The sequence below is a fragment of the Pleurodeles waltl genome, chromosome 4_2 (assembly GCF_031143425.1).
Source record: "Pleurodeles waltl isolate 20211129_DDA chromosome 4_2, aPleWal1.hap1.20221129, whole genome shotgun sequence".
Taxonomy (NCBI): Eukaryota; Metazoa; Chordata; class Amphibia; order Caudata; family Salamandridae; genus Pleurodeles; species Pleurodeles waltl.
In genome coordinates, this window is record NC_090443.1 from 873,034,322 (window position 1) to 873,106,410 (window position 72,089).

A 72,089-nucleotide genomic window follows, 5' to 3' on the forward strand; every position below is an offset into this window, starting at 1 on the left:
TCGGTGGGGGGCTGCTGGGAGGTCGGTGCTGGTACGGGAGTGCCAGCAGATTCTGCTGCTGGGGTGGTCCCAGAGGTGTCCGCCACCACCAGGAAGTTCCCATCGGAAGAGGAATCAGAGTCAGTTGTATCAGAACCTGTCCCCCCCCATGGTGCTCCCCTAGCCCTCTGACCTACTGGTCCCCTCGGTGTCAGTGGACTCTGCCTCCTGGGTCCTGTGGGCTGCAGCTCCCTCACTCGCAGGTGCCCCTGCTCCTTCGCCAGATGATGCTAATGCTCAAATGGACAGGGTGACAAAAGGAGACGGGGGTAGAAAGAAAGGGAGCACAGGGTCAATCACAGCACCAACAGTACAGATGGCATACACATCACTTGCACTCACTGAGACAAAGAATGGGCAGTATGGACCACACTGGCATACCATTGGCTAGGTACTGCAGCAGGTAGGAGCCAAACACTGCCATCTGCACACCAACTGGGACCAACTAAGCCCTGTCTGACATGGAAAGCCAGCTACCTAGCTATCACAAATATGCATTACACCCAAAATACCTAAGCTGGACCACGCAACAATGTCTAAACTGACATGTTGGGGCATCCACTGACTAGACCCTGCACCCAAATCTCATGCCAGGCAAGAAATGATGGTTGTCACACACACACTCTACTCACCCCCTTGTGGCTGCTGTGATGCCCTCAAGTGCCCATCCAGCTCTGGGTAGGCCACCAACAGTATGCGGGCTATTAGGTGGTCAGGTTCCGACGTGCACCCCTACCTCGTTTGGAGGCCACCCCCAGCTGGGTCTCCGTGGTCTTACGGGCCCAGCATCTCAGGTCCTCCCACCGTTTTCATACAGTGGGTGCTCTGCCGGCTAAGGATCCCCAGGGTCCGCACGTCCTTGGTGACAGCACGCCACAACCCTTTCTTCTGATGGGCGCTGACCTGCAGAGGAAACAGACAGAGGGACACCATAAACCAGACAATCCAGCCTGTTACACATATGGCCTACATACTGCATTTTCCCCTCATTTAGGTACTGCATGAACACTGCCACCAGCCATACCCCCTAAATGACACCCTGCCAGCACACACACACATCTACATGCACCCATGTTGTATGCAACATACCCATGATGTACTCACCTGTTGCTCTAGAGGCCCATACAACTGTCCATACAGGGGCAGGACCCCATCCACAAGCCTTTCCAACTCCTCCGACATGAAGGCTCGGGCCCTTTACCCTGTAGCACAGGCCATGGCAAGTACCAGATACAGGTCACAGCAGCACACGCAGTGGAGATGTAGTCCTGTGAAAATTCAGGAATCAAGTGAAGTAGTAGGAAGTCACGTCCACAGTGGTGAACACCGTCACCACCAGCATTGATCATCATTGGTTCCTGTACTCCATAGAGCCCCATGTTAGCCAATGAAAAATTGCACAGTGGTGCAGACCGCCTCCCGCCATGCTGCCTAACGCCGGCGGAGTGAGGTCACTTCCACCTGACCTGCATACAGGACAGGAGGTTGCCATTTTCTAAAGCTAGTACACATGTATTGATTTAAATGTGCATCATTGGTGTCCACTGTACACATCTAGACAATTCCAGTGTCCAACATGCAAACATGCTCTGTGTACACTGATGTTGTGTGTCCATAGCTCCTGTTGTCACTCCCTTCTTACTTTTGGGTCTCCTGGGTACCAACCACCGCAGAGGAATATGAGGAGGAGGCAAGCACTCATGTACAGACCCCTAGTGGACTTGGCTACACTGGAGGACCGGCACATCTACTCACCTTTCATCTGGACAGGGCCACAATCACAGAGCTGTGTGCACAACTTGAGCATGATCTGCTACCTGCTATTTGTTGCACCACAGTAATACCCCGCCTTGTACAAGTACTATCAGTGCTTCATTTCCTGGCAACAGGCTCTTTCCAGGTGACAGTGGGCCCGGCTGTAGGAATGTCACAGCCAATGTTCTCAATTGTGCTTGCAAGGGTTTTGTCTGCCTTGCTCAAACATATGTGGAGCTTCATTGCATTCCCCCAGGTAGATGATTTGCCCACTGCGAAGGATGGATTCTATGCAATGGGACACATACCACATGTGATTGGGACCATTGACGGGATCCATATTGCCTTAGTCCCCCCCATGGCCAATGAACAGGTGTACAGGAATAGGAAGAGTTTCCACTCACTCAATGTCCAGAAGGTGTGCCTTGCTGATCAGAACATCTCCCATGTCACTGTCAAGTATCCTGGGTTGGTGCATGATGCCCTTGTCCTGAGGAATAGCAGCTTCCCACATCTGTTGACACAACTACAGAGGCACAGAGTGTGGCTCATAGGTAAGCCTGAGTCCCCACACAATGTATGTCAGTGTATGCATTCAGAAGTCATACCCCATGCCATTGTGCAAGGCTAATGTGTGTCCCTCACTTCTTCCAGATGGCTCCGGGTACCCAAACCTGTCCTAGCTCTTGACCCCTGTTAGGAATTCGAGAACGGGGGCTGAGAATAGTTACAATGATGCTCATGGGCATACCAGGAAGATTGTTGAAAGGACCTTCGGTCTCCAGAAGGGCAGGTTAAGGTGCTTCCATCTGACAGGTTGATCCCTACGCTACTCCCCTGAGAAGGTCTGCAAGATTGTTGTTATGTGCTGCATGTTGCACAATTTGGCCCTCAGGTGCCATGTGCCCTATCTGCAGGAGGTGGGGGTGACATTGCACCTGCGGCAGCAATGGGCACTGAGGACAGTGAGGAGGAAAAGGAGGATGGTGTGGACAACAGGACACATATTATACAGCAGTACTTCCAATGACACTCAGGTAAGACTGTTGAACTATACATTTCTCCATTTAAGTGATGTGCTTTGTGGCTGTAGCATAATGCCAGTCACTACCTTTGCATCTCAACTGACTGTCATCTATGCCTTCCCTTATTGCAGTTGTTGGTGTGGTTACAGTCTAATGCTGTGATGTGTACAGACGGCTGAGACACATATGTAGGATGGATCAACATATTACAGGACATTTGCACAGGATCATGCAGTTCAATACAGTTCAATACATTGTACATTTCCTTCAGATAAAGCACTATTACTCAGGTTGTTTTCAAGGGTGTTTATTTGAATAACCGTAAAACAATTGAAGGTGCTATTAAGTTGGGTGGTGGTTGGGAAAAGTTCAGTATAGTGGGCCAGTCTGTTTGTTGCACAGGACCAGTGTCCAAGCGGCCATAGGAAGGGGAGCAATGGCAGTTCAAAGTGGACATGGTGACACAGTGGAACACAAGGGGGACATTCTGGAGGGGCTCAATTCCTGTTGGTGGTCTTGGTCTTGGCAACTGTCTCTGGTGTCTATCTGGGTCGCAGGGAACATTTGCGGGGTGGTTCACCTTCTGCAGACAGGGCTGCTGATGGCCTGTGGGTCCTGTGACAGGGTCTTCTGTCCACTAGCTGCAGCAGATGTTCTCCAGCATGGTGTTGGCCATGTCACCCAGCACCATTGCAATGGAGACCATGTTGGCATTTAGGCCCTGTAACTGCTGCATGACCTCCTGCTGGTGTACCCCCTGCAGCCGCTGGTTCACCGGACCCACCTGTCCTGGGATTGTTGGTATGCCCCCAGGACATTTGTGAGTGCCTCCTGGGCAGTCGGTTCCTTGGCCCTGTCATCCCCCTGGGGCACAGCTGTCCTCCGAGTATCCCTGGACCCCTGTGCCTGTGTCCCTTGAACGGTGTGCCCACTCCCACTGACACCAGGACCCTCATTGTCTTGCCTGTGTGGTGTGGACTCGGGTCCATGTACAGGTGGCCACACTATAGATTGACGTGTCCTGGAGACAGAGGTCTGGGGGCATTGTCTGACTGCTGTGGTGTTAGATTCTGAGGGGGAGCTCTGTGGTGGACTGGCTGTGGGATGGGGTAGCCGACTGACCAGTGGTCCCAGAAGGGCCAGAGAGTTCATCTAGATCCAGAAATCCTGAGTTGCTGTCATCACTGGGGGCATCTTCTGGTGGAGGACTGGGTAGCCGTGGCACCTCCTCGCCGCTGACATTGGCTGGGGCACCTGTGGGGAAGTAAGTGATGTATTATGGTACATGTCTGTGACATATTCCACATTCCCATTGACAAAGTTGTTGTCCTTCCACCTTTGGTAGTGTGTGGTGATGGATTGTGGGATTGTTAGTTCTCCATGCTGTGCATGCATTGGTGGTGGGTGTGCATGCAGAGCTGGAAGGGATGTGCATGCAGTGGGTATGGCATGCAGGGGTTGCCATTTAGGTTTGGTAACTGGGGTGGTGCACTGTGTGGGATGGAGTGGGGTGATGGGAGTCAGGGTGAGGGATTGTGATGGCATGCAGGTATGGGGGGTGATAGGTAGTAAATGTTGACTCACCAATGTCCATTCCTCCGGCTACTCCAGTGAGTCCCTCAGGATGCAGGATTGCCAAGACGTGCTCCTCCCATGCTGCCAGCTGTGGGGGAAGGAGTGGGGGTCCACCGCCAATCCTCCTGATGGCGAGCTGGTGCCTTGCTGCAATAAAACGCACCTTCCCCTGTAGGTCGTTCCACCTCCTCCTTATATCGTTCCTTGTGCATGGATGTTGTCCCATGGCATTCACCCTGCCCACAATTTTCCGCTATACCTTCATCTTCCTGGCAATCAAAATCTGCTGTACCTGTGCTACAAACAGCTGTGGCTCTACCCTGACTATTTCCTCCACCATGACCTGCTCATCAGTGAAACCGGGGTGCCTTTGTAGGGACATGGGTGTTGTGTGGAGTGTGTTTTGCAGAGGATGATGTGTGAAGTGGTAGGGTGTGTGGCGCGTGATGGATTAATGGGTAATTGTGATACGTGTGTGTGCAGTTGTCTCTGGGATTGGCATGGCAAAGTGTAGCGGTCTTCTCGTGTTTGCAAAGGATTGTGGGGGTGTGTTTTATAGTGCTGTTGGTGAGTGTGACTGGTATGTGCATTTGTGTCAGGTGTGGGTTTTTGATTCTGGCCAATGTTGTCTTGTTTTGTTTTTGGGTGGCCATATCCGCTTTGGTGGTGTGCACCACCAATGGTTTACCGCCGTTCAATGTCTGCTGTGGTGATTTGTGGGTCATTATTTGGAGGGTGGTGTTTTGGTGGCGTAACGGTATGGGTGGTAGTACTGACAGTTTATCACGTTCAGTGGGTCTGGCTGATTTGTGGTTGTGGCCGTTTTCTGTTGGTTTTGGTATATGTGTCATAATCTGATGGACGGGTGTTTGCCTCTGCAGCGGTATGTTGGCGGCAGACACCGTGGCAGTATTCTTAATTTACCGCCAATGTCATAATGAAGGCCATAATGGAAAAACAATACTCCTACAAAAATGACAGGGTTCTTCAAGGACTAACATCTTCTATTTGCTTTTGGAACTCACTACCTATGCCATTGATAAACAGGGTGGCACTGTCAAACATTGTCTTACTCTCATGATGTTTAGATACCCTACAGAATTCTATATGTTAAATCCCTAAATCGACATTCTAGGAACTTGATTATTACCTTTATTAGTATGGATAGCAAAAATAAGTCAAGTCAACTAGCACATTTGCAAAAAATGCAGGATTATCTGGAGGGAGGACCAGGCCTCCTGGATGGGGATTTATATTACATAGCCACACATCTTTACAAGGCGTTCACTGGTTGGGGACATACCAACCAATAGGCTCCCTATGATTGTCAGAAGGTGATCTTGAGATCATTACAGATCTGGCAGCTGAAGCCATTTGGAAATACTACCTGAAACATGTCTTCGTCACAACGGATGGAAGGTGAGCGTAGTATGTTGGGAGATCTGTATCCAGTGGATTCATTCTTTACATTTAGGGATGCATGTGGGACATTTGGGGTTGGTTGGAGGCAATTCCCACATTTTTCGAAGCTAACGTGTACCCATCAGGGAGATGAGGAGTGAGTTTCCTCTGTGTTACCGTTATTAGAAACATTGGTGTTGCTGGTAGAGACTAGCTGTGGACAAAAATGTATTACGTGGCTATGTATAACCCTTAGGAGGGATAGAATGAAACTCTCTTTGAAGGTCAGACAACAATGATCCACATCAGCCACTCTCTGATAAAGAATGGGAAGTGATCTGTGCCCAGGACCAAATGATAGCCAATGATGCCAGATTCAGATTATTGCATTTCACACTGTGCCTACTTTACTCCATTGAGATTCCACAGAATATTTAGAGACAGATTCCCCATCTGTCCCACATGCAAAAATGATAATGCTATGTTCCTCCATCTGCTCTGGGAATGTGGTCTTATCAGGGATTACTCAGAAGAAGTTATGATCCTGAAAAGAGTTAACATAACGTCTACACTGGAGCATTGTGTTCTAGGGCTCACCCCCAAATCTGAAAGATTTAAAATGCCATATAAATATTCCATGTTGGGATCAGTGCTTGGAAAAAGATATATAGCAATACACTGAATATCCTCTGGAGTGCCCACGATCACTGCATGGTTGAAGTATATAATAAAGTGGGTGCTAGCCAAGGAGCAGAGACTAAAAGAGGTCAGGTCTGACAAAAAGCGATTGAAAATATCTAGTGGGGAAGAGAAATGGTAAGGTAATTCTCCACAAGGACAGAGACAAATGAAAGAACTGATGGAACTGAGAGAGCGTAGCTTATATAATCTATATTAACACGAAATGTTTATGTATTAATGTGTGATGATGCTGCATGGAAATTATAATGATAGTGATTTTATTTACACGTGCATCTAAATTGTGACCACGAAGAGTGGCCACCAATGTAAACATGGACTAAAATGATAATGAAAATGTTTTTACGTTCAAATGAGCTTATACTATCAACCGCGTTATTAAATCTGTATTGAAAATCTCATAGGCCTTAAGTTAGCATGAGCCGAAGCTTAGCTGTCTGGCTCTCATATTAAATGCATTTTTCTATTTTTCAGTGTGCTGACTCACAGGGGACATGACCCTGCTTGTTTTTTTCTCTTCAAACTTTAAAGGATGAATGTAACCATATAAATCCGTTTCCCACCGCTTCTCATCGTCTTGCTAAATAAATGTTAAAATGAATTGAATCAGTGTAGAGCAATGTAATGTACAAGGTCATTCAAACCGGTGAAGACAATGGAGCTGCTGAACAAAAGATGTGCAAAGAATTACAAAAGGATGAAGTCACACCGGACGTGCCTACTTCTGAAGACGTCAATTACGAAGACCAGTCAAAAGCTTGTAAAATAATATGGGGTGAAGATTAGGATTACCTAATGTTTAATTTGATAGGTTAAAGATAGTGGGATATAGTTAATGTCCAATAGAATTTGGGGGGAATGTACTACGAAAAAGGGATAAAAACTCATGTCACAGGGAGGTCATTTAGGTGGGTTAGGGAATGCTATTGATTTTATTCAGAAACTCTGTCACTCTGTTTGGTGACTTGTTACTTTATTAAAACCATCCTCGCCCTTAGTTTTGTCCTTTTACACTTTTCCTCCTTATGAGGGAAGTGCCCTTTTTGCCCCAGAGCTGAGTTCTGACTGATGGCGATTTGACTGATGTCCTGAAGACGAAGACTGAACCCGTGTGCTGACCCAATCTTGGAGGGTAATTATGACAATGCCATTGTAATTTGTCTGTTTGCTTTTCCTTTCTAGGTACCAACTGCTTGTTTTGACAGAGTCCTTAGCTAGATGTTTTCCAAATTGGTGTACTAAATTGTTTTGCATGAAGCCCAACATGCTAATGCTAATTAGTGGTTAGGACAGGTGTTCATTAAAACGGACGCAAATAGACAAACGGCCGAATTTATGTTTTGTTGAACTGACGCATTACCGATACTCTGCTAAATTGATCTATGTTCACGCCGTGTTATGTTCTGATGTTTGTGATTTTCGCCTTACTGAAATCTTATCACAGTTGCCATATTGTGACTATGCTAATATGTTTCTTGGTTTTGAGATTGACGCATCTGATATTAGAATTGTAAGCAATAGGGAATAAAACTCATAAAATTCTACTAAACCGGTGTGGTTATTCATGGCTGAAAGGTCATGGTAGCGTAGTTGAATTGATTAATGACTTTGACTAAATTGAAATGCATTGTCGTGATAAATATTGATGACATTATTGATGTATTGATTGACATATTGATCAGCTATCTCGTCCTAAGGTGTCTCTCAACTGGGTCAAAAGATTCATTGGCCTAAAACGAGTCCTGATGTGTAATAAATTATCATAGAGGGACGCGTTAGCAGAACGTATGACGAAGGCTCCTGGTAATGGCTGGGTAACATAAATGTATCTAAATATTTACTGAACTATCAATCAAGTGAACGATGTATGTGTTACTACTTCAGCATCTTGTGTGTCTAATCAGTATTTATGTAATGGAGATTGCTCGTAGGGTGGGTGGTGGAATGCAACAGATTGTAATTAATGGGCCTCACTCAAGGGGCATACATTTGATGATATATATTTGTAATTGTAGTTCTATGCTCCTGACACTGATTTCACAAATTGTGTTATATTCAGTTTCATATAATACAATAAAAACTTTTACAAATAGTTTCTATGTCATCTTTGTATTTTCTTGCACCATATGCTATGGCATTATTGGAAAGATAAATATACCAATAGGTGTTAGACAATTTTTCCATGTTTTCTGAAAACCAACTACATGAGTCCACAAAAAATGGTGGTGACAAAGCAAAAAGAGGAGCTTTCTCACACCCAGTTATAGGCGTTTTCTCACACCCTATCAGTAGTGAAGATTTGCAGAGTGGTTTGGAACTGTGAAATATGATCCATATTTGATGGTTCCCTTTGGAATACGGGTTTTTATACTACTACATTTTGTGCATCGCCTTTTTCATGGGAATTACGGTTTGTATGGCTCTTGTGTGAGTTGTGGATTGCAACTAAGAGCCTGATTCAGACCTTGGCGGATGGCGGAGGCCGTCCGCCAAGGTCCCGCCGACAAATGACCGCACCGCGGTCAAAAGACCGCGGCGGCCATTCAAACATTTCCGCTGGGCCGGCGGGCGCTCTCCACAAGAGCGCCCGCCGGCCCAGCGGAAATGCCCCTGCAACGAGGACGCCGGCTCAGAATTGAGCCGGCGTAGTTGCAGGGGTGCGACGGGTGCAGTTGCACCCGTCGCGTATTTCAGTGTCTGCAAAGCAGACACTGAAATACTTTGTGGGGACCTCTTACGGGGGCCCCTGCAGTGCCCATGCCACTGGCATGGGCACTGCAGGGGCCCCCAGGGGCCCCGCGGCACCCCCTACCGCCATCCTGTTCATGGCGGGTTTCCCGCCATGAACAGGATGGCGGTAGGGGGTGTCTGAATCCCCATGGCGGCGGAGCGCGCTCCGCCGCCATGGAGGATTCAATGGGGCATCGGTAAACCGGCGGGAGACCGCCGGTTTACCCTTTCTGACCGTGGCTGAACCGCCGCGGTCAGAATGCCCTTGGGAGCACCGCCGGCCTGTTGGCGGTGCTCCCGTGGTCGGTGACCCTGGCGGTCACCGGCCGCCAGGGTCAGAATGACCCCCTAAATGTTATAGATGTTAGTATTTTTCATTTGAATTTGTAACTCTAATTGCACTTTAATTGTTTTTAAAACTTTTTGAGGGTTCTTTTCAGTAAGGTGTTATAACGAGGTGCTATGAGGTGTTAGAACGAGACCTGGGCAAATATTGATTACACTGAACTAATTTGGATAATTTCACGTTACGCTTGGTACACAGAACTCCACCACGTAGAGCATTGTGCCACATCATCTAATGAAACTCTCATTTGTGGCAAAACTATAGGATAGGTGTGTGGGAACAAAGCAAAATCCAGACCACGAGCTGCATATTGTGTAATATATACTCAATTTTGCACAATGTTCCTGGAATTTCATGTATTTAGGTGAAAGAGAATTAGACACATTTTGCACACCCCTAGTTATAACCAAAGCTAACATATTTTCCTATTAACCTTTTTTTTTCAGCGACTACTCAACATGTGTGAAAGTATACCCTATCCCACTGTTTACAGTTTTTGGATGTGCACAACAGGAGTTGGGTCTACAGGCGTCTGCAACCAAAGTTTTGTGGACCACGTATTGATTAACTGCCCCAGGAGCTCTATCTTGAGTGACAAATAAGCTCAACTCGAGTCCTACAAAACCACTTTCCTACTGCTAATTTCTTAAAAACACTGCATGAATTTAAATCAAACAAAGCTAAAGCATTTCCTTCAGTAAAGCTCTGTTTTTGTATTAAGTTTGGTGTAATAATGGTTCAGTTGTTTTTACTGAATCTGCCTCAGTGCCTTCCTTTGGACATTAGAGTGAGAAAAGTAATTTTTTGACACCTGCTTGACAGATCTGAATTAGGCCTGATATGCAAAATCCAAATTTGATGCACATTTTCTTGGGAAAGTTTGTGTTTCCAATGAAAAGTCTGATCTAACTATAACTACAGAGGTGCAATCTGTTTATAAATGTGGTCTGAACCCTGACATGCTAAGATAGGACCATGTTACACATTACTTGTATTATTTACATTACACAATTTATTGGCTTAATGTGCTACAAGGTTTGCAAACACTACTAATGCTTGTCTAGCTCTATTATAAGCTAGAAACAATATAATATTGTGTGCATAAATGTGGAAAACAGAAAGTTTCAACTGTGCTATTGGTCATGAAATTGAATAGCAAATGTATGAAAAATTGAATATACTGGTTTGAATAAATTGTGAAATGGTAATTAATATCTTGTTTTCTGTAAATCAATATAGGATATTGAATGCTCTGAATTGTAGTGTCCCACAGGACTCCTGACTCAGGCTATTGCTCTTCAACATCTACATGTCTAACATCACACGAGCTCACAACATAAACATCCTCATGTATGGTGATGACATGCAACTGATACTGTCCCTTGGACAAAATTCCCAACAGTAGGAACAAGTTCACCATATGCATGACAGAAGTGGCTACTTGGATGAAATCCAGTTGCATCACATTGGACCAAGGCAAGACTTAGGTGGTAATCTTCGAGAAGAACACCTCGCCATGGGACTCAACCTGATTGGTCCACAGACCTTGGACCCTCCCCTACACCCTGCTTGCAAGAGTAAAACCTCAGAATCATCATAGACAAGAAACTAGACATGACAGCCTCAGATCAAAGCCATGGTCTTGCCCTGCTTCAACACCCAAAGGAACCTGAAGAACATCTTCAAGTGACAGCACCAGGAAAACAATCACCAAAGCCCTCATTTCCAGCAGACTGTACTATGGAAAAGCCCTGTACAAAGAGATTACCAACCAACACAAAAGAAGACTTCAGACCTTACAAAATGTAGGAGCCTGACTAGTCCTCAACCTCCCATGCCGAGCCCACAGCACAGCACACCTTAATGAATGCCACTTGCTCTCGAAACACAAGAGCCCACACGTCAAACTCCTCACCCATACCTACAAAGCTTTCCACAACACTGGGCCTGCATACCTGAACACCGCAATCACTTCCACCAACCTTCCAGACACCTCCGCTGTGCTAGTCTCTCACTAGCACACACCCCACGCATATACAAAAGCAGAGCGCCACATATTCTTATCCCTGGCCTCCAAAGCCTGGACCAACTTCCAACAACACATCAGAACCTGATTAGCCTGCTAACAAAACACTAATAACATAACATAACATAACATACCATAACAGTTTCACTTTTGTAAGCATTAAGCAATTTAAAAATTGAAGTAAGACCCATATATGTACTTGTGAACAAGGCTGTGAGTCCAAATGCATTAGATCATGACACAATAAAAGTGTACTACATTGCAACTTGGCCTTTCTGTTAATTCAGGCTGTGTGGAAAATATTTGGTGGAATATAGCCACGTCAGTCCTGAGGGGGTATAGTGCCTTTGATTGGCAAGCAAGAGCATGGTGGGATTTGTAAGCAGAGCCAAACACCCCGCCCCTAAAGATGACCTGTATGTAATCAAGAAAGTGAGAGGGATGCCAAAACAATGGTAATGATGCAGAATACCACATGCCCATAATCAAATGATTCTGGTGCATTTGAGAGAAACAGAAAATTTTGAAGGAAGGTTGAAATCTGGTAGATTGAGGCCCACATTCTTTTTTTCATGCAGCACAACACAAAAAGCCACCATGCAGTGCTGGCGCACTTTTGACTGCTTAGCGCCAATGCAGGCACCCTTGCATCATGGTCAAGAGTGCCTCCGTTGTAGGCAGGATGTTTTTCTGCAGAAAGTGACACCTTACTGCACAAAAACAATCCTCAAAGGCATTTCCCTCTTGATACATGTGCTACAGATTTCTTCTTGTTATGTCTCCTCTTGGCAGGTGTAGGATTTTGACAAATTCCCAGGTCTACCACCATTGGTAAATCTGGGAATGCACCAAAATACATGGATGGAAGCATGGGGACACCCATGCTCCACCCATGTCACGCCTCCCTGGGGCAGAGTAACGTAAGGCAGCCATTTGTGCTGCCTTGTATTACTCTACATTTACCAAGCCACAAAGGGCCACATAAGGTGGCCTTGCATGGCTTGGTAAATAACATTCATGGTTATTCGCCCAAGCAAAGGGGCGCAAGGGCAACACAAAGCTGTGATAAATATCCCCCTGAGTGTCCAGGGGTGGTTTGTAGTTGGAGCACTCACACACCTGGATTAACTCACTCTTGCATGTTTCCCTTGAGACAACAATGGATAAAGTCACAGCTGTGTCAATATTATAGCATTTCGGATAGAGAGAACAAAGTCTGATTTCGGAAGCATAAAAGAGAATTAGGAAAAGTGGAGGACACGAGTATTTATTCCATAAACTTCTATGATTTCTTGCAAGAAATGTACAGCCCATAACTGAAGCTGAACACATTTATGGGAAATACATAATGAAATATGAGGCTGTGACGTCCCCATAAAACCAAAAACAATTTGTTTGGGGAAGTTAGGGTCTGTTTTGTTAGCCCTGAATAGTCAAAGGTACTAGAAAGAGAATAACAAATGGGAAAACAACTTAAAAGATAATATTGAGATTTCTGATACAAGCTCAGGAGGGACTTCAAATAAGCAACTGAATCAAACAACAAAAAAGAAAAGTAGCGCGATTATAGAACTTGAACCAAAAAGGGAATGGTAGGATGCTACATTCTTACAAAAATACATACATGAACTAAGAATTTTTTTGTGCCATCTTATGAAAAGCCGAATCTCACCATGCCTGAGGAATGTGCTGCCCAGTGTGCCTACTCAAGTAAAAGAATGGTTGAAATAATATAAATTGTTCCTGAATTTGTAGGTATTTAATACTAACAAGAGGAGATCATTGAAAAGGATTTTTTAAAAGTACCTAACTTCGAACTGATTGTTTTTTTTTTTTTTTTTTTAAAGGCCCAATTAAGGCTACATGAGGAAGAAATCATATTGAGAAAACAACGTAAGTTTGTACAAAATCAAAAAGGTTATGAAACAAAGGATATTGAGATTTGTCAAGAAATTTGATAAATTATGATAGGAGAATTTTAGAACCCAAAACCTACGGACACAAGAAACCTTAAAACCAGAGACAATAGTAAATTTACGTTCAGATATAAATGCCTCAGAAAGTGGTGAAAACACAGGAGCAGTAACCTCCCAGGTGAAATATACTTTTATAGATGAATTCCAGTTACTGAAGGAAGGGAGGAAACAACAGCAACTGGGAAAGGGCAAAAAGGGCAAAAGTGGTGGAGAAAACACAAATGTCAGAGGAAACAGAAACAAAAATGGAAGTGCACCAGAAAACTCAAATGAAACAACAGGGTCATGTTTGAGAGAAACAAGTTATCATAAAGGTCATTGACAAATACATAAATGAAAGTTTTACGTTAGGGATATCCTATTGCCTGGATAAGAACCATGATTTAATGGAGGCCCAAATTAATATTTTTAAGTTTGCAAGAAAACTGGAATTATTATTGAAAATGTGTAAGATGAAAAAAGGGCAATCTCGAAACCAGAAAGAAATGTTAATGTCTACAAAAAATATTGGCATTAACAATTGATGATGTAAAGACATTAGGGATGTTTTAAAACTGGACAAACTAGAGATGTTAGCAAACCATTCCATGTATGTTGTGAGACCTCACAGCCTTAGGATGGTCTTTCCCCAATCAAATTACCTGTTTGTCTCACATTTTTTAGCTTTCTTTACATATTTAATATACTTTACATACTTAAGTTTGTGTAAATTAAATGCTCCTAGTGGGTCTGCAGCACTGACTGTGCTGCTCACTTAAGTAGCCCTGTAAACATGTCTCAGGCCTGCCACTACAAAGCCTGTGTGTGCAGTTTCACTGCCACTTCTACTTGACATTTAAAACTTCTTGACAAGCCTTAAACCCCACATTTCTACATATGTCACCCCTAAAGTAGGGCCTAGGTAGCCAGTAGGGTAGGGGCCCATGTACGTAAAAGCCAGTTCATGTACTTCTAAGTTTTATCTGTCCTGATAGTGAAAAACTCCCAAAGTAATTTTTCACTACTGTAAGGCCTACTCCTCTCATATGTCAGCATTGGGAATTCCTTAATATATACTTTTCAGCTGTAATTCCTGATCAGAAAGGAGTAGCTACATCTTGTTTCGTATCATTGGAATAGAAATGATAAATCATCTTTAATATTACTATTACTATTTTAGAAATGCCACTTGTATAAAGTGGGCTTTTTTCTGCTCTTACAGCACTATGTGCATTGCCTGTCTCTAATACACATCTGGGTTAGGTGACAGCTACAGTTTGTGAATTCCCTCTAGACAGACACAAATACAGGAAGGGTGGGTATGACAAAGGCCTATCTGCATTTATCTGTATTCTAAAGGGCCTCCATTGACTGGAAGGGTGGAGGGGGAGCTAACACCTACACTTCAATAGGGAAGTTTCTGTCCCCACATGGGGCTGGTTACCTTCTACTCGTCTGGAGCCAGGGCTAGGAAGAAAGGATCTCTGAGCATTTCAAGGAGCTGCTTTGAAGTCACCCCCACCCCCCCAAAGGTACATTTGGGTATATGTACTGGGTCTCTGACCTTACCAAATCAGTACACATCTGAACTTGGGAAGAACTTTGCTGGTGTAAAGACTGCTGTGCTGTAAGGATTGCCACTTTGCTTGGACTGACTGTTCCAAGGAGCTGCTCCTTTGCTTTGCTGCGCTACCCTGCTGCCTGCTGATCTCTGCCCTGCTGAGGACATGGAGTGGAGCCATCCTGCTGAACCCAGAGTGACTCCAGCGGTTGCTGGCTCGTCCCTGCTCTGCTGCAACCTCAGGGACATCAAAGACTGTCTGCAACTCTCCTGGTCTGCCGATGCTCACCTTCATGCACAGGAGCGATGACGATGTGGCCCCTCCTCGACACCTAACATCAAGCCTTCGATGTCGACATTTGCTCCAACCAAGGCACTTTGTCAGAAGGAGCTGTCTCAGTCCTGTAGCCAGCATACCTGCCTTTGCAGTGGGCCTGAACTTTGGATTTGCACTGGTGCTTCGCAACCTCAAGTAACCTTTTGACCACTAGTAACTTCTAAGCATTATTTTTTATTTAGTCTTTAAAAATTCATATAAATTTCTATTGAACGCTTCTTTGTCATTTTGGTCCTGCTGACTCATATACAAATTCTCTATTTTTCAAAACCTATGTGGAGCCTTGTTGTGTTGTTTTCATTGTGTTACTGTGTGTGTGTGTGTGTTGCACAAATACTGTACACATCACCCCTTAAGCTAAGCCTGTCTGCTCTGTGCAAAGTTTCCAGAGGATGAGCACAGGTTAATTTAAAGTGTGTATCTGGCTTACCCTGACTAGGATTGAGGTCCCATCTAGGGCAGTGTGACTACCTCTGCCAACTAAAGACCCAGTTCCTACCATTGGAGATCAGCAGTGAGGATAGGACTTGTGTTTGTGCAATATCATATAGTAATTGATTCTTCACTACAACTCTATACTTTAGACCAATTCGAACCTTTTTCAGTTCTCCATGATTGACATCTTTGATTTTTCCAAAATACTTTTTGCCCAAATCCCATTTTACTTGCAATGCCTGTGGTCCTGCCTGGAAAGATGAAATTTGAGCTGGCCAACCTGGAGACCTACATAGTGGCCCAGCTCAAGGGATTCTGCTAAGAGCAAAGGGTGTTCAAGAAGGAAAGTGCCAAGAAGGTAGAACTTCAGAAAGCCTTGATAGCATAGGAAGCATCCCACTCAGAAGGAGAAAAGGATGAGGAGGGGGATCTGTGTCGAGGAAGGACTGGAAGTCCGCTCTTGACTAGGCAGCAGTGTGTCTTCAAGAAACCTGTCCTCAGAGAAGCTAGGGGACAAGCAGGAGGAGAGAAAGCTAAAGTTGGAGCTTGCAAAATTAAAATTGAAACAGGAGCAGGCCCTGGCCAAGCTAGAGCAGGTGCAGGTCCTTGCTAAAATGGAGAACGGACAAGCTCTAGAGGAGAAAAGAGTGTCGATGGAGGAAAATAAAATGGTCCATGAGCTCAGCATGAGATAGCTGTACATAAAAGCACTAAGCAGCAACAGCAATGGTGGCAGCACACCTGCAGTGTAGGCTGGTGAGTCCAGAGACAGGATACCATAGGATCTGGTACTCAGTTATGTGGTGAAGGGTGGCATAGACAAATGGTTTTTAGCCTATAAAGTGGCTTTGAGTATGCACAAGGTCCCAGAGGAGCTCTGGGGTGGTAGTCTATGGAAGTATATGCCCACAGTGGGAGGGGCACACTCTTTACACTAGAGGTAGAGGATCAGACATGCCACACCGCACAGAAGGCCACCTTAGCCAGTAAGTTTGGATTGAGCCCTGAGACGTAGAGCCTCAGATTCAGGGGCAACCACACAATTTCATCACAAACATGGGTGGATTTCTTGGATTATGCCTGCAAGGCACTAAAAGGCCCAGTGAGGGGCAGCAAGGTTGATGATTATTCTGAACTGTGTGACTTAATTTTAAAGGAGCACATGCTTAATGATTCTTTTCCAGAGCTGCACTAGCACCTGGTTGATAGCAAGCTTACTGACCCAGGAAGCTTGCTTAGGAGGCAGGCATCTGGGTCAGCACAAGAGTGTCTAAATAGGCATCCAGGGGGGTACTACCAAAATGGTGCTTAGGATTCCTAGCAGAAGAAGGAGTGGGAGATAAAAAGACAGAGCTCTCTAAAGGCCCCCAAAATAGCTCACAGGGGAAAACGTCTAGTTCTCATTCCTAATCAGGCCACCAGAAAACAACTAGCCTGACAAATGTCAGCAGCTCAAAACTCCCAAGTGCTATGAGTGCTAAAAGTATGGACTCTACAAAGGGGATCCCAAATGTCCAAAACTAGAACCACCTCCTTCTGGAGGGAATACACCAGGGGTGGATAGTGTAGTCATGGGGGAGGAGGTGTTTGTTCTATTTAATGGGGGTGGTACTGGGGTTACCCTAGTGTCCCTGGGTGACAGTGAGATGGTTCCTAAGATCCATGTGCCCTCAAATACTACAAAGTATAGGGAATAGGTCAGCATCAACGGAAAGGTGTTGAGGTTCTGAGGGACACAGGGGCCAGCATGACCATGGTAATGAGTCAGCTGGTTTCCCCAGAGCAAGAGATTCCCCATTCATTCCCCATACATTCCACCAAGTTGTGGTGCCCCTTGTTCAATCTGAGTGGGGACGGAGGTTTCAGGACTCCTGAAGGTTGCTGTGAGCCCTGCATTGCCTGTGGACAGTTTGTTGGATAATGACCTGGAGTCCACTACCTGGAAAGAAGTGAAACTCAAGGGTCATGTGAAGATGTTGGGGTTACCTGATTGGATCTGTACTACCATAAGCCCATGGCTTCCAGGGGGAGGAAGAGAGCCTGGAAGGGCTTGAGCCTGGAAAAATGGGCCAGCTTGCAGATAAAAAGGGGAAAGGCAGAAGGCGTGGAATACCAGCCCCTGAGTGTACCCTCAGTGAGATGGATGAGGTGCCTGTGGTGGCTGCCCCAGAGTCCACTGAAACGGGCACTGCTTCCCTTGTTGACCTGCATACACTTGCTGGATGGTATGTAAAAGGAGGTCCCACCAAAGAAGAGTTCTGTAGGGCACGGAGGGAGTGCCCAACCCTTGAAGGCATGAGGCGCCAGGCTCTAAGTCTAAGCAGCAGGTAATGTCTCTGGAAATCACCATATTTACTGGGAGGACAGTCTCCTTTGCAATGAACCTAAGTCCCCTGTGCATAGGACAGCAATGGCCCTGGTGGCCCCCAATTTTTGCAGGGCCTTCCTACCGGCACTGCCTCACGAGATTCCCCTGGCAGGACACTTGCTATTTTATTTTGCTAGCATTACTTTTGAGGACTCGGCTAAAGCCTTGAAATCCTGTAAATCTGGCTCTCCTGGAGATCGGTGCCCTCCCCATAAACTGGCGACTAACTGTGAAGCCATCAATCCTTCTCTTAACTCACTTCTTCATACCTCTCTACTCCAAGCAACTGTGACCAGCTGTTGGAAAAAAGCTAGGTTTATTCCACTTTTGAAAAAGCCTACAGATGATAAGTCCATTGTGGACAATTATAGACCTATTTCTTTACTGACAGCATTCTCTAAAATATTGAAGAAAAAGTTTAATACCCAGCTGTCCAATTATCTGGACTCTAACCAATTGTTACATCCAGCTTAGTTGGGCTTTCACCCACGGAATACTATGGAAGTAATGCTGGTTGAAGTAGCTGACACTATTAGACTAGTAATGGACCAGTAAACCAGGGGAAGCAGGCAGCCCTTTTACTTTTATATCTATTGGCTGCATTTGATACAGTCTATCATCCTATCCTTCTTAAGCAATGGAATAACATCAGGATAGGTGGGGCCGCCTAGGCATGGTTTGCATCATTTTTATCTAACAGAAGTCAGCCAGTTTGGATTCCGACATTTTGCTTCTGACCCAAAACTCTTAGATTTGGAGCCCTTCTGGGTTCGGCCTTGAGACCCACGTTATTTAATGTTTATATGACCCACCTAGCAGTACTAGTGGAGTCGTTTGGGGTACAGGTTGTGGCCTATGCTGACGAGACACAAATTGTCCTTTCGATAAGAATACTCCCAATGTTCAGGATCCTTTTGTGGCTTGTTTTTCAGTGGTATTTTAGTGGATGGGACAGAGTAATCTCCAATGTAATACCAGTAAGACTGAAGTTTTAGTCCTTGGTTCACCCTCCCCTATTTGGGATGGTGATTTCTGGCCAAGCTCTGCTCCCTCCTCTTTCACAGTGGGCCGTAATTTGGATGTAAAGTTTGATAGTGAACTTTCTTTCAGGTTCCAGGTGGACAGTGTGATAGGAGCTTGCTTCGGCTTCTTGAGAGTCTAGAAAGAATTCTTATTTTTGCTTCCGCCACAGTGGCAGAAAATGGTCATTCATGCGGTTATAACCACAAGGTTGGATTATCCTAATGCATTGTGCCGAGCCTCCCACTGTATCAACTCAGGAGACTCCAGCCGGTACAGAATGTCGCAGCCCGACTACTGCTAAATCATCAGAAATACAATCACATCCAAGTATATCTCAGGGATTTACATTGGTTGCTAGTCTGGTTGAGATGAGAGCTCCTTCATACGGCAATTAAAATCCTGGCTGCTTCACTAGGCCTTCTAATTTCTTTCTGCTTCTGACCATTGGTGTTTGGATCTTAGTGTGAGTAGCTGCGCGCTCTACAACAACCACAAATAAATAAAATAAATGTGGGGCTTGGAATGAGGGAGGAGATGGCAGCCATGTGAGCCCCAGCCACAAGGCCATCAACCTCACAGTACCCCCCACAAAGAAGGTACTCTGAGTAACGAGGACAGTGAAGTCTCTGTAGCCAACCTGCGTGCAATCACGGGTGGCAGAAACTACCTTCTTGTGCTGGCACCGAGGGATCTGTTGATATCTTTCGTTTTGGTGACTGTTCAACACTGTTTTAGTCTGAAAGCACTCCTGCTGCAGGACCTCTGCCGTTGGCGCACGGCTCTTCCCTGGTGCATGACGGGTCTCCCGCCTCTCGCCGGAGGTCCACGGCTCCCTGCGGCTCCAGCGCGTGCCGATCTCTTTGCTCGAGCACCCCTTCAGGAGAAGGGCGGAGGCGCTCCAACTCCTGTCTGGCCTGCGGTGACAGCAGCACTCGCATCTGCGGCGCTCCAACGGTCGAGTGGTCCACAACAACGGTGTTCACACCGGAGCCCCTCTGGGAATAGGGGCCTGAATTTGACGAGCGTTGAAGCGCGAGGTCCCCTGGGACTGCCCCTCTTACTGCCAGCGCGGCCTCAGTGGCTCAGAGGCAGAGTTCTTTTTTTTCCCTCTTCCTCTCATTGGTGCTAGTGCACAGGCCCTGTCAGGTGGGTCCCCGTGAGGCCTGGGCTGAGGAGCATGGCCTGGTGTTTTTCAAAGACAAAAAAAAAGAAACCAAAAAAATAAAGATGTTTGTTCTCTTCCCCACCAAGATCCAAGACAGGGTAATTTGTCTGGGAGCACCATCCATTCCACAGCCAGCCATCGTCACTGGGTTTCTTCTGTTTTTTTCTTCTCCTTTAGTGTGCCTGTTTCCTCCTGCCACACCCAACCCTCTCAACACTGAGGGCACACACATTTGTTGTGGACACTTACACTCCCAGCAAACCAGAGAGACGTCCGTGGTGTTGAAAACATCACTCTACACAGAAAGGCGGTAGTCAGGTACCAGGTAGGACAATGAGCTCTTCGCCAGATGCTGCCGCCAACATCCAGCCCACCATCCTGGGTCACATTCGTCTGTCACTGCGCTACCCCCATTCAGCCAGTTGGCAGATCCTGCTACAGTTGCCCCACGGTGGCGCTACTGGCTCGGACAGCTGAGGCACTACTTTCGGGCCACCCGAGAGACAGACGGTGCGGTGCAAAGGTCGCTTATATTACATTTTGGGAGCAACGAGCTCAACGACCTGTTTGAGACGCTGCCAAACACAGGAAATAATAACCACTTTGATGCTGCAGTAGAGGACCTCAACAGGTATTTTGACCCGCAGCTAAACCCTAATTACGAGAAGTTCAAACTCTGACAGGCCCAGCAAACTGACACCGAGCCGGTGGACATGTTCTACATGCGCCTGCGCAAGCTAGGAAGCACCTGCACAGGCATTAATCACCACAATGATATCAGGGCGCAAATAATCCAGGGATGCCGCTCTACAGTGTTGTGCAAGCTAATTCTGCGGCAATCCTAGCGAGGTCACATGAGCTGTCCAACAGCCGCACCGAGGACATGGCAGCCTCCCTTGCACGATCGTCCATTGTGCCAGGTCCAACGAAACCAAACCCTGTGAAAGAAGAATAAGTTGACTCTATCTACTGCCGTCAGAACTCGCCCCGAACGGCTTGGCCGGCCAGAGTTGAGGAAAAGGGATGTGGAAATTGCAACAGTGATCACCGCGTACCTGGTGCACGCCCCACAAAAGGCAAGAGCTGCTCCAGATGTGGCAAACCCAACCATTTCGCCAGGGTCTGCCGAGGGGGGCAGCCTCGAACCGGCACAACTTCTGTAAGAAGAGCAGTGGTGAAACAGATGACGCTAGACAAGGGAGCAGGGGCAGCCCCAGTAGGCCCTTGTCAATGTGCCACCACATATGATGAAGAGGAAGAGATATTTATTCTCTCATTCGCTGACAGACGGGATCAGAGGAGCGACCTCCTCCCATCTGCACCATAACGATCAACGACATGCAGTATCGGTGCTAATTGACAGGGGGGCATTGGTCAATGTCATGGACGTTGACCAGTACAACAAGTTATCACCAGAACTCAAGCCATGCAGCACCAAAATATATGTATATGGTGGCGTAGAACCTCTTCCCCTCAGAGGGGCAATAGAGGTTACCGTGGGCAGTGGCTGACAGTCTACATGTGCTAAGTTCCACGTAGCGGAAGGGAAGAATGGAACTCTCCTAGGGTGTCACACGGCCGAAGACCTGGAACTGGTATTCTTTGCCCGACAGGTGCATGATTCCCATGCCGAAGCGGTGTTGGAGGAGTTCCCGGAGCTCTTCTGCAGACTGGGAAAGCTCAAAGGAAAATAATTTCATTTACACGTCGACCCTACCGTACACCTGACTGCGCTGAGACATTGGAGGGTGCCATTCCACCTGAGGCCTCAGGTGGAACACGAACTAAGGACCTTTGAAGAGTAGGGAGCATTGGACAAAGTGACTAAACTAACACCTTGGGTTTCACGTTTGGTCATCGTCCCAAAGCTCAAACAGCCCAGAGCTATTTGCCTATGTGTGGATATGCGCTTCCCCAACAGTGTCATCAGACGGGAGCGCCATGTCACACCCACTATTTACGATATAATTGCAGACCTGAATGGGGCTCAGTGGTTCTCAAAGCTAGACCTGAACTCGGGATACCATCAGCTGGAACTAACCCCAGAGAGCCGCAACATCACCACCTTTTCGATGCACGTGCAGCTGCGTCAATACAAACGGCTAAGCTTTGGGGTCTCCTCAGCGGCGGAAATTTTCCATAACGCAACACAAGAGACACTATCAGGTTTGGCTGGTGTCATCAATCTAAGTGATGACATTTTTATATTTTCAGGCACTATGGAAGAACACCATAAGCACCTGAGACACACTCTACAGCGACTGGCAGACGCAGGACTAACGCTTCACTGGAATAAATGTGCGTTCTACTGCAACTCAGTAGAGTTCTTTGGCTACATCTTTTCGAGGGAAGGACTGAAAGTTGACCCGAAGAAAGTGGAAGCCATCAAGGGTGCATCGATACCCTGCAATGCCTCTGAGGTCAGGAGTTTCCTTGGGATGGCGACGTATTGCAGGAGGCTTATCCCCAAGCTAGCCACCCTCCACGATCCTTTCAGGCGACTCACAAAAGCCAGCCAACACCCCGTGGGAGTGGGACGCAGAGGAGGACAAAGCGTTCTGGGCCATGAAACAGCCCTATTGAACATGGCAGTCATGGCTTACTTCCACTCACGGAAGAGAACTGAGGTGGTGGAGCACGCCAGCGCAATCGGGCTCGGAGCGGTGCTGCTGCAAGAACAGAGTCACCAGCAGTGGACACCTGTGGCCCATGCCAGCCACGCTCTCTCAGCCACTGAGGCCCATTACACACAAATTGAGAGGGAGGCGCTAGCCATCAGGTGAGCGTGTCAGCACTTCCACCTATATCTATGTGGGAATGAGTTTGCGATGGTTACGGATCACAAGCCGTTGGTGTCCCTCTTCGCAGGCTTTGCCAGGCTTGCCCCCCCAAGAATTGAAAGGTGGGCTGTACTCCTTCAGCCGTATCAATTTCAAGTGGTCTACCGTCCAGGAGTCAACAATCCAGCAGATTATCTGTCACGCCATCCTTTGCAGTCACGTGCTGAAGAGGAAGCAGAAGAGGATGATGGACAGATGGAATGCTTCGCAAGCATGATCGTAGGCATGGATTGCCCCACGGCTCTCACGGTGGACGAGATCGCTGAGGCCTCAGGCCGAGATGCCCTGGTAGGCTGAGCAAAGGAGGCACTACACCACCGGTCTTGAAAGTGCTTTCTCAACAAAACATCTGTGTCTGACCCGAGGAGCATTGTGCGGTGCAACAGATATGGAAAGTGAGGTTGGAGCTCTCAGTAAGCCCCGAGGGACTCCTTCCAGGGGGACAAAGTTTGGTGATACCCAAGAGCCTGCAGAGCAGAGTGGCGGAACTGGCGCACCAAGGTCATCAAGGAACTGCGAAGATGAAGGCTCGCCTGAAAGGCAAGGTTTGGTTCTCGGGGAAGTATATCATGGTGGACGACCTGATACATAGATACCATCTGTGTGCTATCACCACTCAGGATCCTGTCCCTGCTCTGGTCGTGACGGAGTTACCCAGAACTAGACCTTGGTCTCAGATAAGCTTAGACTTCGGCAGTTTTCCGGATGGTCGGCTGACAGCTGTCATGGCTGACTGCTGCACTCGGTTTCCGGTAGTGGAACTGGTGGTGTCCACGGTGTTTGAGCATGTCCGTCCAGTTCTTGAAAAGACATTTGCACTTCTGGGTCTGTCAGACGAAATATGGACTGACAATGGACCCCCATTCCACAGTCAAGAGTTCAATGACAATTTGCGCGCCCTGACCATAACACATTGAAGGATCACCCCTCAATGGCCCCAGGCAAACGGGGACGTGGAACGATTCATGAGGACATTGAATCCCGCCCTACGCATCGAGGTGAGTCAGCAAGAGGATGCTGAGTTCTGTCTCCACACTTTTTTTCGGGTGTACCTGCAGACTCCGCACAGCACCACTGGATGCGCCCCAGCGGCATTACTGTTTATCTCTCCACTGTATACCAGCGGATTGCTGCTGGCAGCCGGCGGATCTAGATGTGACAAAAATACAGGAAAAGAGAACACTGACCAATGCGTAAGCCAGCGAGAGGCAGAGAGTGAAACATCCCAATTTGCAGGCGGGGGAGACAGTCATCCTGAAGGATCGCCATCCCAGCTGGAAATTCCACACCCCCTTCGAACCGGACGTCTGGAGAGTGGAGAAAGTCGAAGGGACCATGGTGACTGCCGTGAGAGAGGGACGGCGGGTGACATGGAATGTCTTGTGGTTCTGGATGGTGGTGGCTAGTGAGGATATCGCTGATGTGGGAAGCGCAGATGAGGAAGGTGGAGCGCTGGAGATAGAGGATGCCTCGCACTCAGTTCATGTTGTGAAGGTTCAAGAAGTGACAGAGTTGGACATGACCGGGATCCAGAGAGGGCCAACTCCCCCAACCTGAGGCCATCGAGTGGGTCTAAACTCCGAGGTGGGAATACCCGGTACCATTTACGGCACAACCTGCATCCTAGCCAGAGGCTAAAGGACTTCCTGTGCTAATGGAAAGGAAATGATGCATCAATTAAATCTCTCTCTCTCTTTTCTCTTTCTCTCTCTCTCTCTCTCTCATATTTCCCTCTGAGTTTTTCTCTGCCCTTCTGTTTTTGTCTTGGTGTCAGCTGGGGTGTTTTTCTTTGCCTGTTGAGAAGTTGATAATGTTATACTAAACCCTGGGGGGGATGTAGAGAGCCAATTGGGCTCTTCTCTATTTTGTTGCCCCACTCTGTGATGCGGTACGGTGTCCGGAGTGAGGGGTATAACATAAAGGTGGCTGGTACCCTCGTGGTTCTTGGGACACCCTGGTTTAAGCACACAAGACGGAGTCTGAGAGTTTTGTAGCGCAGCACTATCCCAGGGGTATATGCAAACACCTTGCGCTACAGTCTCCACCGGTTTGCACCTTGAACTCTAACCGTTTTGCATCTCGCGCCCCTGCTACCATTGAAACTGTTGATCGTTTGGACTTGTGAATGAATATGAATATGTTTATTTCTCTTTCTCATCCTCGTTTCCTCTTTCTAAGTGTGCTACATTCTGCAGCACACTTAAAAAGAGCAAAATGCCTCTGAGGATTGATTTTGTGTAGGAAGTAGCCCCTTCCTGCCCAAAAACAATCCTGTCTGCAGTGCAGGCACCCTTGCACATTGTGTGGCAGCCCAAGGAAAGGACAAGAATGTGCTGTATTACGTTAAATACAGCATATCCCTGCCCTTTCCTTTTTACGCAGCACTGCGCAGAAAGGTGGCTTGCTGTGCTGTATGAAATAATGATAAATCTGCCCCTAGATGTCAATGTCTTTGCCTATACAGATGATATTTTCACAACTTTTGCGGAAACATCTGTCTCTGCATCTGTACATGGAAGACTTATTCAAGACATGGGTTGTGCAGGAATGGAACAGTAGACAAGGCCTACTAGTCTTGCAAGTCGAACGACTGACAGATTAAATGTTGCTGTGATAGAGGCAGGAGGTGGGTAGAACTTGTGACAAACATGTAGCATTCTATCAATTCACTTTATAAAAAGTTTGTTTAAAGAAAAATGAAAAGTGAATCTTTTAATATTTCTTTTTTACCATCAAACATAAATGTAAAATGAAATCATATGACTATGTTTAGTGGCATAGGGTTGGGGAAAGGCTCAGAGATTGGGCTTTGGCTAAGGGTTACAGATAGGGCTAAGGTGAAGTTTAATATTAGGTGAGTTTAAGAGAGTTGGTGTTAGGCTGTGGATTGGTGTAAATTTAAGCCCATATTTATGAAAAATGTTGTGCGTCATTTTTTTAACGCCAACTAATGCCATTCCCTAACGCCATCCATGCACCATTTTTATAAAATGACGCACAATGGTGCTAAGTAATGGCTAGCGTCTCAAAAAAAAGACGCTAGACGGAGCGGGATGGCATTAGGGGAAGTGGCACTAGTGAGTCAGAAATTGTGTTAGGCTGGTTAGCGGCAAAATATCTGACACACGAGCAGCTAAAGTACGACCCCTTTCTAAGGATAGATAGTAGTCATTACCCCTACCCCAATGCCCACCACAGAGGACCAGTGTCCCCTGGGCAAGTCCTACATACCCAGTGTCAGACAGGGGGCACCATGTAAGGGTCCTGACTAGGTGTTAAATAATTGCACTAAGCAGGCATAGCTCCATTATTTAGGTCCGCCTCCCACTTGCACGTGGTTTCAGCATCGGGTGTTAAATATGGTGCTGGGGGGCTAAAGTCATTTTTAGGAAGGGAACGCCTACTTTGCATCTCATTGATGCAAGGTGGGTTGGCACTTCCTAGAAATGGCGCTAACCCCAATATTTTGACAGTAGAAGGGTTTAGCGTCAAAATATAAATATGGAGTTAAGTTGGCGCCGCTTTAGCATCAAAATTCATGACGCGAAGGCGACGCCAACCTTCCATAAATATGGGCCTTAGTGTTTGTTGTGAGTTAGGTGTAGGGTTTTGCATTATGGTTAAGATAGTGATATTGATAAACCCTTCCGACGGGTGGATTTAAGGATTAAATTGTGAATTTATGCATATTTCTAACTTTTAGCTCTACATGCTTATATTTCTAAATAAAATACATGCAAATCACATAATTTATACCACAATCTTCATAGATGTACAATTTCTAATACCACATTTTTCTCTGGGTTGTCGTGACTCCCAGAGCATGCAGTTTCTTTCTCTTCTGTTCCTGTTTCATCTATCGATGCTGCTCCTGAAAGGACAAATGTACATCACACCATGGTTCAATTAACTTGGGAAGCCAGAGGGGCCCGCCAGCTGGTGGCATCCTTTGGTCCAGCACTCAGATTCAGGCTACAAAGCCAGCCTCTGTGAGGAGAGGGAGGAGATGGAGCAAACTCTTGAAACACTGGCTCTCAAAACCTTGCAGCTGGCTCTGTAGCTGGTGTTCTGGTGATCTCAGCACCTTCAGGGCCACTGCTGCACTTCTCTGAACATTGCTGCTGAAAACCCAGCGTCTACAAGAAAAACAGAAAAACAACATAGTTGGCAGTGAGTGATCTCACCTTTCAGGAAGGTAAGACGGGCATTCCGTGTTATTCATTTCATTTTTACTCCACTCTGAAAAGCCAGAAAAATACTTTTTAATCACCTTTTAAGGACTGAGGATCACAGGATGGAGTGCTGGGGACCTGGCCAGGCTGTGCAGAAAGGAATTTTGCAAATAGTACACAGAGGCCTCAGGAGGTGAAGAAGGCGCAGCACACAGGGGTACCGTCGCTCTCAGGGAAGGCAAGGTCTTACCTTCTCCAAATTGCATCAGCAGAACCTCAGGACAGTCTATGTTGATGGGGTCCACCCTCTGTGTCCTTAGGAGCACGCTCTCTGCTGTGAGAGAAGTCCAAGTGTACCGTTCGTCATCTTGGAAGGTGACTCTGTCACCCCACCGGAGATTTCTTCGGTCTTTCTGGTGCAGGATGAAGAAAGGGAGTTCTCAGAGTGTGCACACCATGGAAACTGTTGCAGTTGCGGGCTGGAGATGAAGTTGCAGAGGAAAAGTATCCTTTGTTGCTGTTACAGCAGTCCCTGGAGCAGGCTGTGGTTGATCCGAGGTCAGAGGATGAAGTAGTAGTGGCAGAGGATTCCTGAAGGAAACTTGTAAGCAGAATTTGAAGAGAACCCACAGGAGAGACCTGAGAGGGGGATTGGCTACCATATCAGGTAAGGACCTATCAGGAGTGGTTTCTGAAGTCACCTGCTGGCACTGGCCACTCAGAGCCCTCCAGAGTGTCCCCACACTTTGCAAAGCAAGATGGCTGAAGTCTGGGACACAATGGAGGAGCTCTGGGCACCACCACTAGGGTGGTGATGGACAGGGGAGTGGTCACTTCCCTTTCCTTTGTCCAGTTTCGCATCAGAGCAGGGGACAAGAGGTCCCTGAACCGGTGTAGACTGGCTTATGCAAGGAGGGCACCATCCATGCCCTTCAAAGCATTTCCAGAGGCTGGGGGAGGCTACCCCTCCCCAGCCTGTAAGACCTATTTCCGAAGGGAAAGGGTGTAACACCCTGCTCTCAGAGGAAATGCTTTGTTCTGCCTTCCTGGGACTGAGCTGTTTAGACCCCAGGACGACAGAACCCTGTCTGTAATGTGGCAGCAGCTGTAGCTGCAGTGCAAGCCTCAGAGAGCTGGTTTGGCAGTACTGGGGGTCCATGCTGGAGCCCCCAGGAAGCATGGAATTGGCTCCCCAATACCAGATTTGGAATGGGGGGACAATTCCATGATCTTAGACACCTTACATGGCCATATTCGGAGTTACCATTGTGAAGCTACATAAAGGTATTGACCTATATGTAGTGCACGCGTGTAATGGCGTCCCCGCACTCACACAGTCCTAGGAAATGGCCCTGCCATCGACGTTTCGTCTGAAAACCCATCCGCCACCATGACGGTCACTTGCATGTGAGATTGATGTTGTTGTGTATGTTGTGCTGCCGTGTGAGACAGGTGGCCATTATTGTTGTGAGGCGGATGCTGTCATGATGTGTGTAGTTGTGCATGTGTGTGAGTTTGTGTAGGTGAGTGTGTAGTTGTGTCGGTTGTTGTGGGCGTGTTGTATGTGAGTGCAGTGTCAACAATGTGTGTGTGTTGTATCAGGGATGTATGTCAATGTGTGTTTTCGGGATGTACGGGTTGTGTTGGACTTGTAATGGTTGATGGTGTGTATATGGTGTGTTGTATAATGTGTAATGCAGGGGCAAATATATGACTAAGGTGTAGAGTGTGTTTGTGTGTGTCACTCACCTCTACTCCATAGCCCCTGACATTGTACGAAGTCCATGGGGTTCGCCGCTGTCTCCCTGCGTCGGCTATCCATCGCCAGTCTACTGCTTGCAGAGCTGTAACATCTAAATATGGCGGGCATAACAATGTTACACCGGGTCTGCTGTCTACGTGGCTCGGTGGCAACCCCATCAAGATCTAAATTAGGCCCTCAGCTCTTTAAAAAACGCTGCATCACAATGCATCAACTAGCCTCAACCCCACTACCTCTCTTACCATTAGTGGTTGCTCCTTTTTGGCCATGTACAGTGCTATGCTGCCCTTTGGCTAGGTTTGCGCTATAGAAATACCATATACATATATACATGCATCCAGCCAATTGAAATGACACAATTTTTAAGAGGTAGAAAAAACGTTCCATGTCGGACTCATCCAACTTTCAGTCTATGACAAATTACCCGGTGTTGACCAGAGTGCTGGAGAGATTCTTTAACCACCAGTTTTAAAACTTCTTAGATAGCCATCATAATATGTTTTCTACGAAGAATGATTTCAGGCCACACCCTTAAATTGAGAGGGCCATGTTGGGCTTCTTTGATCATTTTTCAGGCTATACTGACATTAAGGTGGCCTCTCTGTTGATACCTTAAGACCTCTATGTGGTCTTTGACACTGGAACAACACATATTGCTAAAGAATTTTCCAGCTCAATGAGGCTTCCGATGAAAGATAGGTTTACTTATTTGTAGATAACCTTTGCTGGTAGAATGACCTTTAACTAATTCACTTCTGTGGTCATGAAGTTGGACTGCAAAACTTTAGTCTTCGGCCTTTCATTCCAAAAATGGAAGCTCAAAGTAAAGATAAGCTTTCGTAACAGTTACTAAGTTCCACCCCTCCACTCGTGGTGGATTCTCCTTTTCAGACTAGGCACTCCCTGTTTGGAATGCACTGCTGATAGACATTAGACTATCACACTCACTAACTAGCTTCAGGAACAATCCTGTGCCTAATTTGCTTGGTTAGGTGGGATTTTTTTATCACTAGTGCCAAGATGCCCAGCTGGTTAATGGACATTGTATAACAGACATTGGTTACTCATTTAGATACAATGGTATTCCATCGCCCTTTGATCACCAAGTTCGGGAGATGTGACTATCAAAGCATTATGGGCCCAATAGCGAGCGGAGATGGCAGCTGGACCACATAGATTTGACCACCATGCTTGTCTGCTTCAAATTAATGCCTTTATTCCAGAGAGGCAGCAGACTGTCTCCAGAGCATTACTACCCTCCTCTACCTGAGCCAGTTAATCATTTTCCTTGCTTGGTCACCATTTATACAGCATGATGTTCAATTTCATACACTTTCCTTGTTCCTGGTTGACTCCATTGACTACATCTGTAACACTTAAAGCCATGTTTCACCGTTTTGTTTTCATCACTATAATCGTTTTGATAGCTGATTTGTATATTTTATTCATCTGTTTTGGAGAGTCCTTCTTTTTTAGTCGTTTAACTGAATTGCTCTTTTAATTGTTGATCCATACACCCCTCTCCTGAATTCACCCCATACTACTTCAGGGTGAAATAATAATGTGTTAAGGAGATCTTGAGTTGTGTCAGCGAGTTCAAACTGGCAATGGTGTTGTGAAACCTTGCCTTACCATATAAAAAAATATTAAATACATTTTATCATTATAATATAATGTTTCTTTCAAGTTGTGCCTACACCAAGGTATGGGTTTCTTGGAGGCACCACAGGTAGGTCTGGCACATGCTTTTGATAACAAGAGTCTGTAGACCTTCTGTACTTTTCTAGGTTACCCTAGATACCAGTTAGTAACACGGAATACAATATATGATGTGTTAAACATTGCCAGATTTTTAATACATTGACAATACAAAGAAATATGCTGTGTGCTACTGTATTTTAGGAACATTTTCATTGTATCTGCTACAACTGTTTGGTTGTATCCAAATGCACCATGGCACAACTTGAAACTGTTTGGGGTAATCCAGCTTTAGTAAATCTGCCCTGTATTTATTTAGGAATGTATGCTGGAAAATTAAGAAACGTATAAAGAGCGGGTAGGATGGACTTGGTGAGATAAAGCCATGCAATTAAATTGGTCTTACTCTTTAACCCCTGTCACTCGTGGACCTCCTTTGTGAAAAAGGGTAGGAGTGTTAGGGCTCAGGATTCAACATAGCTACAAGGAACAAAATTGTGATGAGCAGATAGGATGGAAATATCTAGATGTGTTCTGCCTTCACTGCTGCCCTTGTCCCTTATACTGTCAGCATATTTGAAGGAAAATCGGTGTCAACCCACTTAACCACCTGGATTCTTTGCTTTCAGGTACAGTTTTTGGACTTGCATTGTGAGTGTCACTAATTGAGTCGCACTCACTGTAAAACACTGTTGGAATGGATGATGCCAGCCACCAGCTTCCAGCTTTTGAAACATGTCCGGCTGCTGTGCAGCTGGGGCAGGAGATAAGGGTTGGCTGCACATGAACACAGGCACACATTTCTGTGAACACCTGTGTCAGCTGAATGAGTAAGGCTACCATCAAGCCTAGCTCAGTATCTGCTCAAAGGTGCCCTGCTGTAGAAGGATTTGGAGCTGACCTGGTGTGAGCCTTATAATGTGAGTGGACATTTACAGTGTAAGTACAAAGCGAATAACTAAAACAAGCACATACTTAACTGTGATATACATTATTGACGAAATCTGCACCAAAGTACAGTTTTGACCCCCAAGCAGGACCAGTCCACGGTGGGGGAAGCCAGCTTGGAGCGCATGATGGTTGGGATCCCATACAGCCCAGGCCTTGATTGCCTGATTGGGGGGACATGGGCAACAGGATTCCAAATAGAAAAAGAAGTGGCATTTTGGTTATGGTGGCACTAATTTGCATATTTGGTGAAGAAGCACATTGGAGGTATTACAGAGCTAGTCTGGAAGTGTTGGGCACCCCTAGTGACAGCAACGAGACTCCTTAAAGAAAGGGAGCTCCATTGTTGAAATTTCAAAAACGGTGTGCTAAGCCTACCAGCATCTCAAATTAATCACTCCAAGAGATGCTTTTTAAGTTTTAAACCACTTCTTGTGTTTTGGCTTTTTAATAAATGTTCTGGATTGGAGAGTCTCTTGTTGGTCAGCTCTAAAACTAATTTTCAGTAGTATTAAAGTAAGACAATGAATCATGCACCCATTTTATTGAAAGGATTTAGTAATTACAAATGATAAAGTTTTTTGGGGCAGTTCGCGATTAGACCCTCATAACGTTTTGTCCACATAAGCAACCCACGCCAAATTTGCGTCCTTTTTTTCCAACATCCTAGGGATTCTAGAGGAACCCAGAGTTTGTGGGTTCCCTTGGAGGAAACCGAACAAATAGCCAAAATACAGCAGAAAGTTTGTTTAAAAAAAAAAAAAAAGGGAAAATAGGGCTGCAGAAGGCGGCTTGTGATTTCTTCCCTGAATATGTCATCAACAAAGGGTTTCCAGTGCTAAAATCACCATCTTCACATCTTTCAGGAACAGGCAGACATGAATCGGAAAACCACATTTTTCAACACAGTTTTGGCATTTTACTGGGACATACCCCATTTTTAAAAAGAATTGTGCTTTTAGCCTCTTTCCAGTTAGTGACAGAAATGGGTGCAAAACCAATGCTGGATCCTAGAAAGCCAAACATTTCTGAAAAGTAGACAAAATCCTAAATTCAGCAAGGGGTCATTTGTGTAAATACTACAAGGTTTTCCTACAGAAAATAACAGCTAAATTATTGAAATTGAGCTGAAAAAAAACAGCAATTTCTCTCCACGTTTTACTCTGTACCTTTTTCCTGCCAGGTCAGATTTTCAAAAGCAATATACCGTTACGTCTGCTAGACTCCTCTGGTTGTAGGGATATATAGGGCTTGTAGGTTCATCAAGACACCTAGGTACTCAGAGCCAATAAACGACATGCCCCTTGCAATGGTTTTTCATTGTATACCGGCTATACAGCAATTAATTTGGTGAAATATAAAGAGTGAAAAATAGGTATTAAGGAAACCTTTGTATTTCAAAAATGGGCACAAGATAAGGTGTTGAGAAGAAGTGATTATTTGCACATCTATGAATTCCAGGGCCCCCATACTAGAATGTGAATTACAGGGCATTTCTTAAATAGATGTCTTTTTTACACACTGTCTTACATTTGGAATGAAAAAATTTAGAGAAAGACAAGGGGCAATAACATTTGTTCTTCTATTCTGTGTTCCCCCAAGTCTCCTGATAAAAATGGTACTTCACTTGCGTGAGCAGGTCAAATGCCCACGACAAGAAACGCAACATGGACACATCACATTGAAATCTGATGTGTTTTTTTGGGAAGTGCCTAGCTGTGGATTTTGACCTCTAGCTCAGCCGGCACCTAAGGAAACCTACCAAACTTGTGCATTTTTGAAAACTAGATACCTAGGGGAATCCAGGATGGGGTGACTTGTGGAGCTCTTACCAGGTTCTGTTACCAAGAATCCTTTGCAAACCGGTCAAAAACACTCTTTCCACATATTTCGGTGACAGAAAGTTCTGGACTCTGAGAGAAGCCACAAATTTGCTTCCACCCAGCATTCCCTCAAGACTCCCGATAAAAATGGTACCTCACTTGTGTGGGTAGGCCTAGTGCCCGCGACAGGAAATGCCCCAAAACACAACGTGGGCACATCACATTTTGCCAAAGAAAATGTTTTTTGCAAAGTGCCTAGTTGTGGATTTTGGCCTCTAGCTCCGCCGGCACCTAGGGAAACCTACAAAACCTGCGCATTTTTTAAGGCTAGACACCTAGGAGAATCCAGGATGGGGTGACCTGTGGGTCTCTCACCAGGTTCTGTTACCCAGAATCCTTTGCAAACCTCAAAATCTGGCCAAAAAAAACACTTTTTCCTCACATTTTGGTGACAGAAAGTTCTGGAATCTGAGAAGAGCCACAAATTCCCTTCCACCCAGCGTTCCCCCAAGTCTCTTGATAAAAATGGTACCTCACTTGTGTGGGTAGGCCTAGTGCCCGCAACAGGAAATGTCCCAAAACACAATGTGGACACATCACATTTTTTCAAAGAAGACAGAGCTGTTTTTTGCAAAGTGCCTAGCTGTGGATTTTAGCCTCTAGATCAGCCGGCAACTAGGAAAACCTACCAAACCTGTGCATTTTTAAATTAGACACCTAGGGGAATCGAGGATGGGGTGACTTGTGGGGCTCTCACCAGGTTCTGTTACACAGAATCCTTTGCAAACCTCAAAATGTGGCCAAAAAAACACTTTTTCCTCACATTTCGGTGACAGAAAGTTCTGGAATCTGAGAGGAGCCACAAATGTCCTTCCCCCCAGCGTTTTTCCAAGTCTCCAGATAAAATTGGTACCTCGCTTGTGGGGGTAGGCCTAGTGCCCGCGACAGGAAATGCCCCAAAACACTATGTGGACATTTCAAAATTATCAAATACAAAACCACCTGTTTTCTCGGGGGACATCTGCATTTTTGGTCCTGGGCTCAGCAGCCATATAGGGAAACCTACCGAACCCAAACATTTCTGATAAGTAGACACCTGAGGGAGTCCAGGGAGGTGTGACTTACGTGGATCTCACAGTGTCTTATTACCCAGAATCCTCAGTAAACCTCAAATGTAGCTTAAAAAAGTCACATTTTGCCTACATTTCTGGGTGGGATCACCACACCAGGACAAAGTTCCTCCCACCCAACATTCTCCTCAGTCTCCTGGTAAAAATGATACTTCACTTGTGTAGGTGGGCCAAGTGCCTGTGACAGGGTAGAGCCAAAAACATATCGAAATTTAGGTGGAACCAAAGCGGGTCCAAAAGGGAAGTTTGAAAAAAAAAAAAATTTAGGCTGACAAGTGCTAGTGCAGGTGTTTTAATAAAAATGATTAATAGGTGTCTATGTATTCTGAGTAATAGATTTGTGTAGAAAATATAATAACGTAGAAAAATAATGCATGCATTTGAAAATGTGATTACGATGAGTGGCCATCAATGTTCACGAAGTGTACTTATTAATAGTCTAATGCTCTGAAATGTTGAGCATATGTTTGATTAATGTAGTAATATGTCATATTAAGAGTTATGCATTATGTATTAGCTTTATTAATTGTAGGCCTTAATTTAGCGAGGGTCTTGGCCTAGACGGCAGGCCTCATGTCAAGCTGTATTTCTTAACGTTTAATAAATGGCTGTCCTAGAGAGTTAAACTGTGATTTTCCATTGTATTGTGTAAATGTGCTCAGAGCTGAAAAAGTTTTCTTATGAGAACTGACTGCTAGATGATGCTGTTCTTGCTAAATGTAACATTATGTGTGTAATGTGTGTAAGACTGACTTTCTCAGGAGGAGAACAATGGTGACACTGACTGGAGTAGAAGCTGCAACAATATTGTTTCCCGACGAGCCGGATGATGAGAACATTGCAGGAAAAACCAATCAGCGACATGTGAACGAAGTAGTAGTAGATTTCACAGATCTGGAATTTTAGTTTTATTGGACAAAGTGTGAACATGCGATCCCTTGACCAAAAGGGATTTGGGAAGTAGTTTTAGTGAATTTAACTTATTGGGACTGCACTGAGGAAAGACAGCCTGTTGCCTATTTTCTTGCTGGCCGACAGATCAACATTTTCTTGTGCGTCTTGATAAGAGACGTGCTAAACTTTATTGCTTAAAGACTGCGTTTTCTGTACTTTGATGCTGAATTCTGATGCCTTGCTGATCGACTGATGTCCTGATGATGAAGACTATCTTAGCTTGCTGATCCAGCAGAGGATAGGTATTATTGGACTCTTGTATGAGATGCATATTTGCTTTTTCTTTCTAGGTACCAACTGCACTGTTTTGCGAGAGCCATAGTTAGATGTTTTCCAAATTTGTGTTACTAAATTGTTTTGCATGAAGCCAAACATGCTGATGCTAATCTGATATTAGATAAGGATTCTCACTAATAAAAATCTGCTAATAAGGAATGATGCTTGATAAGGTTCTTTGCTGAAGCTACCTGTATGTGATCTCGTTTGCGAAATTGTTCTTGTTATTAATTTGCACCTAACCTTAGAATGTGTAATAGTTTAAGCTTTGATTAGATTACATTTCTTCCCGTCGCTTTAGACAGCCAGTGTTGTTTTTGTACACATGTCATTTGATTTTGAGATTATTTTACATGACGTTAGCATTGTTAATATAGGAGAACAAATATTCTAACTTTTACTAAAAGGTGTGGTTGTTCATGGCTGAAAGGTCATGGTGCGTAACAGTTACTGAGTCTATTGGTTATTAATGTAATTGATTATTATTAATCATTGATATTGTGTATTGGTTATTGATTATTGATCTGCATGTACTGGAATTATGGTGGGATCATCTTAGTTGCGAGTCCAAAGGTTTATCGACCTATTTGCGTCCCCTTCTAAGTTTACATATTATCACAAGTGGGGCAAAAATTGTATTGGTATAGATGAGACAGCTGGGTGGTAGGAATTTTGTGGATTCCTGCAGATTCCAGAAGGTTCCATCACAAAAATGTGTGATTTCCAGCAAAGTTGGAGGTTTGCAGGGCATTGTGGGTAAGAAAATGATACGGGGTGCCTGTGAAGCACACCACCCTGGACTCACCCAGATGTTTAGTTTTCAGATGTGTCTAGGTCTTGTGGATTTTTCTACATGGCAGCATCCCAAAGTCCAAAAAGGTCAGTCTCCACCATTCCAAGTGGGACGATTTTGAGAGTTAGACAAGCTCTCATGGCCCAAATGTAAAGCCAAAACTCCTGCTTGATGTAGGATAAGATGTTTTAGTGTACGGGGGAGAGCTGAAAGACTGTTACCCCTTCAGTTGGGGTGGGGGCATAACCATGCCCATACTGGTTGGTAGCCACCACCCCACTATTTTTGTTTTTAATTCCCTGGAATCTAGTAGGCTTTCTGCCCCCCAGGGGAGTGGATCGGGGGTAATTGCCCCATCTGCCCACTGGTGAGCAGAACAACTTTCATCCCATTTATTTGGGGTGGGGGTATGACCATACCCCCACCCTCTTTATTTGAAAAACAAATCTTCCCTGGTCTCCGGTGGGCTTTCTGCCTCCCTTGGGGGCAGATGGGCCTTCCAAAAATAGGCCGATCTGCCGGCAAGATATATAATTCTATTGTTAACGTGCTCATAGATAGGTGTTTCTATTACAGGTTGTTGAGTCACAGTACAGGAGTTTTCCTATAGTTTTTCCTATTTTTATATGTGTTTTTTTTTTTTAATAAAAGGACATTTTCATTTTTTGAGGTATATCTCAACCACCTATCTTTTTAAATGTCCTTATATTTTTCAGGTTTCCTGGAAAAGTTCTTTATTTAATCTTTTGGGGTTTTATGGTACGATGGGATCACAGACTATTCCTTTGGATTTATTTTTAGACCTTTAATTTTTCGATTGTTTTTGGTTGATTTTTGGAAAAGTTTGTAGATTTGTTTTTGTGGACTCATCGTGGATCAATGACAACCGGCTACACATCTGCATGTGTATTTTTTTGTATGTCTGGGGATAGGGTGTGATTGTAGCAATTCTTATTTATTTATATTTCAATTAAAATGCAACATATTATTTTGTTTGCATTTGATGTAGAATTGTGTTGTATTATGCCGTGGGAAATATTTTAAAATATTTGTTATGTTATAGTATTTTTATCTGTCTCTATCTATCTTATATTTGCACATTCAAGCTATGGACTGATGAATCAAGCTATTTGTAAAAAAGTATTAGAAAATAATTGTATTTTGTGGTAGGTGGTTTGTGTTGTGTTCTACTGTAAATGAGATATATAGTTTGGGTAAATTATCATTTTGAGGTCGTGCAGTTCTCTGTTATTTAAAAACTTTAAATCATAATATTTAGTACATCAGTTTGGTCTGTTGGAATATTTTAGGATGTTTTGGCTTAATGACTGTTTTATTATTAGTTGTTGGCAGCATTCTTCTTTTAGCAGGATATTTGTAAAGGGCAGGATGACTTTATCCTAATGTTGCTTGGAAGGTGTAGTGCCATCCGTCTACTGCACTGCTGGTTTTAGATTCTTGTGCTATGGTGCTGTGGTATACGTTTTACCATGGTATTTGAAACTTGGGTTGGCGTCCGTGGCCATAATGGTGCAGTCTGCCAACCAACATGTCTTCAAGGTAGTTCATGAGGGACTTGGTACTTATTCATTTCTTTGAAAGTATTGGGATTCTATTAGTGTCTTGTAGTGGTTAGCTACTTCTGTGACTGGCACATAGGATAGGGCTTTTCATTTGTAATTGAAAAGCTAAAATTGCTATTTTGCGTATTTTACACTAATTGAATCTTTGTCTTGAAATGCTTTAATTAAAATGATAATAGAAGTCTTGTATGCCTGGATGTGGGTAGATTTTGAGAAGTATTTGTATCCTTGCCAGTTCAAAAGCTATAATTATTTTTAAGGATAGTAATTATTAGTTTGAATTTTTATTTTGCTTAATAGTTCTTAATATATTACACTTTGCTTGTTAGGTAGTAGTGTGCAAATTAGGGGTAAATTAATGTTATGATATCCCCATGTATGCTATATTTGTGTGAATGGAGGAGGGTGTGATATAAAGGTGTAATCCATTGTCCATGTTGAAAAATTGGCTAGTCTGGGTGATTTCTTTTGTGTTTCACATATGATTATTCTTCTGTTATTATTTCTGTTGTTGTGCAGAAGAAAGGGTTCTTCAATATCTGTAAAGCTTAGGTTTTCTGGAATGTTTATGTCTTGACCTCTTTATGGAGCAGCATGGGTTTGGGTTGTGGCTTTTCTTGCGCTTTTTTTTTTTTTTAGTCTTTTTAGGTTGGGGTTGCTGGTAATTGATGTGCAATGTGCTCAGGAACTTTAGGCAGTTTGGGCCTAATTACGAATTTGGTGGACGGGAACACCCATCTGCCAAACCGCTGACAGAGTGGCCGCCACTGTAATGGCTACCTTCCTGCCGGTCTCATTATGACTTTCCCGCTGGGCTGACGGTTTCGGCCCATCAGCCCAGCAGGAAAGCCGCGGCAGCATTGTCGCCAGCCTGTAATTGATCTGGAGACAATGCTGCCACCCGCAGGGGTCACCAGCACCCTTGTAATGCGCACTGTCTGCAGAACAGACGTGCAATATGGGGGTGCTGGTCAGGGAGACCCCTGCACTGCCCATGCCATGGCCATGGGCATGGGCAGTGCAGGGGCCTCCCTGTGGTCCCCGGCACCTGTTCTCCACCAGCCTTGATAAGGCTGGCAGAGAACCAGGTTGTAATCAGCAGGGCGGCACTATGTGCAGCGCCGCCCTGGCTGATTGCAACCTGCACCTGCCATCAGCCCGGCAGGATTACCGAACCCGGCAGAGACAGCAGTACCCTGGCGGTTGGAGTGGGAGGGTCCTAATGTGGCAGTTGGACTGCCACAGCAGCAGTGTTCCAGACCACCACTGCGAGTCTGGCGGTCTAGTGACCGTCAGATTCGTAATTGGCGCTATATTTTTTTTAAATAGTGCCCGGCCTACTGAGTGCTAGTGCTTGCTTCTCTGAGATGTTGGAGAAAAAAAAACTGTTTGCCTTTCTATTGGGTGATTTATGTGGCTTTCTGTGCAATTTTACCTGAAAATGATAGGAGTATATGTTTATTACTTTTTATTAAACATTTTATTCTACCTATTACTAACATTGAAAAATGCATTTTTATTTATTATATTTTATACTTACTTATTGGCTGCCCTTTTAATGTGCTGTTTGTTTTCTTCTGTTTCTGTTTAATTTAGTTGAGCAGTGGGTCATGTGGGGCTCTTTCTCTGTTAGGTACAGAGTGTTTGTGTAATGCTGAATTTAAAATATTGTTAATTTAGTTTGGGGATTGATTTGGAGTTTAAGTTTACATTTTGGCATTTAAGTTTTGATATACATTTTATCACTTTATTTATTTATGTATCAATTTATTTCATATTTATATGCTTGATTGACACATTTCCAAGACACAGGTTTGGTGGAATGTCCATCAAGTATCTAGTGGCTGAAGTAGCAAATGAAATGTTCTCTTCCTATTTCTGTACATCCCTGTCTTTTTACCTGGCTTTTTAATTGACCAACCTACCATAGGCAGGTCTGGCCACACACACCTGCTGAGCTCCAGGATGCACTCACGAATGATGGTGTACTTTACAAATACACATAACATAACAATGAATTAATCTTTTGAAAAAACTAAATAAATTGTATAAAAAATGTAAGACTATTTGAAGAGACTTTACCATGATTCCTAATTGGACACAGCCCTGCAATGTTTCCTCCTTGATCATAGGCAAGTCTGTCCACCTCAGTATTATTCTCTCTTCAGATGACTATTCATCATGTCATCTATACACTTCTAACAACACTTAATCCTATTGACTCAGCTAAGGATTCCATCTCCACCTGGACTGAAACTACAGTAAAAAAGCTTTAGGACTACAAAGGAGATCAAGATAAGAGAAACACTGAGACAGGGCCTTCACTATCACTCATTCAGGAGGTGCAATTGCAGTGGGACTAAGGGTCGTAGAGAGCCAAAACACCCCAAAGATGTTTTTAATTACCCAAAAGTTGGGTGGAAGGGTCCACTTTCCTTGCTTCCCTTATGACCCATTCCACACTTGCTACACCACAGCAGTGAAAGGAAAAACCCCTGGCAAAGTCCTGTTATGAAAAGTAGGCCCAGGCAAAATGTAGTTCATGTTGGTGTAATCATGTATAGTTTCTGGCATTTACACTATGCCTACTACATGAAATGCTCGACATTATGCCATTATTGCATGTCACATTACTGAGATGTTTGAAAAATTCTATTGCCGGGCACAATGCAAACGAACAGCATGGGAACAGATGTTCTTCACGTGACATAAGGTTTTGTACTAAGAAATGACTCAACATGCCAGACCAGCATTTCACCGAATTTTGCATAAAATTGGGGCAGTTTACAGAATTTCAGCAAAAGAGATTATGCTAATTTCACCAATAGGTAAAACACAAAAGATAGGGAAATACGATGCTCCTAGTATTCTGCTCATAGTATTACATACCATATACATTACTATGGCCAGTCTTTTGCCTGAAGGAAGCCTAGGGAGACCCAAGAGTAGCCTTGTACCTTGTGTGGGTGGCTGAGATTCAGATTTGACAGAGGGCTAAGGTATGAGGAATTGGTCATAAGAGTAAAGCAGGACTTTCATAATATACATTAATATCTTCAAACATTAAGGCCCATAGTTAGCAGTTTTGCATGCAACACAACGTTGCAAGACACATTGCTGTGCTGTGGGAAAGGAAGAAGGCAGGATTGCTGCGTATTTAAAATGATATGCTGCATTCCTGTCCTTTCCTTGCGCTGGCACACTAGGGCCCTCATTACGACCCTGGCGGTAAATGCCGCCTACCGCCGTGCTGACGGCCGCCAAGATATACCGCTACGGGTATTATGACCCACACAGAGAAATCTGCCACTATACAGACACCTCATATTCGGGAACGCAGCCGCGGGGGTAGGTGTGTCATTGCACGCCGGCAACCTCACAAATTCATTGTGAACCGGGCAACAGGCCTGCGTGATCCCATGAAACACTTCCTCTAAATAGAGATGCGTGACTGATAGGAAAGGAAAGTCAGTCCGGTTTATCTCTAGTAAGTGACTAATGACGTCTTGACTGTGAGCGTTAGGTTGCAGGAGCTGATGATTTTTCCTTTGTTTTCAATTGGAGAAGTCCAATGAATAAATAGGTCCTGAAGAAGCGTCAAGGGATCCTGTTGGACCATGAGAGACGCGAAACATGTCGACCGTATATTGACCTTATACTGAGGGATTTCGGATAATTACCGTCTTCCTTTATCCTGATTTTTGTACGAGTGTCTGAGCATTACCTCTTGTTTCACTCCCTTGCTACTTTTTTAATCTTGACCAATTCCCAACAGCGAACAATAAATTATTTAGTGAGGGTTTTGAGCCAATTTTATTCTTCTCTTGTCTTTTTTCTTTCCTCTTTCTCGGACCCACACTCGGTTCCGCGGCTTCATCATTAACTAAAAGATCTCCGGCAAAGAGCCCCCCTTCGGGGGGTGCCCGTCAGGCATTGCAGTGCCGGCCTGACGAGGAGCTGTCCGATGATGAAGCATGACACCAAATGTGGTGTGTGAGGACTTGTGCTCCTGATTATCAGGACTTCTTCCCTTTCCCTTTCGCCAGTTTTGGAACAGTGTATTATATTATATTATCACTATACAGACACCCACACAAGTCTGCCAGACCAAATGTCAGTGATAAATTGGCTGTACCAAAACCCACACCATTACGCCAACAGGAATAAGCCCACAGTATCAGGGCCCACGAATCACCACGGCGGTCTTTCATCCGCAGTAAACCATTGGTGGTACATATTGCTGCGCTCAACATACACACATACTAACAAAACTCCACCACATTGGACAATTCAAACTACACACACCGGACACACATACATACACCACACCCACACTCTCAGACAACTATAACACACACACCCACAACACCCACAACTCTTTCAATGAAAAAAAAAGATTGCCAACAGAGAGAGACACAAGCCAGGAGCACCCACTCAATCTGAGCCACCCCAGGTTTTCAGGAGGAGCTAAGGGTCATGGTGGAGGAAATCATCCGGGTAAAGCCACAGCTATTGTGATCACAGGTGCAGCAGACGTCTATTGCTAGGAAGATGGAGTTATGGCGGAGAACCGCGGACAGTGTCAATGCCGTGGGACAGCACCCCAGAACAAGGGATGAAATCAGGAAGAGATGGAACGATCTACGGGGGAAGGTGAATTCTGTGGTTGCAAGACACCAGGTATCTGTACAGAGGAATGGCAGTGGACCCCCACCTCCTCCCCCACAACTAACAACATGGGAGGAGCAAGTCTTGGCAATAATGCACCCTGAGTGCCTCGCAGGAGTAGCAGGAGCACTGGACTCTGGTAGGTCATAACTTTACTACTATATCCCCCACCCTACCTGCATGCCATCACAAACTCCGACCCCTACCCTCACCCCCCTCACTCCACCACCTCACATATACCCCACTATCACAACCCACCCATCCTAAAGCCAAGCCTTGCATGTAACACCAATCCATGGACCCCCATCACAGACCTGCATGGAAACCTATCACCACAGCATGCACACTAGTGACAATCGCTTAGCCAAACCAAGCACAACTCACACAAGGCAAAGCTGACAGGACAATCACAACCATACAGGGAAACACACCCATGCACAAGATGGCACACGCAGATACAATAACACTGCATTTTCATCCCCACAGGACCCCTACTCAACGTCACCGGAGAGGAGTTGCCGGCAACATCCAGTCCCCCCCAGAGGAGGCCCACAGTGATGACAGCAGCTCTGCACGCCTGGATCACGATGAACAACCTGGCCCATCAGGGACCTCTGGACAGTTAGTTACCCTGCCACAGTCCCAACCCACCACAGACCCTCCCCCCTCAGGAAACACCATCACAGCACCCACCCAGCGTGCCCATGCCACTGTCCCCAGGACACGTCAATCAGCAGTGTGTCCACCACTACAAGGACCCCAGGCAATCCCACAAACACAGGACAATCAGGGACCTGGGGTCAGTGGCAGTGGGCACACGGTTCAGGGGACAGAGGCACAGGACAACAGGGAAGCTGGGAGGACTGCTGTGCAACAGCGGGAGGACAGGCCTAGGGAACCAATTCTCCAGGAGGCACTCACCAATATCCTGGGAGCATACCACCATTCCCAGGAGACCATGGGCCAGATAAGTTGCAGGAGACCCAGCGGCTGCAGGAGGGAAAGTAGCTGGGGATCAGGGATGACCTAAAAAACATCTACACCGTCCTGGTCACCATTGCAGGGATGCTGGCTGACATGAGCAACACCATGAGGGAGGCAGTGGCACAACAACGGGCCCCTGACACTAGCCACACCGAAGAACAGCCCTCCACCTCCGCTGGCGCTAGCGGACAGGAGGCCCCGCCACAAGACCAACAGGCCACCAGCACCTCACCCCCTGCAGAAGGAGAACCACCCCGCAAACGGTCCCTGCGATCCAGGCAGAAGCCAGAGAACATTGCCAAGACCCCTGCCAGGAAATAGGACTCTCCTGATTGTCCCCCTTCTGTCCCACTCTGTCACCCTGTCCACCTTGAACTGCCATTACTCCCCCTCCTATGCCCCATTGGACAATGCACCTATAATACCAAGAGACTAGACTCTCACTGGACATTCCTCCACCATCACCCCAGCCCATTGCACACCCACCTCTACGTATGAGCACTTGAATAAACACCCTTGGAACAAATACAAATCTTGAGTCTGTCAAATGATTGAAATATTTATTAGTACAAGATTCTGAAAACATTGCAAGTCATATGTACAGTTATATATACATTGGTATGGCGTTTAGTAGGCAGCAGTAAACATATGAGGAGCCAGAGTGGGCCACAAAGATCTGAAAATAGAGATGCTAAAGGGTACAGTAAGTGGCCATAGACATAGGGAAACCAGGCTGCCATGTACAATGTCCACCACAAAATTTAAAAGTAAAGTGAGGTTACAGTGTCTTACCTGTGTGTCACTGGAGGTACTGCTGTTTGATATTACTTCTGTTGTCCACATCTTCTTCCTCTGCCTCCTCAATCTCACTGTCCACAGGCTCCACCTCTGCCACAAGACCATCTCCAGGCTCATCCTCCTGCAGAAAAGGCACCTGGCATCTCAAGGCCAGGTTGTGCAACATGCAACTATGATCTGGCACACCTTCTTGGGTGAGTAGTACAGGGCGATGGAGGCACCGGAACCTGGCCTTCAGGAGGCTGAAGGCCCTCTCAATTATCCTCCTTGTTCGCCCATGTGCCTCATTGTAACGTTCCTCTGCCCTTGGCCTGGCATTCCTCACTGGGGTCAGTAGCCAGGAAAGGTTGTAGTAACCAGAGTCACCTGCCAATATCGAGGGACAACTGTCAGACACACACTAACGCTTAGGGACAACGGCATACCCATATACAAATATCCACTGGGTGGGGACCTTGGGCTCACCTATTAGCCACACCCACTGCCTTTGGAGTTGGCCCATCACATATGGGATGCTGCTATTCCTCAAGATAAAGGTGTCATGCACAGAGCCAGGATACTTGCCATTCACATGGGAGATGTACTGGTCCGCCAAACACACCATCTGCACATTCAAAGAGTGATAGCTTTTTCAATTCCTGAACACTTGTTAATTTCCCTGAAGGGGGGGACAAATGTTACATGTGTACCATCTATGGGGATATGTCCCAGGGCATAAAAGTCAGCTTTCAATGTGGCCAGATCCTCCACCTGGGGGAATACAATGTAGCTGCGCATGTGTTTAAGCAGGGCTGACAGCACTCTGGTCAACACGTTGGAGAACATTGGCTGAGACATCCCTGATGCGATGGCCACTGTTGTTTGGAAGGAACCACTTGCCAGGAAATGGAGCACTGCCAGGACCTGCACTAGAGGGGGGCTACCTGTGGGCTGGTGGATAGCTGACATCAGGTCTGGCTCCAATTGGACACACAGTTCTTGGATTGTGGCCCGATCAAGTCTGTATGTTAGTATAATGTGTCTCTCCTCCATTGTCGCAAGGTTCACCAAGGGTCTGTACACAGGAGGATGTCTCCATCTCATATTCATCCTCAGCGGTTGAAGCCTAGGGAGAAAAACGGTGAGCAGAGGGTCATAATCACACATCAATTGCATTAATGATGCATTTCTTCCATTACAGAACCAGTATGTGAATCCTAGAGTCAGTTGCTGTGCCAATGTCGCTGTGATGCAGTTAGGTGCCATGGCCTGGGCCCCCCTGAAATGGCGGCTGCCTGACCCGTGAGGAGGGACAAGTGGAAATGAGGTAACTCCGCTGGCGTTGTGCGCAGTTGCGATAGGCGGTCGATGACCACCGCGCAGCTTCGCATTGGTTATCATTGGGCCCTATGGGTTCTAGGAGCCAATAGCGATGTACGTCGGCGGTGATGGTACGCCATGGAAGTGACCTCCATTTTCTATCTGTTCACTCACTTGCTACCTGACCTTCCTACACTGCAAGTGCTGCTGTGACCTCTGTCTGGAAGCGACAATGGCTCATGTGTCTGGGGAAAGGGCCCCTGCCTTCACTGCGGAGGAGTTGGAGAGACTGGTGGATGGTCCTACCCCAGTACATGTTACTCTACAGTCCTCCAGACAAACAGGTGAGTACACTGTGAGCATGATGTGTGGGCCATGAATGTATGGAGTGCTGTGCATGTAAGCCACATGTATGGGGGTTGAGGCATCCTGGCCAGAGTGCTGCATGTATGGTGGTCAATGTATGTGTGTCAGGGGATGGGAGGGATATGGTGGGCCATGAGTGTGACGGTTCGGATGGTTAACTAATTCCCTTTTCTGCTGTCTTTTTCCTGCAGGTCAGTGCCCATCAGAAAAAGGGTATTTGGCGTGCCATCGCCAAGGAGGTGCAGACCCTGGGGGTCTTTGACAGGCGGAGCACCCACTGCCGCAAACGGTGGGAGGACCTGCGCTGCTGGGCAAGGAAGCCAGCCGAGGCTCAGCTGGGACTGGCCTCCCAACGATGAAGGGGTGCCCTTCGTACCCTGACCCCCCTGATGTTCCGCTTCCTGGCAGTGGCCTATCCGGAGTTGGATGGGCGCTTGAGGGCATCACAGCAGCCACAAGGGGGTGAGTACAAATTCTGATTCAGTGCTCTGCGTGTGTTAAGCTTTTACCTGGGTGGGGATGTGGACTGTGGGTGCCCACCCAACAGCCATCCACCTCACAACAGCTTCCAGCCCATGCACCTGCACCCAAACTCAGCAGACAGACACCTCCTACAACCACTCCCTCTTCCACCACTCCCAGACCTTCTCCATCTTCCTACCCCAGTGTCCCAAAGAAGATTTTCCTTGCAAACATTGACCTCTTCCCTACCCCTCCCCCCCCGTCCTTCCCCTCGGGCCAGGGTGGCCAAAACCAAGCCCAGCACCTCAGCCACCAAGTCCAAGTCTTCTGTGGTTCCTGCAGCTGTCAGAGGATCAAAGGGGACACCTGTCCACCCAGCCAGTGTGCCACCAACCCCCGCCAAGGCCAAATCCATTCTGCCACCTGGCAAGGTGAAGAAGGGGACAGCCTTCAGCAAGGGGAAGGAGCCACAACCACCCAGCAAGGCCACCTCAAAGACTCCAGCTGCCAGACCCAAGGTGAGAACACCATCTGCCAAGGTGAGGAAGGGGCACAAAACACCAGGCAAGGGACTTCAGCCGTCCGAGGCTGTAGGTGAAGGCCTGGTGGCTACCAGCACAACCGCCAGCACTGCCACCTGCACCGCGGGCAGCACCGCCAGCAGCCCTGCCGCAAGCACTACCACCTGCACCACCACCTGCACCGCCGCAAGCACCACTACTGTCAGCAGCAGCAGCCCCAGTGGGCAGCCGTCCGAGGCTGCAGGAGAAGGGCTGGAGCCTCCCCCCACCACTTGCAACACCGGCACCTGCTCTGCAGCCACACCACCACCTGCACTGCTGCTAGCACCGCCGCTAGCCCCGCCGCTAGCCCCGCCGCAAGCCCCGCCACAAGCCCCGCCACCTGCACTGCTGACAGTAGCACCACTGACAGCAGCAGCAGCCCCAGTGGGCAGCCGTCCGAGGCTGCAGGAGAGGGGCTGGAAACTCCCTCCACCACTGGCAGCACCCCAGCGGCACCGGCACTACCACCACAGTGCAGACGTAGGCGCCGCCAGATGGACTCTAGCCCTGCCTCCATGGACTATCATGCATCCTGGTCAGTGCAAATCTTGTGGCTCAGACACCCAGGTGAGGGACAGTGAACTGCCACACCCCAAGTGTTGCATCACTGGGCCCCCTCCAGAACCAGTGGAGAAAGGCATCCACTCACCCTATCCTTGGCAGGATACAGCACACTGGGCACCAAGCCCCCTCCAGAACCAGAGGAGAAAGGCATCCATTCACCCTATCCTTGGCAGGATGAAGCACACTGGGCACCAAGTCCCCTCCAGAACCAGGAGAGAAAGGCATCCACTCACCCTATCCTTGGCAGGATGAAGCACACTGGGCACCAAGCTCCCTCCAGAACCAGTGGAGAAAGGCATCGACTTGAGAGACTGTGGCTTTGAATTCCCCAGGACCAGGCAGTGGGCAAACCACCCAGTTGAGAGACTTGAAAGACTGTGGCTTTGCACTCCCCAGGACCAGGCTGTGGGCAAACCACCCACTTGGGAGACTTGAGAGACTGTGGCTTTGCACTCCTCAGGACCAGGCAGTGGGCACACCACCCACTTTGGAGACTTCAGTGACTGTGGCTTTGCACTCCCCAGGAGCAAGCAGTGGGCAAACCACCCACTTAAGAGACTTGAGAGACTGTGGCTTTGCACTCCCCAGGACCAGGCAGTGGGCAAACCACCCACTTGAGAGACTTGAGAGACCGTGGCCTTGCTCTCCCCAGGACCAAGCAGTGGGCAAACCAACCACTTGAGAGACTTGAGAGACTGTGGCTTTGCACTCCCCAGGACCAGGCAGTGGGCAAACCACCCACTTGGGAGACTTGAGATACTGTGACTTTGCACTCCTCAGTACCAGGCAGTGGGCAAACCAACCACTTGAGAGACTTAAGAGACTGTGGCGTTGCACTCCCCAGGAGCAAGCAGTGGGCAAACCACCCACTTGAGAGACTTGAGAGACTGTGGCTTTGCACTCCCCAGGACCAGGCAGTGGTCAAACCACCCACTTGAGAGACTTGAGAGAGCGTGGCCTTGCTCTCCCCAGGACCAAGCAGTGGGCAAACCACCCACTTGAGAGACTGTGGCCTTGCACTCCCCAGGACATCCCTGTGGGCATGGAGCCCCCTCCAGGAGCAATGGCATTATCCCATCTTCTGCCCAAGGTACCCCCCCGTCCCCCTGAGGTGCCTGTGTGTTTTCGAACTGATGCCCCTGCAGTGTTCTCTCCATATTGAGACAGGAGTCAAGTGTGGGCTTGACCTATGTGTTTTGGCCCAGTGGCCCACGCACATTTTGAGTGGACAATGTACGGCCTTATGTACATATTGCATATATTGTAAATACTGTTTTTGAAATTGTAACGTATATCTAACTATTTCTAATATGACACTCATTTAACCCAATTCCTTTTGTCCTTCCGTTCTTCCAGAGCAGTGATACTCAAAGTACAGCCTGGGGGCCGCATGCGGCCCTTGTGACCTTTACATGCGGTCCCCTGGTCGGGAGCACTGGGCTGCTGCTTTCTTATCTCAGCACTAACACTGAGAAGGAAGGTAACTAAAAAGACAAGCCTTTATTTAAAGGTTAATTGAAGTTAAAAAAGGGAAGCAACTAAGTCATCCCGCACCAGTTATCTTTAAAAATAAATGTGTTTCTAAAGGCATCCTGCAGCAAAAATGTAATAAGGTATTTAAAATTCCAAAGAGTATTTCATTAACGTGCAGAACTGTGTCACCTTAGTGCATCACATTATATTATATCAGTGCATCCTATGTACAGCCACCCTGCTGGCATCAATGCGGCCCTCGGTCACATCACAGACAATACCTTTTGGCCCCTGGAATAATTTTTGTGAGTACCCATGTTCCAGAGGGTTACGGGGTGTATATGTAATGTTGATGCATGTATTTGTGTGTATGGTGTTGGGGGTGAGGGTGGGGGTGGGGGTGTTGCGTGTGTGTGTCACTCTCTTTTTCCTCCCCCCTCCCCTGTGTGCTAGGTGCAGTACTCACCGTGGTCGTCGCCGCCGCCGTTCGTACTCCTGGTGGATGAGAAGAAACACCAACATCGGTAACACCTGTAGTTCGGGCTCCATGGCGTCCTAGTTGTTCGTTGGGTGTCGAGAGGTGAGTGGTTTCCCTTCTGTGTACTGTTTCCGCCGTGCTTTTGATGGCGTTGGTACCGTCCCGGTAAAGCTGGCAGATGGGTGGGTTGTAATGTGGTGGGCGGTACATTGACTTCCGCCTGTCTGTTAGCAGCTACCGCTGCGGTGTTTGTTGCTACCGCCATGGCAGCTGGAGTGTTAAAGTGGCTGTCTGTGTTGGTGGTTTCCGCCGTGGTCGTGATTCCATTTTTTTTACCGCCGGCCTTTTGGCAGTATTACCGCCGCTTTAACACCGACCGCCAGGGTTGTAATGAGGGCCTATGTGCTGCCTAGCACCAACACAGGCACCCTTGCTTCATGGCGCAAGGGTGCCTGCGTAGCAGGCAGGATTGTTTTTGTGGAGGAAGGTATACCATCTTGCAGAAAAACAATCCTTTGAGGAAATTTCATTGGTGGATGTGTGGGAACACTCACACTCCAACCATGTAATGCCTTCCTTGGACAGAGTAACGTAAAGCAGTGACTTACGCTGTCTTGCATTACTCTACATTTACCAAGACATGCAGGACCACGCAGAGTGGTCTTGCGTGGCTTGGTAAATCTCATTCTAGGTCTTGCGTTGCCCTGTTTCCACTTTCATGGCACAGGAGCAATGCAAAACCTCTGACAAATATGTCTTTAAGTTTCAAAATAAATTAGGGTAGAAGTATCAGAAAGGGTTGAGCATAGTCTGTTTCGTGCCCAATATGATCCCTGGGCTGCTTTGTAATAGAAAAAGTCATGGCAATCTGAAATAAAGTACCATTGTTAACATCTCCTGTCTGTGCTTAGATTTGAACCATCAGCCAGCATTTTATACAGATTGCAAATCTGGGAGCCTACACACATAATTGCCTGTTAGCAAGAGATAAAGGGGCCAAGTCACAAAATCATTTTTGAGTCCATAAAGTGGTACCCTTGCAGTGTACTCCTGTAGTACTACTCAAGTACGCATAAATTCTGTTGCAAATTAGCCCCATAGTTTTGCAAATAGAGGTGCATATAAATATTTGTCATGAGAGCCGGAAGAATGATAGTTGAAAAATGAGGCCACGAGAGTCAAAACATTAGTTTGGGGTTAGCGCAAAGATTATGGGGATGAATCACAAAAGGCCAGATTTACATGGCCCTTGCACCCCTTAGCGCCACATTTGTGGCAATTTATTTGCTGCAAATGTGACGCTAACAGGCCACTATCATAGCACCATATTTACAAGGTGGCGCAAACTAAGTTTGCACCACCTTGTAAACTCTTTGCGAGCATGCAAAGGGGGTGTTCCCTCGTTAGAGGGTCGCTAAAATGGCGCAATGGAATCTACAAGATTCCATTGTGTCATTTCTAGTGTAATGTTGAATGCCTGCTTAAGGCAGGCTTTAAAATGAGGCTCCCATTGATTTCAATGGGCCTCCTAACAATATATTGGATTAGCGTCATTTTTTTTTACACTGATCCAGTATAGCGTTACAATAGCATTAAAAAAAATGACGCTATTGCCCCTAACATGCGCCATGGTGTGCGGTATTGTAAATATGGTGTTACCTTGGTGGCGTTAGAGGACGCAAGGGGGCAGTAGGAAAAGTGGTGCATCACTAGTGATGCGCCGCTTTCTCGTAAATATGGCCCAAAGTATTTTATGAGCAGGTGAACCAGTACTACAGAGGTGCTAATTCACATACTCATGAATGCGTGTGTACATTGGTCGCACATTGTAGAATTCAGGATTGTGATTCTTACTTGGGAGCTGCTCGAGACCCCTTAGCCAATACCTTTAATGTGCTTCATGCTGTCATAAATATTCCATGAATATCATTTACCTTAGAATCAATATCTCTTGTCTCTTCCAATAACTGTTTGTGGGTCAGAGGTTCGGGTGAGGGGAAATCATGGAGGCTTTCCATGAACAGCGAATCGAATTTTTCATTTATTGCATGAAGGTTTCACTGTTGACATTTATCGCCCTCGGCTAAGGAAGACAAAGGAACAAAATAACAGCAGTACAGCATGGGTGCATTGTTTGAAGAAGGGAAGCCTTATAAAAAATAAAGGTGGCTATGGTCCTTGCCACATAAAGTGAGAAGTAAGCACTAGTGGCAAAATCACATAAATGGAGGTCTGGAAGTGCTCATTTAAGGCAAGTCTCTATCAGAATGTTGGTCTGGCTGACGGAGCTGGAAGAAAGAGGTAAAAGGTTGATTTAATAATGGAGCACAAAAACACAAGAGCACAAAATGCAACACAGCACGACACATTTTCTTGTCACATATTGCCACCACTGCCACAAGTCTATTTTCATAATACGGCTGTAAAAGATGTTTATTTGCACCGAGTAGTCCCACAGCTACCATCACGGCCATGAGAGAGCACCTAGCGCTGGAAACAATGGTCAGTGATATGGCCTTATCAGTCTTAAACCTCCTCTTTACCATAAATAAGATTTTGAACGTTTGCAGGGGCTCTCAACAACTTCCTAGCCAGTAGTGGTCTTGTTACAGTAGAAACCAAGCTCACCAGTCTTGCGTTATCTGTCCTTCACTCTAGTCAATTACTTATTCAATTGTTTATTATTTCCAATCTTTTAATCGATGAGTTGGAACTTTAGGTCTTGTTTGTGGTCTGGAAGATGAACAATTTAATACATTAATATTGGCTTGTTTAGTTATTTACATAGAACTACCATACCGCCTTACTGCGATTTGATAGTGCTCCATGACAAGAGAAGCATGTGGATACACTAACACAAGAAAGTATTCAGATGTTTTCACTGACCATGGTCTGTCAACGGGTACAAGCAAGCAGGTCACGTTTTGTCCCTGGGCAGCCCCGCATCAATCCTCAAGCCACCCAAAATGCTCTGAAAGGCCACCGACAGCCAAGGTCAGTCTGAGCTTCTCAGAGTGCAAAATGCCTGACCAAGGCAAGTGCCTTCACTGGTCAATGTGTTCTGTTATGGGGCTGGGCTCATCCTATGATAGAATTTTATGTGAGTTATTTGCTTTAACTTCAACAACCTTTCCCTGTCACTTCCTGTGCTGCGTTTGTCATTCTTTGTTTAAAGAGGCCTCAGCATGAAACATTAGTAAACATATATCCTCTTTACTAAGAGTCTTAGGCGGTCATTCTGATCGCGGCGGTCGACGGTTGCCGCCCGCCAAGCGGTTCCCGCCGAAAGACCGCTCCGCGGTCAAAAGACCGCGGCGGCCATTCCGGCTTTCCCGCTGGGCCGGCAGGCGACCGCCAGAAGACCGCCGGCCGGCCCAGCGGGACAGCCCCTTCAACAATGAAGCCGGCTCGGAATGGAGCCGGCGGAGTTGAAGGGGTGCGACGGGTGCAGTGGCACCTGTCGCGATTTTCACTGTCTGCACAGCAGACAGTGAAAATCTTTGTGGGGCCCTGTTAGGGGGCCCCTGCATTGCCCATGCCAGTCCCCCAGGGGCCCCACGGCAGCCGTTCCCGCCATCCTGGTTCCGGCGGTGGACACCGCCAGAAACAGGCTGGCGGGAAGGCGGTCGGAATCCCCATGGCGGTGCTGCAAGCGGATTCCCTGGGCCAGCGGGAAACCGCCGGCTCCCCTTTTCTGACTGCGGCTTTACCGCTGCGGTCCGAATCGCCCAGGAAGCACCGCCAGCCTGTTGGCGGTGCTTCCGCCGCCCTCCGCCATGGCGGTCATGGACCGCCAAGGTCAGAATGACCCCCTTAGGTCCGTATTTGTTGTTTGAAGGATGACCTTCCTCTCCAATTGATCATCTGCCATTGTCTCTGCCATTCCAGAAAAAAGTAGGCCTGTCATTTCTAAAAGGGCCTTCCGGCTTAGCAGACATCAAGGCCCTGGGTACAAGTAGTACCACTGTACTAGGGACTTATAGGTAAATTAAATGGGGTGAGTGGGTGTAAGACAATGTTACTATGTTTTAGGGAGTGAGTACACTCACCTTAGCACTTGGTAGCAGTGGTAAAGTGCACAAAGTCCTAAGGCCAACCAAAATAAGATCAGCAAAAAATGAAGGCGTAAGGCAAACATTTGAGGGAAGACCTCCCTGAGACTGACAGGTCTAACACAATTATAGATAATCTTACCATTAATGAAAGGAAAGTGCTTAAGAGTTTAACAACCAACCAGGACATAATTAGTAAAGAAGTATATCATGGTGAAAATATAGTCAACATAGGCAGAAGCTCATATATTCAAGAAATGACAACCTAGTGACAGAGTAGCATATGAACAATTTACCCACAATCTAATCAATTAAATCACTGTACAGATCACACAAAGGGCCTGATTCTAACTTTGGAGGACGGTGTTAAACCGTCCCAAAAGTGGCGGATATACCACCTACCGTATTACGAGTCCATTATATCCTATGGAACTCGTAATACGGTAGGTGGTATATCCGCCACTTTTGGGACGGTTTAACACCGTCCTCCAAAGTTAGAATCAGGCCCAAAGTCTGCAATTCAAGCTACCTCATTAATGTATGCAGTAGACACAAATTGCAACCACCTACGGTTGGCTACAATCACTGAGATCATCGACACCAGGAGTCAACCAAGCATCATGTATCCAATTGTTTTTTAAATAAAAAAATCCTTTTTTAATGCAGCCTGCTTTTCTTAAAGGACAAAAAAACAAAAGGAAAGTTACGCAAGCCTTTTTAGGAGCAGGCATGCAGGAGGTCTACTCCTAAAAATTTTTTTCGTCAACATTCACAAAGGGGAAGGTGTCCCTAGGGGACTTAGGGCCAGATGTAGGTAGCAAAAAATTTGGAGTCAGAAATTGCGAGTCGTTGCGACTCGCAATTTCCGACTCGCAAAATGGTATCCAGGAAGAAAAAGCGACTTCATTTTGCGACTCACAAATGAAGTCGCACCGCAGATTGCGAGTCCGCTGTTAGCGAGGTCGCTTTTTGCGACCGCGCTAAAAACAAACACGCAAATTGCGAGTGGGTGTCGCAAATTGCGACTGTGCCGCAAATTGAATGCAGGTGCAGCAGAACACTCTGGAAAACACTTCCTGGCTCTTGATGATGACATCACAGCCAGGAAGTTTACTAATACACCTGGGAGGAGGGAGGACCACACCCATTTTAAACTGCTGAACAGCCAACAGGAAGAACAGCAGCTACAATGGCAGAAACACCCAGGAAGAGAAAGCTGAAAAGAACTGGAGTTGCTGACGGAGGAATTCTGCCAGCACCACAAACAACTATGTGGGACAGCAGCCCTCAGTGTGCCAGAGCAGGAAAAAAGGCGGATTTGGAGTGAAATCCAGGACAAAGTCAACTCAATGGGTGTGAGCCACAGAAGTATTGAGGAACTAAAGAAAAAGTGGTATGACCTGCGCTCCCGGACCAAGGAGAGGGTGGCAGAGCGGCTCCGGGGGATGAGGGGTACTGGAGGGGCACCATCAACCATACCACCACCCACACCCTTGGAGGAAAGAGTGGAGGAGACCCTGGAGCCAGAGGCAGTGTCCGGGATAGGAGAGCTGGACACGTCAGCGCTAGGACCATCTACCAGTGAGTACCATGAGACATGCATGCACACCCATATCTGCCATACCCCCACCCACCTAGTACACAGCAGCATGCACAACCAAAATAGCTCAATTTCAGAGTAGCAGCCACCTGCATGGTGCATTAAAGGTAATGTAGTCAAGTATGCAGTTGATAGGCAACAGTTTATTAGGAAGCAGATAACAGATGGTAGATACTGACAGTGTGTTCCCTATGTCCCACAGGTCTCCCACACGACACCACCTCCAGCCACAGCGTCCAGGGGCCACAGGTCAGCCACCAGCCAGCACAGGACCCAGGACCAGCCACCACAGGGACCTGCACCACCCAACCACAGTCCCCTCCTGATGCACCAGTGGCCATACTGGAGAGTGAGCCAGCACCCGGTCCCAGCCACAGTGCCAGTGTACAGGACACGAAACCTCCACCGCGTCGCAGGCGACGTCTCAATGTCCCTCCAGTGCCACAGGGTGAAGTAGGGGACACCTCCATGTCCGCCGCCGAGACTGCACTCCTACATGGTCAGCGCCTGCAGACAAGGGAGATAAGAATTATTTCAGGGGCCAAGCGGCGCATGGAACGCAACCAGACCACAGGGCTGCAACAGGTCCACACTGAGCTGCAACATCTCAACAGCACTGTTGGTCACCTTGCGCTCTCAATAAGACAACTGGTGTCAGAACTTGTCACCGAGAGAGAGGGTGCAAGGCGCCGTGACCGGCAGCTCATCCACCGCCTGGACCGCATGGCTGCCTCCATCGTCTGGCTGGCTGTTAACACCACTGGGCTGTCACGGCGCACAGTCAGCCTCCAGGTGGACATGGGCCACTTTGCCAGCGATGTGGCATGTGGGCTGGGACGTATTAGCCACGCAGTCGATCTGATGGAGGCACGACAGGTGGCTAGGGGCGCGGCAGCCACGCCGCAGGACAGTGAGGAGGGCTCTACCATTAGCAGTGTCTCAGCCACAGACACCAGGGTGTTGCGCAGTGGTAGCACACGGCAGGGCACTGCAGACGCACCAGGAACCAGCCATGCTGGGCGAGCACGGCGTAGGGTCTGAGCTACGCACTGTCATAGACTGGAGGCACATAAGGTTAATGTGTTCTCATAGCAGGTGGACTTTTACAGCCCCTGATCTGTAGTTTGTGTAAATAGTTTATTGGTGCACATCGTTAAAGTTCTTGTTTGTTCCACTTCACACCTGGACTCTTTGTGTGTGACATTCGTGTGTTTGGTGACAGTTAGCACATACCTTCCAAAGTATTGGTTTGCAATGTGGTCCCGTCTCTGTCTGCCTTGATTTGCAATGCTTCTATCCCCATGATGGCGATGTGGTAGCTCTTGCTCGTCATCCTCCGAATCTGGGTCTTCTGGGGTGAGAGGTAGCCACGTCTGGTGGCAATGTTGTGCAGTATAGCGCATGCACCAACGATCTTGAATGCTGTTATTGGGGCATACTGGAGGGCACCTCCACTTCTGTGGAGGCATCTGAATCTTGCCTTCAACAGTCCAAAGGTCCTCTCTATAATATTTCGGGTCCTCCTATGTGCACTGTTGTATCACCTCTCTGTCTCATTGCTGGGTGTTAAGTACGGGGTAAGTATCCATGGTCGTACTGCATATGCACTGTCACCTGTTTGGCACAAAATGTACAATGTTAGCTGGGCATAGATGGGTTCCACATTGACCTGTGTGTATGTCTGCAAGGTGTATTTCGCTATACCTAGGAGGTATCCGTCTCCAAACTCCCCACGTTCTAGGCGTTGATGTATCCCACTGTGCCTGAAAATGTAGGAGTCATGTGTACTCCCTGGAAATTTGGCAACCATGTCAGTGATAACGTAATCGGCGTCACATACCACCTGGATGTTCAGTGAGTGGGTACACTTCCGGTTGCGGAACAGATATTCCAGATTTGCAGGAGGGCATATTTGTATATGTGTCCCGTCAACACACCCTATTACATGGGGGAAGTTGGCAATCCTGTAGAATTCCAACTTGGTGCTGTTGATTTCTGCCTCATTCCTGGGTAGGTATATGTATCTGGACATGTGTGTGAGTATGGCATCTAGGAATGCTCTGAAGAACCGTGAGAGTGCACTTTGGGATACCCCACCTGCCACAGCAATGACCCCCTGATAGCTACCCGAGGCCAAGAGGTGCAGTGAGCATAGCACTTGCACATGTGTGGGGATGGCGCTGCCGCGCAGTCTGGCGTTGAAGCTGCGGATTGAGTAGATCTATTAAATCTAGTATTGCTGCACTGCTAAGTCTGTATTTATCATATATCTCCTCCTCAGTTTGTTGGAAAAGTGTCTGTCTGGTTCTGTATATCTTCTCCTGTCTCTGGCTCCTCCTCCTCATCTTCTGTGCGGCGTGGGCTCTCCTCCTCCTTGCTATCACATATATCTCCGCCATCTTGAGTAACCCAGGTGCCTTCTGGGTCCCCTTTTATACTTTGGTTATGGTTACCACCTGCTCTGCGTTAGTGGTAAATTGGAAGTGCAAAATGGCGAGTGGCTATTGCATATGGTTTGCGACTCGCAAATAGCGACTTCCTATTTGTGGGTCGCAAAATGGGGTCGCTATTTTTGCGAGTCGGTAATGGCTCGCGTCACATTTTGCGATTCAGAAATGGGAATTTTGCATCCCATTTACGATTTTGCGGAGTCGTAAATTGCGATGCGGGCCATTTGCAACTCGCAAAAGTTTGCTACATCTGGCCCCTATTCCTGTTTGCCAATAGCTTACCACAACCCTTGAGTTGGTAGTTACATTAAATTTTTTTTTTACCAGTTTTAGGTTGCAAACCATTAATACATACCATGAGAAATCACTATTTCGATGCAACGCCCTTAACACGCCCCTTTCAATTAGCGATTTTGTGATGGTTCCCTAAACCCATTTAGCTATAAGGAAAACATTTTCCAAATTGCTAAATAGGTCTAGTACATTTAAAAAAGGTTTTTTAGAGTTCGCAAATCCTCTGAATTACAGAATCAGAGGGTTTGTGGATGCTAAAACCCTTTTTACATGAGGCCCCTAATAATGAGAAAACTTCACAAACAGTGCAGAGGCAGGGCACTTTGGGACTGATTTTTTCACAGCTTCTTTAGTCCCTACATAACTAGCAAAAAACGTCCAACCTGGTTATCATAAGCACCAAAAGGGTTCTGCAAATATGGCAGTTGTGATGTGTGTATGTGTGTGTGTGTATATATATATATATATATATATATATATATATATATATATATCTATGCATATATAGATAGATATATGTGTGTGTGTGTATGTATCCCCACTAAAAAAATTACAAAATTAAGTGCGGTGAAGCAGAAGCACTTTACTGCACGTTGTTCATAACATGTTTCACCCATCGAACGGGCTTGATCACATGAACACAAAACATACAAGTGTGTATTTTAAACATTTCGGGGTAAACACAAACAAGAGACTATTGTTTGCAGTCTTAGTCAAAACATCAGGTAAACTATTGTGGGGTGGCCATTTTGAAACGTGTATACACATCAGGGCGATAATATGGAAGTACAATTTAGACTGAAAATCATGTAACTATATCTGCATCTGTTCTTTGTAAACACCTTATGTTAAGTGCACTTCTACTATATAAGGTCTCCTCAGAGCAGGATAAATTAAATCCTTTCTCCAAATAAAATGCAAGCATTGTGCCACTTCGTAAATATGGCGTGGCCTTTTTGCCCTTCCAACTCCACATTAGTGTAAAAAAATTACGCTAATATGGTGTTGGAATGGTGCTAGGCCACCATAAATCTGGAACTAAGTCCGAAGGTAAACTTTTGACCGATGCCTCCCACTTGCTGTAGCCGAGCAGGTTTCCATCACGGTCAGCCTTAAACTTTGACTTTGCCCAGGTCAAACGTGCAACCAGATATCCCGAGTGGCGCTTTTAGTTTCTAGGCGCTAAAAAACATTAAGGGCCTAATTACGACTTCAGCGGAGGGGATTACTCTGTCCTAAATGTGACGGATATCCCGCCCGCTGTATTACGAGTTCCATAGGATATAATGGAATATAATGGATATGAGTAATCCCCTCTGCAAAGTCGTAATCAGGCCCTAATTCTTTCAAAATTCACATCTCCGGTTCCCCTTATCCGTTTTTATTCGGTTTGATGTCAAATTAAATTAAAAAATATTTCCTATTTTCATAAATTGGTTTTAGATTTTTTAACTGTTTCCTGTGTTTATTTTATTACTGTTTTGTGAATCTTGAATGCTTTACACTCTTTGGCCCTCATTCTGACCCTGGCGGTCGGTGATAAAGCGGCGGCCAAGCCGCCAACAGGCCGGCGGTCTAAAATATGCAATTCTGACCCTGGCGGGAACCGCCAACACAGCCCGCCAACTTAACACTCCGACCGCCACAGCGGTACAAACAAACAGCGCGGCGGTTCCCGCCAACAGCCCGGCGGCAGACAAAGTACCGCCCACCCTATTACGACCCACCAATCTGCCACCTTTTCCGGGGCGGGAGCACCGCCGATAAGAACACGGCGGAAACAGACTACGAACGGGAAAACGCTCACCTCTACGCACTCCACGCGAGATTCCGGCAGTATGGAGCCAGAGTTGCAGGTCATCCCCGCACTCCTATTCCTGCTCATATACCAGGAGCACGCCCGGCGGCGCGGAAGACATCGGTGAGTACGGCACCTACGACACAGGGGAGGGAAAAGATTACCGGCACACACCCACCCACCCACACCCACTACAACACACACATCAATGCATTCCCACAGATCACTGTCACAACCCACAAACCACCCCCCTCCGAAATAATGCAAAGACCAAAAGAAGAGATCATAAACGGCCAGATATATTGAAATATGTACACCATTAATCCCAATAAATAAATAAACTATGTACAAAATATATACAGCTACTAAATGTAGTCCAACCACTGTCCGTGGATCACAGGGGTCCTGTGCAAAGGGGCAAGGCCCAGTCCCACGACAAGAACTCCACGGAGAGAACACTGCAGGGGCATCAGAAAGAAAATAGGACAGGCACCTCAGGGGGAAGGGAAGGGGGGGCACCTCAGCCACTTGAGTACACGACGCCAGATCCATGAGGGGACTCCATGACCACTGGCCCATCCTGGGGAGAGCAAAGCCACAGTCCAAACAGTCCATACAGTGGGTGGCCTGCCCACTGGGCCATCCTGGGGAGAGCAAAGCCACAGTCCATACAGTCCATACAGTGGGTGGCCTGCCCACTGGGCCATCCTGGGGAGAGCAAAGCCACAGTCCATACAGTCCATACAGTGGGTGGCCTGCCCACTGGGCCATCCTGGGGAGAGCAAAGCCACAGTCCATACAGTCCATACAGTGGGTGGCCTGCCCACTGGGCCATCCTGGGGAGAGCAAAGCCACAGTCCATACAGTCCATACAGTGGGTGGCCTGCCCACTGGGCCATCCTGGGAGAGCAAAGCCACAGTCCATACAGTCCATAACAGACCCCACTGCCACTGGAGGAGGCAAGTTGGCCAGAGGACATCCTGCAGCCCTGCCCGAGATAGATCCTGCCCTGCCACGTCTGCCAAAGGGCCAGCGGTTCTTGCCCTGAAGGGCCCAGTTCAGCGGTTCTTGAGAAGGCGGGGCCCAGTTCAGCGGTTCTTGAGACGGCGGGGCCCAGTTCAGCGGTTCTTGAGACGGCGGGGCCCAGTTCAGCGGTTCTTGCCCTGAAGGGCCCAGTTCAGCGGTTCTTGAGACGGCGGGGCCCAGTTCAGCGGTTCTGGAGACGGCGGGGCCCAGTTCAGCGCTCCTTGCCCTGAAGGGCCCACTTCAGCGGTTCTTGAGACGGCGGGGCCCAGTTCAGCTGTTCTTGAGACGGCGGGGCCCAGTTCAGCGGTTCTTGAGACGGCGGGGCCCAGTTCAGCGCTCCTTGCCTTGAAGGGCCCAGTTCAGCGGTTCTTGAGACGGCGGGGCCCAGTTCAGCGCTCCTTGCCCTGAAGGGCCCAGTTCAGCGGTTCTTGAGACGGCGGGGCCCAGTTCAGCGGTTCTTGAGACGGCGGGGCCCAGTTCAGCGGTTCTTGAGACGGCGGGTCCCAGTTCAGCGCTTCTTGCCTTGAAGGGCCCAGTTCAGCGGTTCTTGAGACGGCGGGGCCCAGTTCAGCGGTTCTTGAGACGGCGGGGCCCAGTTCAGCGCTCCTTGCCTTGAAGGGCCCAGTTCAGCGGTTCTTGAGACGGCGGGGCCCAGTTCAGCGGTTCTTGAGACGGCGGGGCCCAGTTCAGCGCTCCTTGCCCTGAAGGGCCCAGTTCAGCGGTTCTTGAGACGGCGGGGCCCAGTTCAGCGGTTCTTGAGACGGCGGGGCCCAGTTCAGCAGTTCTTGAGACGGCGGGGCCCAGTTCAGCGGTTCTGGAGACGGCGGGGCCCAGTTCAGCGGTTCTGGAGACGGCGGCCGGTCTATGGCCAACTGCTAATTGCCTGGTGGTGCCCTCCTGGGCAGCGGGGATGGTGCTCCTTCACTGCCCACCTGGGCTGTGGGTGGTGGGGCCCTCCTGGCCAGCTGGGCTGGGTCCTCCCTGGGCAGCGGCTATGGGGGTGGGGGCTCTCCCGGGGCAGCTGTGCCGGTTCCTCCCGGGGCAGCGGCTATGGGGGTTGTGGGCTCCTCCTGGGCAGCAGGCCTGCTGCCTGACCTCTCCGACTTGCTGCCCTTGCCCTCCTTAGTCGTGGGCCTGTGGCCCTTTCCTCCCTTTGGAGCTGTGGCTGGTGACTGTCTCTGGGTGGTGTCCGGGGGGGATGTAGAAGGCGGGCTCCTGCGGCGACCCTTCCGCCTTCTGCTCCTCTTCCCAGGGGGTGGGCTGGCTGTCCCCTTGCTGCTGGGCGAAGATCCAGACATGCGGGCTGGCGGGCTCCAATACCCCTGCACCCTTGTCAAGGGGGCTGCAGGGCTGGTGGTGGCTGAGGTGCTCTTCTTACCCCGACGAGAAGGAGGGGGGGGCTCAGGGTCAGGAAAGAAGTTAGTAGTGGCGAGGAAGAGCTTCTTGGGACAATGGAGAGTGGTAGGTACAGTGGGAATGGGAGTGGAGGGAGAGGATGTGGTTGTAGGTGAGTCACGTTTGCTGTCTTTGGGTGCAGGTGCAGGAGGGATAGGCTGTTGTGAGGTGGATGGCTGTTGGGTGGGTGGGTGGCTGCGTTTGTGTGGTGTGGAAGAGGGGGTGACAGACACAGTGGGAGAGGACACAGGGGACGTGTAAATGGCAGTGGGGGTGGTGACTGCACGTGTGCGGACTGGAGTGGAGGGTGTGCTGGTGATGGAAACATTGACTGATGGTGAGGTGAATGGAGGTGTGAGTGTAGACGTCACAGGGAGGGAGGAGGGAGACGAGGAGGTGGGGGTCACAGAGGTGGTAGTGACTGTTGGCATGTCTGCATCGGAATGTTGCGTGTGTGAATGTCTGCGTGATCTGTGGTGCTTATGTTTGGATGAGCTTCTCTTGGGTGTTGAGGTGTGTGCAGGCTGGTCTGATGGTGTGGGTGGGACAGGCAGAGGAACAGGAGACTGGGAGGAGGGAGTTAGTAGAGGCAGGCAGGAGACAGGGACAATGGCTGCCGTCAGTGCTGAGGCCAGAGCCTGGAACGATCGCTGATGGGCAGCCTGACCCGAATGAATGCCCTCCAGGTACGCATTGCTGCGATGAACCTCCCTCTCCACCCCCTGGATGGCATTCAAAAGGGTAGTCTGCCCAACAATGAGCGTTCGGAGGAGGTCAATGACCTCCTCACTGAGGGCAGCGGGGGTAACAGGGGCAGGGCCTGAGGTGCCTGGGGCGAAGGAGATGCCCGGCTTCCTGGCAGAGCGGGCACGGGGCGAACGCTGAGGGGCTGCTGGGAGGGCGGAGATGGTGCGCTGGGTGGCGGCTGTACCTGTAATGGCGGGGGGCACGGATTTTGCCACCCCCGCAAGGGAGCCCCCTTCCGAGGACGTGTCCGTGTCGCTGCAGGGTCCAGTCGTCCCCGTCGTGGAGCTCCCCTCGCCCTCCGTCTCACTGGTCCAGTCTGACTCTGTGGCATGGCCCTCCTGGGCCATGTGAGATGCAGCTCCCTCCTGCCCCGATGCCACTTCTCCTCCGCCTGATGATGCTGATGCACACAAGCACAGAAAGACAAACAAAAAGGGGGGGGGAGAGAGAAATAAAGGGATATTGAGTACATGGATCTCCGGTACAGTTAGCGGACATGACAGACACAGATGCCCCCTGCACTAACTTGCGCACTTGGGGTACGCTACGCATTCCGTGGAACATGCCCTACACGCCTAGAGTTGACAACTGCACCCATGGATGACACGGCCCAGGGATGGCTGTACTGACAAACTACTGAGGGTGGTGGCTGGGGACACAGGGGCTTACGGGGGTGCCCAGCCTACAGATATCGCCCTGGCCTAGGGGGACCCCCAGCCCTCCTCCCCCACCCAGACACCTCCACTGCGCGACAACAGAGTAGATAATGCTTGTACTCACCCCCTTGTGTCTGCTGTGCTGCCCTCACGCGCCCATCCAATTCAGGGTAGGCCACCGCCAGGATCCGGAACATCAGGGGGCTCAGTTGACGGCAAGCACCCCGCCTACGTTGGGAGGCCATCCCCAGCAGAGACTCGGCGGTCTTCTTGGTCCCGCGGCGGATGTCCTCCCACCTCTTGCGGCAGTGGGTGCCCCGTCGATGGTGGACCCCCAGGGCCCGGACTTCCTTGGCGATGGCACGCCAAATCCCGATCTTCTCATGGGCGCGGACCTATGTGACACGTACAGGGAGGGAGAAATACCACGTTCAAGTTTCTCAGCATTTTCCTTTCCAGTGGCCCAATGCCCCCCATCCCCGCCAGGCCCCCCGCCATGCCCAACATGCCCCCCATCCCCGCCAGGCCCCCCGCCATGCCCAACATGCCCCCCATCCCCGCCAGGCCCCCCGCCATGCCCAACATGCCCCCCATCCCCGCCATGCCCCCCCGCCATGCCCAACATGCCCCCCATCCCCGCCAGGCCCCCCGCCATGCCCCCCGCCATGCCCAACATGCCCCCCATCCCCGCCAGGCCCCCCGCCAGGCCCCCCGCCAGCCCCAACATGCCCCCCATCCCCGCCAGGCCCCCGCCAGGCCCCCCGCCAGCCCCAACATGCCCCCCATCCCCGCCAGGCCCCCAAGCCAGCCAGTGGCCCCAAATCCATATTGAATTAAACTCACTTGTTGGTCTGGAGGACCGTAGAGTAGCGCATACTGGGGGAGGACCCCATCCACAAGTTTCTCCAACTCCTCTCCGGTGAAGGCAGGGGCCCTTTCCCCAGTCGCAGCAGCCATTGTCCCTTCCAGACCGAGGTCACAGCAACACTTGCAGTATAGGTCCTCTCCTGTGAAAGTTCAAGTCGCAAGTGGATAAGTAGATAGAAAATGGCGGTCACGTCCGCGGCGGTGCGTACCGCGGCGGTGCGTCCCGCCACCGCCGGCGCCCTTCGCCATTGGCTCCTGAAACCCATAGGCTTCAATGTTAACCAATGCGGCTTCGCGCCGCGGTCTTCGCCCGCCGCCCGCCGCGGTGTGCCACGCCAGCGCATTGACCTCACATCCCATTGTCACACTTCACAGGTCAGGCAGCCGCCATTTCCAGGGCCCACATGGCTCAATTTCAACTGCGTCACACAGGCCTAGGCCTTGCATAGCCACTCAGACACGCCATTCACTGCATAGAGAATCGTATACTGTGCTAGCTGTGAGTACGTACCTGTGGGTTGCTTGACTGTGTGCTCCATGTTGTCCTTCCTAGGCACCGTCCGCTGGGTTGGGCGAGGAGACGGATGAATCCTCCTGTGTACCGACCGCTGGTGGACCTGTCGACAATGGAAGAACGCCACATTATCCTGACCTACCGTCTTAACCGTGCCACTATCCATGAACTGTGTGCCCAGCTGGAGCCCGACCTGATGTCCCCCATCCGCCAACCCACAGGGATTCCCCCTCTGGTGCAGGTCATGTCAGTACTACATTTCTTGGCAAGTGGGTCATTTCAGACAACCGTGGGAATTGCTTCCGGGATGTCTCAGCCCATGTTTTCGAAGGTGTTATCCAGAGTGTTGTCTGCCCTGATGAAATCCGTGAGGAACTACATCATTTTCCCTGAGGTGGGCGAATTGGCTACAGTGAAGGGTGATTTCTACGCCCTTGGACATATTCCCAACGTAATTGGTGCCATTGATGGGACCCATGTGGCTTTGGTTCCCCCAAGAGACAGGGAGCAGGTGTACAGGAACAGAAAAAATTACCATTCAATGAACATCCAGGTGGTGTGTTTGGCTGACCAGTACATCTCGCATGTAAATGCCAAATTCCCAGGGTCAGTGCATGACGCCTACATCCTCAGGAATAGCAGCATCCCTTACGTGATGGAACAGCTACAGAGACACCGTGTATGGCTAGTGGGGGACTCTGGGTACCCCAACCTGTCGTGGCTACTGACCCCAGTAAGGAATCCCCGGACCAGGGCAGAGGAACGGTACAATGAGGCCCATGGGCGTACTAGGAGGGTGATCGAACGCACCTTTGGCCTCCTAAAGGCCAGGTTTCGCTGCCTGCATATGACAGGTGGATCCCTAATGTACTCACCTAAGAAGGTGTGTCACATCATCGTGGCCTGCTGCATGCTTCACAACCTGGCTTTGCGCCGCCAGGTGCCTTTCCTGCAGGAGGATGGTCGAGACGGTGGTGTTGTGGCAGCGGTGGAACCTGAGGAGAGTGACGAGGAGGAAGACGACGGGGCTGAAACAGACAACAGGGACAGAATCATTGAACAGTACTTCCAATAGGACACAGGTAACATTTCAAAGATAATTTAGTAAATGTTAACTACTCTCCAGCATCTCTGCTGCCTGTCTATTTGCCCCAGTGTATGATGACTGAGTTTTGGCTTTTCCTTCCCTATTTCAGATCTGGGGTCCCCACTACGAGTCCTGTGCTTCGTTTCCCCATGGACTACAGCTTTGTGGCAGCTGTTTGTTGACTTCACCATGTACAAGGACATATTTGCACTGTCATGTCAATTACAATCTATTGAAATCACAGCCAGACTCCTGATATTTTGGTGCAAAATAGGTGTTTATTGAAGTGCTCAAAATGGGATGGGTGGTTTCAAGTGGGTGGGGGCTATGGTGAAGGAATGTCCATGGCAGAGTCCAGAGTAACAGTCACACAGGTGCATTGTCCAGAGGCCTGTGGAGAGATGGAGCATGGGCAGTTCAAGGATGGACAGGGTGACAATGTGGGACAGTGGGATGACATCAGGTGGTATCCTTTGCTGGCGGGGGTCTTGACATCCTACTCTGTCTTCTTGCGAGATCTCAGGGCCCTCTTGCGGGGTGGTTCTTCTCCTGCAGGAGGTGGGGTCTGGTGGGCTGCTGCTGTGCGGGGGCCTCCTGTCCACTAGCGCCGGCGGAGGTGGATGGCTGTTCTTGGTCCAGGCTAGTGGCAGGGGCCCTTGGGTGTTGTTCAGTGTCCCGCCCTGCTGTTTACGAGGTCCTGCAGCAGCCCTACCATGGTAACCAGGGTGGTGTTGATGGCTCTGATGTCCTCCCTGTACCCCCGATAGTGTTCCTCCTGCAGCACCTGGATCTCCTGGAACCGGGCAGTACCGTCGCCATCGTCCTCCTGGGAGCGGTTGTATGCTCCCATGATGGTGGTGAGGACCTCGTGGAGAGTGGGTTCCCTGGGCCTCTCCTCCCCCCCCTGTCGCCACAGCTGCCCGCCGAGTTGCCCTGTTTCCCTGGGCCTCTGCCCCCTGGCCGGTGTGCCCACTACCACTGCCCCCAGGTCCCTGTTGTTGTTGGGGTGGTGGGTTATCCTGGGTGCCCTGTAGTGTAGACACACCGCAGATTGACGCGCCCTGGAGACAGAGGCATGGGCCCGCTGGGTGGGAGCTGTGCTGGTGTTCCAGAGGGGTTTGGGTCTGTAGTGGCCTGGGCCTGTGTGAGGGGAACCGACTGTCAGAGGTCCCCGATGGTCCGGGCTGGTCATCGGTGTCCAGGTCGACAGAGCTGCTGTCATCGCTGACAGCCTCTTGGGTGGGGGGTGTGGAGAATTCTGGCCCCTCCGCCGCGGTGTGTTGACGGTCGGGTCCTGCAGGGGTATAGAGGTATGGTTATAGTTTAAATGTGTCGCATATGGGTGTATCTGTGGGTTCTCGTGTCCCCAAGTGCTGGCATTCGTGTGTGGGGGCTTTGGTGAGGGTGGCTTGTGGGGGGGATGTGTATATGCATTGGGCATGCTTTGGTGATGGGTGTCCATGCTTAGTGGACGCATGCAGGCCTAGGTTTTGGGATGTGTGGGTTGTGATGGTGAGACATTGGCGGGGAATAGGTGTGCTGGGGGTGGGGGTGAGGATGGTGGTGGGGGTGAGGATGATGGTGGGGGTGAGGATGGTGGTGGGGGTGAGGGTGGGGGTGAGGATGGGGGTGGGGGTGAGGGTGGGGTTCGAGGATGGGGGTGAGGGTTGGGGTCTGATTTGGCATGCAGGTGGGGGGAAGCAGTATTGAAGCTTCAACTTACCAGTATCCATTCCTCCGCCGACTCCTGCGAGGCCGTCAGGATGCAGGATGTTCAAGACTTCCTCCTCCCATGATGTGAATTGTGGGGGTTGAGGTGGGGGTCCTCCGCCAGTCTTCTGCACGGCGATGTTGTGCCTGGATACCATGGAACGCACCTTCCCCCGTAGGTCGTTCCATCGCTTCCTGATGTCTTCCCGATTTCTGGGGTGCTGTCCCACTGCGTTCACCCTGTCGACAATCCTCTGCCATAGCTCCGTCCTCCGGGCAATGCTGGTGTATTGTATCTGTGTGCCGAACAGCTGGGGCTCTACCCGAACGATTTCCTCCACCATGACCCTGAGTTCTTCGTCTGTGAAGCGGGGTTGTCTTTGGGGTGCCATGGGGTGGTGTGTATGATGTGTGGGGTGGAGTATGTGTATTTAAGTGAGTTGAGTGTGGTGGTGTGTGTTGTTTTGTGTGTGGATAGTGTGTGGGTGATGGTGTTGAGTGGCTGTGGCTGTTATTTTTTGGATGCTGGTGTCTCGCTCTTGCCTTCTTTCCGAATTTTTTAGCGTAGGGGTTTGTGGGTGATGTGGGTGTGTGTTTTATATTGTATTGTGTGTGTGGGAGTGGTGTGTGTATGTGTATCAGGTGTGTGGGATTCAAATCGTCCAATGTGGCTGAGTTTTGTTCGTTTGTGTGTATTCTGACCGCGGCGGTGTGTCCCGCCAATGGAATACCGCGTTTGAATGACCGCTGCGTGGATTCGTGGGTCGTAATGGGATGGGCGTATTTCTGTTGGCGTGGCGGTGGAGGTTTGGTCACCTCCACCTTTCCACCGACCGCTGGTCTGGCGGTCTGTTGTGGCGGTCGGATTTTCGGAGGTTTGCCTTCTGCGGGTCAGAATGACCGTGGCGGGTTTCCGCGACCGCGGCGGGATTATGGAGGATTTCTGACCGGCGGTAGGCGCCTTTTACCGCCGAGGTCAGAATGACCACCTTTGTCTCTTATGTTAAGCTTTGTTGCTCATTGCCAAGCTACAAAGTGTTGAGCTGGTGTTAAATTATGAGACCTAACTTGACCTAGTGGGAGTTAGTGGCCTATTGCTAAGTGTAGGTACTTACCTCCCCTCACCGATAATCCACTTTCCAACACCTAGAGCCACCGGGGTGTCACTTTTTGCAACGCTCCAGTGGTGCTAACCACTTCCCCATATTTACTAGGAGGTATCACCCTACTTTTTGTGGCTTAATGCCTCATTGTACATATGGGCCTCTCCGATGCAGTTTTCTGCACCAGTGAGGCATGCAATGGGTGTTGCAGTGGGCGTTCCACCATAACACCCATTGCTTTTGACGCTGCCCCAGATTTACAAGAAAATGTAAATCTGAGGCAGCGCCAAAATCTAATGCCACCCCAGAGGTGGCGTTAGCATGGTGCAAGGAGGAGGAACACTTTCACTCCTCGTTTTTTGCTTTTTCTATGTGTGCTGCAGAAGAAGCAAAATGCTATGGATGATTGTTTATGTGCAGGAAGGAAGACCTTCCTGCACATAAACAATCACACCCCTCAACGTTGATACCCTTGCACTATGGTGCAAGGATGCCTGCGTTGGTGCAGGCTGCTTAATTTAGCACCAGCTCAGGGGGAAATGCAGGGGTGTGCCATATTCTTGTAAATACGGCGCATCCCTGCATTTCGAAACTGGATCAGTGCAGTGCTGCTAATTTTGGCCCAGGACCACGCTATACCAATTTCTTGTAACTCTAGCCCCATGTTCCATGGACACATCTCTGCCCCTCTGCCACATCTCTGAGCTGTCATTACCACTCCCACCAGGCTAGCATGGTTAGATGACTGTTGCTTGTCCCTGCCACCTCCACCCTGCCTGTCCGAGTTCCATGCCCTTATCCCCTCCCTCCTGTCCTCCACTGTCCATTTTGCTGCCAATCCCTTCTGCCCTCCATTCTCTGTTGTGCTGCAACTGCTCCTCCTGCCTATCCCACATGGTCTGCTGTGAAGCTCCTTCCCTGCCTTCTCTTGCCTGTGTCCAGCCTCTTCTCATCCCTTCTGTCCACCATGGTCTTTTGTGCATGCCCCTGCCTCCTCCCTCCTGCCCACCTTGGCCGGTGTGCTGCCACTAACCCTCCCGCTTGCCATGCATGGCCTTCTATGCTGCCACAGCCCTCCCACCTGCCATGTGTGGTTAGTTGGCTGCCCCTGACCCCCTGCCACCTTCCCTCCATTGTCTGCCATTATAGACTCACTGTTGTCCTCCATGGTGTGTTGTGCTTCCATTGCCCATCCTGTCTGCCCTCCATGGTCAGCTTGCTGCTCTAGCCTTGCCCATTGACCTCCTTTTTTCAAGCACAGGCCCCTATCCCTCCCTCCTGTCTTGTCTAGCCTGTTGTCTAGTCTGTTGTCATGATGCCCCTACCCCCTCCCTCCTGCCCTTCATGGTCTGTTATGCTGCAATTGTCCCTCCTGCCAGTCTCATACGGTGAGCTTGCTGCCCTTGCCTCTTTCTCCTCTGTTTTCTGTTGTCCATGTGCATGGTCCTGCCTCCTCCCTATTGCTTACCATGGTCTGTTGTGCCCTCCTGTTTGTCTTGTGTGGTGTATTGTGCTAGTGCAACCCCTGACGTTTGCCCTGTAAGGTCAGTTTGGTTCACCTGCCCATCTCCCTCTTGTCCTCTGTTATCCAGGTCCATGTCCCTACCCCATTTCTCCTGGCCTCAGTGATCTAATGTGCCATACTAGCCAACATTTTGAACTTAGTAAAAGGGAGATTTTGATTCAAAACCTGGGGAATTGATTTTCCCCATTGACTTACATTGAAAAAGAGGAGATTTTAGTTAGGAGACAGATAAAATAAAGCCTTTTTTGGGCTTAAAAGCATTGGGAGTCTCCTGCCTGAATTGGGTCTGTTGGCATGTGTGTTTGTATTGCTTCTACCTTCTGCCCTCAGTGGTCTCTTATATTGCCCCAGCCTCTCTTGCCCGTCCTGCATGGTTGGTGTGTTTCTCCTGCCCCCTTTCCCCTGCCCTCCATGGTCCCTTGTACTTTCACTGCCCCTCCCGCCTGCCCAGCGTGGTTACCTCTGCACCCTCCTCCCTGCCCTCAATTATCTGAGCCTTGACCCTGACATCTGCCTCCTCACAGTACTCTAATGAGCAACGATATTGCAAACATTCTATATTACAAGAGTGTGGCATACCTGACGTCATCGTCATGTAATCATAACTGTGATATCTAAAGCATTCCCTTTAGAAATTATAAAAATGAGGGTGTCTTATTCCCATAGAAACTATGGTTAGTGCTCTAAAAATATAAAATGAGGACATATTGTCTCAGTTCTCAAATAGTGACAAAGCACTTTTAAATTATTTATTATCTTGATTTTTTTATCTAGTTTTTAGTGATTATATGTTGCACTTAGGGCAGAGAATGTGGTGTTATCATCAGAGCTGCAGACTTTGCAAATGGGAAACCAGGCTTGAATTCCAACTTCAGCTCGACATCCTGTGATTCTGGGCAAATCACTTAGGTGGTCATTCTGACCTCGGCGGTAAAAGGCGCCTACCGCCGGTCAGAAATCCTCCATAATCCCGCCGCGGTCGCGGAAACCCGCCACGGTCATTCTGACCCGCAGAAGGCAAACCTCCGAAAATCCGACCGCCACAACAGACCGCCAGACCAGCGGTCGGCGGAAAGGTGGAGGTGACCAAACCTCCACCGCCACGCCAACAGAAATACGCCCATCCCATTACGACCCACGAATCCACGCGGCGGTCATTCAAACGCGGTATTCCATTGGCGGGACACACC